The sequence below is a fragment of the Alnus glutinosa genome, chromosome 8 (assembly GCF_958979055.1).
Source record: "Alnus glutinosa chromosome 8, dhAlnGlut1.1, whole genome shotgun sequence".
Classification (NCBI taxonomy): Eukaryota; Viridiplantae; Streptophyta; class Magnoliopsida; order Fagales; family Betulaceae; genus Alnus; species Alnus glutinosa.
Window position 1 is genome coordinate 24,302,612 of NC_084893.1, and position 72,089 is coordinate 24,374,700.

The 72,089-nt window shown below is 35.1% G+C and overlaps 4 protein-coding genes and 1 long non-coding RNA gene across 6 annotated transcripts; 2 read left to right on the forward strand and 3 right to left on the reverse strand.

Moving 5' to 3' along the window:
- The first annotated feature begins 7,307 nt into the window (after positions 1-7,307).
- On the forward strand, positions 7,308-10,788 carry LOC133874885 (receptor-like protein kinase THESEUS 1). Its single transcript, XM_062312772.1, has one exon. It carries the CDS (start codon positions 7,911-7,913, stop codon positions 10,437-10,439), a length of 2,529 nt encoding a protein of 842 aa, XP_062168756.1. The 5' UTR covers positions 7,308-7,910; the 3' UTR covers positions 10,440-10,788.
- A 5,413-nt stretch (positions 10,789-16,201) lies between these two features.
- LOC133875646 (uncharacterized) lies at positions 16,202-18,116 on the reverse strand. Its single transcript, XM_062313844.1, has 2 exons — positions 17,855-18,116; positions 16,202-17,468 (listed from the first exon to the last, which is right to left on the reverse strand). Exons 1-2 carry the CDS (start codon positions 18,078-18,080, stop codon positions 16,678-16,680), a joined length of 1,017 nt encoding a protein of 338 aa, XP_062169828.1. The 5' UTR covers positions 18,081-18,116; the 3' UTR covers positions 16,202-16,677.
- Positions 18,117-20,633: 2,517 nt separating this feature from the next.
- On the reverse strand, positions 20,634-22,259 carry LOC133874632 (uncharacterized). The gene is made up of 2 exons (XM_062312503.1): positions 21,947-22,259; positions 20,634-21,606 (listed from the first exon to the last, which is right to left on the reverse strand). Exons 1-2 carry the CDS (start codon positions 22,179-22,181, stop codon positions 20,816-20,818), a joined length of 1,026 nt encoding a protein of 341 aa, XP_062168487.1. The 5' UTR covers positions 22,182-22,259; the 3' UTR covers positions 20,634-20,815.
- Positions 22,260-32,324: 10,065 nt separating this feature from the next.
- Positions 32,325-41,410, forward strand: LOC133875542 (protein root UVB sensitive 1, chloroplastic). Of its 2 annotated transcripts, none has more exons than XM_062313710.1 (7): positions 32,325-32,502; positions 33,274-34,362; positions 34,485-34,541; positions 34,792-34,990; positions 35,580-35,695; positions 39,848-40,024; positions 40,382-41,410. In XM_062313710.1, the coding sequence occupies exons 2-7, from the start codon at positions 33,280-33,282 to the stop codon at positions 40,667-40,669; spliced, it is 1,920 nt and encodes a 639-aa protein (XP_062169694.1). In that variant the 5' UTR covers positions 32,325-32,502; positions 33,274-33,279; the 3' UTR covers positions 40,670-41,410. The 2 variants fall into 2 exon arrangements, with proteins under 2 accessions (XP_062169694.1, XP_062169692.1); XM_062313708.1 differs by having other exon boundaries at positions 32,326-32,502; positions 33,264-34,362.
- A 6,511-nt stretch (positions 41,411-47,921) lies between these two features.
- Positions 47,922-52,495, reverse strand: LOC133874742 (uncharacterized). The gene is made up of 3 exons (XR_009901364.1): positions 52,073-52,495; positions 50,117-50,248; positions 47,922-48,601 (listed from the first exon to the last, which is right to left on the reverse strand). It is a non-coding gene; the product is annotated as an uncharacterized LOC133874742 (long non-coding RNA).
- Positions 52,496-72,089: the final 19,594 nt, after the last annotated feature.

Genomic DNA, 72,089 nt, shown 5'->3' on the forward strand with positions numbered 1-72,089 from the left:
TTGTTGAGAGTGGTATGGCATAATTGGCATTCTGAGAGCTTCTTTGAAGTTAGCAGGAATTTGGATTCTCCCAAGTTCACCAAAAGAGAGCAAAATAGATTACAAATACAGGTAAACTTATATTAAAAATAAAATAAAATAGAATTATACAAAAATTGTATAGAAGTTGTATATATATATAACATTTAAGATTGTACATAGTGATACGATTTACTAGAGCATCTTTTTGATCTCATAAGGCTCACTCAAGTCCAACAAAATCCGTTACCCATCAGGCTCATAATAAGTCAATTTGCCCTTAGGTTAGGGCCACTGGGCCATGCCCGATAGGTCTCCTCGAACGAGTTGTCAACCAGTATCCAAATCGACACCTACCCAACGGGCATACGAGGAGAAAACCATAAAATGAAGGAAATCCGTTCATTTAAGAGTTTGCCTATTTTAACGCAACTTAGTAAGAGAAGGAGTTGTTGAAGCATCCCACGAAAGAAAACAAATCATGAATATATTCAGCCTTTCATATTGATCCCTTTATCTTTGGCCCTTGCAATATCAAGCCCACTTACTATATTAACAGTAGTTCTACAAATGAAGGCAATGGTCATTATTCTAAGGTATACACATTTTCTCTCCCTACTCTTCTTTCATTGGGTTTTCTTTCATATATTCTATGACTTAAGCATTAATTAGAGTGTTTTATGTCATACCTCTAGCCGTCCGGTGAATCACCATTATCTGTTTCCTATCTTAGCAAATCTCCTTTGATTGGATTACCAACATGCAGTCAACTTTTTGAACAATAAACAAGTTTTGGACATCGAACTTTTCCTAGTAAGATTTATTGGAAAGAGAGAGAAAACAAAATGGAAATTTTCATATATAAGTATGGTAAAAGATTTTCTTTTACTTTAAAAGGTTGCTGACTAGGGCTAGCAAAATGGTTTCATGTGTTGGGTTTGGGTCAACCTGTTAAGGATCAATTTTGACACAACTCGTTTAGCTAAAAATGTTAGACCTTTCGATCCTAACACGGCCCAGTTAAATAAAGGGTTGACATGACACGATCCGTTTGGCCTGTTTATTAAATGGGTCGTTTTATGTTGACACGACCTGTTTAACTCATTATATAATAAAGTATTTAAAAATGAAAACACAAATATCAACTAAAAAATTTATATTGTTTGAATAATCATATTACTCCACAGTTGAAAGTATAGAACACTGAATTGTTTTATTGTTTACTTTGTTTTGGTTTAACTTCAAGTTTGAAAACTTGCAAAGGTAATTTTTTTTTTTTTTTTGCATTTTTTGTTGAAGTTATAACTCAATAAAAGAATAAGATTTGTTTCGTGTTTTATGAGGTTTTTTTTTAGTTTAATCTTTACTTTTTAGATGGTGAGAGAAAGAGAAAGGTAACGTGATTGTTTAGGTTTATTTTTTAGTTAAAAAAACGAAGTTTTAGTATATGGGTCAAACAGGTTGACCCGTGATTCATTTATTAAACGGGTCTAACGGGTTAATCATTTTATGATCCGAACCATTTTAAGCTTAATTTTAACTTTTTAATTTCATATTAAATTCGCAAACCGCATTACCAAAAAAAAAATTAAAAAAAAAAAATATCTACCTTGACTATAATATTTAAAAGGTTTGTCATCGTTAAAATTAAAAAGAATAAAACAGAAAAAGAAATGAGTTAATTGACATTATGCCAAGTTGGTAATGATTAAGGACGGCAGCAGGGCAAATTAGTAATTTAAGGGTTTGTTTGGGAATATGGAGAAGTCTTTCCTCTTGGTTGACTTGAGACTTGAGAGAGTAGAGAAGACAACACAGAGTGCTTGCTTGCTGGACTGTCTTTCTGAAACTGGAAAGCAATCAAAGGACAGCGCCGCTCGGCTTTATTCACGGGACTCAACGTGAATGCCGGTGCCTTTGTCTCTTTTTGACAATTTTATTTTTTATTTTTTTTAAGAAATTTTTGACAAAATTTTTTCGTTAAAAACTCTATTTTTTTTTTAATTATTATTATTTATATAGAAAGAATAATTTCTTCTTACCATAAATAGTTTCGAGAATCAATTATATTACAAAATGATTTCAACGTTGATTAATCTTATATCACAGACAAAAAATAAAACTCAACATTAATTGAAATTTATCAAATATTATGGACATAAATACAAGCAAACAAACAAAATTTATATATATATTTTAAAGAAAAATTATTGTCAATACAAATAACCATATAACTAAAAGAATAATGCTATATGAGTTAGTGGAAAATAAAAATTATAAATAACATTTTATTATAAGAATTTTGTTTGTATCTATGACTTTGTAACCTCATAGCATGTGGTTATGATTTTGCAAAATTTTTATACTTTGTGATGTAAAAGTTTTATGCTCATAATCTTTGAACAATGAAATACTCAGATCTTTCATTCAAAAAAAAAAAAAGATAATGCTATATCTCAATAAAAAATCTGTAATGGGTGATATGGATTTAACATTACTCACCTACTCGGTAATTTTTCATTAGATGCCAAATACAAATTTTTTTTAGCTCCATTTATGGATGAATTATGAATTTCTTGCTTTAATGTAGCATTACTTTAACCAATAACCTTGTAGATGATATTCCTTTTACCGAGAGATCATTTTGTACTCTTTGACAATAATATAGTCGTGCTACGGTAGTACTTTTTAACGTGACATTTGATGCATCAATTTTTTTACTGTAAGTTCTTAGTCTTATATGCTTATTCTTTTTATACAACTGTCACGTTAAAAAATAAATACTTAAAAATACGTGAATTAAAAAAGAGAAAAAGAAAAAGAAAAGAAAAGGGGCATTTGTGTAAATGTAACATTTCTCTATGGCTAAATGGTAGATCCTTTGTGATTAAAGAAGTGTGGTTGTCAACGATGGGGTTGTCCACCAGTTGTTAGGTGATGATGAGGAATGAACTGGCAAGGGACCTCTATGACTGTGAGCCGTGGGTGGGTTTAGGCCCCCCCAATTTGGATCCCGGTTCGGGCCCCATTCCATATGCAAATAATAAAGGACACAACCCTGTTGTAGTTATAACTGTTTTTATAATTTCTCGGAAAGAGCCTCTTCAACCCAACTTTAATTGCTTTACGCGTAGAAATAGTAACATTGTCACTTAAAATTTTAGGATAATTGCACTATTAATTTTTTAAAATTGGCCTAAATTACAATTTAATTTATGTGGTTCAAGAAATTTATAGAAGGTTCTTATAATAAACAATAATTACAAATCAGTTCATTAACACATTTTTTATTCACTAAGTTAACAGATTCCGTTAGTCAGCCATGTTGCATCTAATAAGAAGTCGACACATGTCTACTACAATAAAAAAAATATAAATAAATAAAACAAAAATATTTGTTTTTTTTTTTTTTGTCAAAAAAAAATATATATACTGCCACTCCTTTGGGGGTGGCCTGGCTACCCCCAGCTAATAGGGTGGGCCACATGGGTTACGGCTGCCACCCCTTCAGTATTGTTATTTTTTTTTTTTAAAAAAATATTTTTATTTTATTTATTTATTTATATTGACACCCAACATTTGATGTAACATTTGTAAGCTTAGTTGGAATCGAAGATAGAAGTGTCGCCAGTAGAGGAGTTGTTTCGCAAATTGCAAAGGAGAGAGTGTTGGTCCACAGCCATGTTTCCGTGAATGTCGTGTCTCTTGCATGTCCCTAATCAGATTAGTTGTTATCTGATTGGAAATATCCAGCTTATATATTATTAGTCTCCACACCTTAAAAAAAAACAGAAAAAAAAAAAAAAAAAAAAATCCTAAGCTATCATTAGTCAAAAGTAAATATTAAGACACACACAAAAAAAAAAAAAAAAAAAAAAAAAATCGAAGATTTTGATCGAAACTGGAAAAACCTTAAAATAGACACCGATAAGGACGTTGGTGCTCGAGTCCATGTGCTCGAATGCGGCGGATAATTGTTTAGTATAACACACATGGTCATGTCGATGTCAATTTGTAACGGTCATCACGCACCGATTCCGTCACTACTAATTAGGTGTTATCTGCCCAACTAACGGTGTCACTTAACGCCGTTAGAATGTGTAAGCATTTTTTTTTTTAAAAAAAAAAAAAAATCAAAAAATGTATGAGGGAGCGGCCGAGTAATTCTAAAAGTCCCCTTGTGTCTCTCCAAAAATTATGTGACTTTTAAAATTATAATTTAATCAAAATTAAATAGTGATCTATCATAAATTTTAAAAGTTACATTATTTATAATGGACACAAGAGAGACTTTTAGTATTACTCAGAACGACCAGCTGTTGACTCTTTATAAATTATTCTTTTAAAACAATCATTCATCCATATTTATTTGCTGAAACTATTTATATTAATTATTTATTATTATTAATTTATTCATGCACGAATAATTCTATGTGTTTATCTAGTTTATTTTGAATAGAAGCTATTTTATGATCAAGATTTTAGTTCACAAGTCTAATGGTGTGCAAGTTCGGTGTGATGAGTTATCTTTAACAGTTAGTTTAAATAAATTTTTTTAGGATATTTGGCTATCTTTATCTTAGATCTAGTCTGCTTGGAACAAATATGCTCTTTAACTATTTTTTTACATGGGTTAGCGGAAGATGAAAGTAATAAATAGCATTTTATTGTAAGAATTTTATTTGTATCTATGACTATGTAACCTCATAGCATGTGGCTATGATTTTGCAGAGCTTTATATTTTGTCATATAAGAACTTTTATGCTCGTGATATTTGATTAATGAAATACTTAGATCTTTTGTAAAAAAAAAAAAAAAAGTTTTGCTCACCTCATGGTCACCCAATCTCCATATAATATTCTTAGTTCCAAAATATGCACAAATGGTAATGTGTGGTATCCACTCTCATGAGCTCTTGTAGCCACCATCACGGACCTAGACAAGGAGCCCACCTCCGATACCATGGCTATGAAATTCTCTCAAGTGGCATGTTGCTATGAATCTTGAATTTGATACTATGTTGAAGAATAACACTTCCTTATTCCTCTCACATATTAGGGGTTTACAAGTGGAAAATTTTTAACCGCCTAATAACCGCTAGTTGCTTTTGTAGGTGGTTGGAAAAACTTGTTAATCGCCTATGACAGAGAGGTTAGCGATTTTAAGGATTGGTGGAGGCAACCAATAACTGCTAACTACCTACCCTTATATAATAATAATAATAATATACAAAATGACATCTTTTTGGTACGTTTCATATAAGATTTTTTTATTTTGAGTTTATGAAATCAATCTTTATTCATAAAAATTATTATTATTATTATTATTATTATGATTGAGCTTTGTAATATTTTGAAGCCTTCTAATTATTTAAAAAAAAAAAAAAAGGATTTTAGAGATTGGTTACAAAGAGAAATTAGGAGTTGGGGTGCCCGAAGGTCCCCTTTTGAAAGCCAAAAAATATTTTACTTGAAGGTCTCATCTCAAAAGCCAAAGGGTACTTTGCCTGAAGATCCTACCTCAAAAGCCGAAAGGGCAAACTGCACGAAGGCCCCCTCTTGAAAGCCAAAGGGCATTTAGCGCGAAGGTCCCTTCTCAAAAGCCGAAGGTCCCTTTGTCCAAAAAATCCTTCGCTTGGCACAATGCAAGACGGAAGTCAGGGGGCATTGCCTCCAATTCAACTCCGAGAGGTTCACCTCCCTATAACAACCCAAGGCATGAGATTTTGTATACCTTGAAGCCATTCATGTATCCATGCAGCCAGCACCGGTCTCTAGCCCTTGGCACCCGCTTCAACTCGGCCTTCAAAACCTGACAGATCTAATATGTCTATTTTGTGCTTGCATAAGCTTCTTCGGCACATTTATATTTCATTGTTGCTTAAGACTCAGTGGCACAAACAACTTAATTCCCATTGACCAAGGAATTGAAAGACTGTTGGAATGGAGGCCTACAACACTATTTTTCAACTTAATTCTCATTGGCCTACATAAGTAACCCAAGGGTATGAGAGACTATTGGAATAGAGGCTTACATTTTCTATTGGCCCAATAAACAACCGACTCAATTTCCATGCAACCTAAACGTAATTTTTGGGTCACATAATAGCTTGCAAGCTCAGCAAACACCTGACTTGAGGCACACGCGCGCACGTCGCCAAAGAGGCAACAATTCTCCATGATTAAGAGACCATAAATCACTCTTCTAAAGAAATAAATGAATGTCTACCAAAATGAATCACCTAAAATACTTCAATGTGATCAAAGGTCTGATTAGTCATTAAATCAGCGATGCTCACCTTACACAAGCATCCAATCAAAGCCAAAACCATGTCTATATAAGGTTAGTCAAAGGTTTGACCCTCGTATGCTCTCTTGCCCTAATCTCCATATATGTTTTTCATTCTCACCTTCATACTTTTACTAACTTAAGCATCAAAGGTGGTGCTACCACCGCACCCTCCTCCCTTTTGGCGACACACCACTTTGACGTTTGGCTATCTTGCAGGGATTCTGAATCGAAGAATAGACGTGCATTCTCATTGTTAATTTTCAGCATTAACAGTAAGGATAAATATCTTTTATGATAAATGATGATATGATTACTCTAAATTAAGGAATTTAGTTAATTTAATTTAAGAAATTTGTTTGTGTTTGAAATTATTCAAATTACGTGTAAAGCTCTTTGTATTTGAATCAAATATGAAAAAAAATTAAGACTTTTATGTGTGAATATAAGCCACAAGCCGAATCACCTAATTTCTGTGTTTTTCTTTATATGCTTTCATCTCTTCCTTTATTATGAAGATCTATACACCTTCACTCATGTAGATCTTATAAATCTAATAACTGATTTTTTAAAAAAAGTTACAGACAAAAGAAACAAGAGAAGTACGTTTAGACTTTCTCTTTAAAGAAGAGAAAATTTCTGTTAAAAAAAAAAAGAAAAAGAAAAAAAAGTAGAGAAAATAGGAATAAATACATCAATAAGTGAAAACAACCCCGTCAATCACGCCGTCAACTCCACTCCTGTGCGGCTGTGCCTACCAATTCTCGAAGCCGAGTAGAAGCGGGTCCCAGTCGTATTGTTTTGTCCCGGCAAAGCAATCTGAGCCGATGAAAAGTTATATACAATTGTATTGTATTGTTTCTCTTATATAGTTGTCAGCCTTAAAGAAAGAAAGGGAAAATGTTTAAAATATATACCTATAAGCCTTGAACAAAATTATAAAATAATAAAGCACAGTAGCAACTTTCGTGGCGTTTTCTGTTATCATATTCCAATCTTTCCAGAGATTCCGAGTATCAAAATCAAACTACAAAATCCTTTAGAAAACAGCTGGTTTTATGGGAGTGTTGTGAGCTTGAAGTTCCATGTCCTTTTTTTTCTTCTTCTTCTTGTTGTGGGGTCCTCTTCTTTCCGTAAATGACAGTCTAATCTACAGCCTGGAAAAGGTGTTGGCAGCTCGCTAAAAATCTCTGCTTGATGGGCTTTCATAGTGGGATTCATGTAATACCAGCTGGGTTATTCTCTTCGCTTCAGACCCATTTCTTCTTTATCGATGCTATGCATTCTGCTCTCTGAATGAGGTAATGGTCTAACTTTGTCTGTTTATATCAGAGAGCTTCTAGATAATTTGAATTTGGTCTATGTTTGAGCAAAGCTTGTGTTTTTGTGTCGTTAACATATCAATACTTCATATGTTCCTTTTCATAGAGTCCTTTGGTTATACATTGAGTTAGATAGATCTGGATTTGCTGAAGCTTTGGGAATTGGGTTTTTCTCAGATCTTAGTGGATTGGAAGATAGGTTGTCTTATTAGTTTTGAATTTGGTTGTACCAGTTGGGCATCCTTTCGGTTTATTAGGCTTTTAAAATCTGAGGTCTTAGAAATGGTGAAGATGAAAGCAGTGAAGTTGGTACCTCTGGTTCTGACTGTTATTCTGTTTATGGGTCATGGATCATGTGCCTCATTCACTCCTGTTGACAACTACTTAATTGCTTGCGGTTCTTCAAAAAGTTTCACCTTCCAAGATCGAACTTTTGTTCCTGATTCCGACCATTCTTCACTTGTCCTAAAAAGTGGCAATTCTAGTGTTGCCAGTTCCAATTCTAGTGTTCCATCTCCCATTTACCAATCTGCTCGAGTTTTTTTGGGCATGGGTTCTTATAAATTTAAAATTGAGCAAGTAGGCCGGCATTGGGTCCGCCTATACTTTTACCCTCTTCCAATATCTGGGCAAAACTTGAACTCTGCCTCTATGTCTGTAGTCACTGACAATTTGGTGCTCTTGAACAACTTCACATTCAAGAACTATAATGGTTCTTATATGTTTAAGGAATATGCAATAAATGTGACTTCAGATACCTTTACCCTCACTTTCATTCCTTCAAACAATTCAGTTGCGTTTATCAATGCAATTGAAGTTGTCTCTATCCCAGATGAGGTGCTCCCTGACCAGGCATTGGCTCTAAATCCAACTGCTCCTTTTAGTGGCCTCTCTGAACTTGCCCTTGAAACTGTTTACCGGTTAAATATGGGGGGTCCTTTGCTCACGGCTGAAAATGATACCCTTGGAAGGACTTGGGAGAATGATGTGAAGTATCTCCATGTGAACAGTTCTGCAAAGAATGTGTCAGTCAGCCCTTCAAACATAAAATATCCAGCTGGCATCACCCCTGAAACAGCACCGAATTTGGTTTATGCCACTGCTGAAACGATGGAAGATCCTAATGTAGCCATCGTGAACTTCAACATAACTTGGGTTTTTTCTGTTGATCCAAGCTTCGAGTATCTTGTTCGGGTACATTTCTGTGATATTGTGAGCAAGTCTCTAAACACTCTAGTTTTCAATCTCTTCATAAATTTCGATATTGCTCTTGGGAGTTTTGATCTATCTTCCCTTACTAGTGACTTGGGCATTCCTTACTACAAAGACTTTGTTTCCAACTCCTCGGCGGGTTCAGATATTTTGACTGTTAGTGTTGGTCCGGATACTATGGCTGATGCCGCTAATGCAATTATGAATGGGCTGGAGATTATGAAAATCAGCAATAAAGCTAGGAGCTTGGATGGTCTTTTGTCTGTTGAGAGTCTCCTTCCCAGTTCACCCTCAAAGAAGATCAATATAGGAATCATAGTTGGTTCTATTGGAGGAGCTGCAGCTGTCCTGGCACTAATTGTTTTGTGTTGTTGTTTGGTGGCCCGCAAGTCCAAGACTACTCAACAAGGGCATTATCCATGGCTTCCTTTGCCCTTATATGGAAACTCTCAGACCATGACAAAAATGTCCACAACTTCCCAAAAGAGTGCAACAGCTAGCTGCATTTCATTATCTTCCTCCAGTCTTGGTCGGCTCTTCATGTTCCAAGAAATCCTGGATGCAACAAATAAGTTTGATGAGAGTCTACTTCTTGGGGTAGGTGGTTTTGGGAGGGTTTACAAGGGAACCCTAGAGGATGGGACAAAAGTAGCTGTTAAGAGAGGAAACCCCAGATCTGAACAGGGTATTGCTGAATTCCGAACTGAGATTGAGATGTTATCCAAGCTCCGCCATCGCCACCTTGTGTCTCTTATTGGCTATTGTGATGAAAGGTCAGAAATGATTCTGGTCTACGAATACATGGCTAATGGACCCCTCAGGAGCCATTTGTACGGAACAGATCTTCCATCTCTACCATGGAAGCAACGGCTTGAAATTTGCATTGGCGCTGCAAGGGGGCTTCATTATCTCCACACTGGTGCAACTCAAAGCATAATTCACCGGGACGTGAAGACTACAAACATTCTCTTGGATGAGAACTTTGTGGCCAAAGTTGCTGATTTTGGTCTCTCAAAAACAGGTCCAGCCATAGATCAGACCCATGTGAGTACAGCAGTTAAAGGAAGTTTTGGTTACCTTGACCCCGAATACTTTAGAAGGCAACAGCTTACAGAAAAATCAGATGTGTATTCATTCGGAGTAGTTCTAATGGAAGTTTTCTGCACAAGGCCAGCTTTAAACCCTGTTCTCCCTAGAGAGCAAGTCAATATAGCAGAATGGGCGATGAGCTGGCAAAAGAAGGGCATGCTGGATCAAATCATGGACCCAAATCTGGTGGGGAAGGTGAATCCGGCTTCTCTAAAGAAGTTTGGGGAGACAGCTGAGAAGTGCCTGGCCGAGCATGGGGTGGACAGGCCATCAATGGGAGATGTCTTGTGGAATCTTGAATATGCACTTCAGCTTGAGGAGACCTCATCTGCACTCATGGAACCTGAAGATAACAGCACAAACCACATTCCAGGAATCCCGTTGACCCCACTTGAACCATTTGATAACAGCGTGAGTATGATCGATGGGGTGAACTCCGGTACAGATGATGGAGAAGATGCTGCCACAAGTGCTGTATTCTCTCAGTTAGTAAATCCTCGTGGAAGATGAGAAGATAAAAGACTTCCATATATTCTGATCTTGGCCACCAGATGTCCTTTGAAAGGTATTGGCAAATGGTCATCTTGGCCTGGAGAGAGTACTTGAAAAGACCCTGAGTGAATGATTCAAGCTTACTTCTAGTTTCATTGTTCTGTTCTTTTTACCTCAATTTTTCGTCTATAATTTATAATTTATTTAGTTTGTAATATAGTTGAGTGGTGGGAACTGATTGACCCACCAGAAATTGCATGTTAGGTACCATAAAAATTGTATTGTTGTCTTGGTAGAAATCTATCTGGCTTTCTACTACTGCCCGTGTTTTTACACAATTATAAGATATGAATTCTATTTGCATTTATGACTTTGTTGTTCACAAAAATGAGTATAGAAAATAAGGAAGGGTTATGATCTCTCTTCTCAAATTCACTTGCCATGTTTTGTTTTATTAAGCTTGTTTACTTAATGTTTCTAATATGCAGCTCTACCATTTGCATGTAGCCTATGTGGAAAGTTCAAGAGGCTTAGAAAATTGGCAGGGAAAATTTTAAGTATGTTAAGCTGGAAAACAGAAAAATCATAGTGCCCAAATGTTACCAATGACACTGCATCCCACCATCTTAGCAATTATTAAGCCGTCCTGACTAAAATCCCTCAACGTTTTCAAAGATTTACATATGAAAAACATCTGAAGAGCCAATTTGTAACACACCTTTTGCTGTGATGCGTTCTAGAACAGGATTAAGGACTATTTTTTGTATGTGAGAATAGAATGGAAATGAAATGGGTGAAATGAATTGTATTGAAATGATAGAGAATGGCATAACAGAATCTAAGTGTTTACCTGATGAACTAATTTGATACCAAAAGTCTTGAATCCATTACCCAAATGAATACAAGGGCCTTTATACAAATCACTTCACTGCCAACAAAGCCCAATCAACTACATTCAATTGGCACGAGCCACATGAGTTAAATCTCCAGCCGTTTATCTTAGCCCTAAGCCATTGATCTTCATCCACGTAGCTCTAAGATAATACTCAATTTAGACCTGTTACAAAATATCCAATGTCTCCATATCTAGATGCACGGCTCTTCCATCAATTTGATGCACTCGTGGGGTGAAATCAAAGCACCAAGAGCATTCTCATTTAACTAGCAAGTGGTTATTTTGGCTAGCCTCGAACAAATTTGGGTTAAATATTACCTGCATGCTAGGCATTTCTCCCTCAAAATTGAGTTCAAAATTACCTACATCCGGCTAGGCATTTTTTGCATTTCTCCTAAATGCCTCGCTGCTATAGTGCTCGGCAAATTCTCAATAATGCATAATAAAATTATAAAAAACTTGTCTATTCAATAAGGTTGACGTTGTTGGGTATGACTTGTCACTCATCAATTAGTCTTGCTATCTCATAGTTAAAGAGTTGGACATCTTAATTGCATATAGGTAGTTGAGAGGCTTATGGTTGAGAGTTGGGCTTCTTAATTGCATATGGGTAGTTGAGAGACTCATGGGCATTTAAGAATGGTTGGTGAAGCTTGCTTATATAAAGGAATGGGAGCTCATTTGTGTATTATCCTATTGTAAGAGAGCTAGAGAATAGTGAGAGAAAGAAGATAGAAAGCTCAAGTGAGCCATTTGAGTGAGTGAGAGAATTCTTTTTGTAGAAACACTATCAAGTATTGTTTTGGGTGTACTTGGGTTTTGTTTCTTGATATTTACTTCTCAATTTATTTTGATGCTTCTGTTACAACAGAAGTGTCACTTCTAACTAACTATTGGATTAATAGTTGTTAAATTAAGATAAAAATTCCAATGATTAATTTGAAGTGTTACGCCTAGGCTTGTACATGCAGTTGCGGTTAGTAATTATTGGCTCTAACCGCAACCATATAAAGCGGTTCTTAAATTTTAACAACCGCAACCACTATGCTTAAGTCCCTTTCTTGCATACCTTCGTGCGTCAAACTACCAAATGGTTGTCCACACCTCAAAGTAATGGTGCATGCATGGTAAAGGATTTTGCTTCATAATTGGATAGAGATCCATCATGGATTCTTTTTTCTTTCTTTTCTCTGAGCATAGAGATCTGGGCAGATGGCTATGGTCTCTGTTATTTCTTGTTTCACTTGAGTTTGTGAGTATGGATAGTATGGGCGAGAGTAAAATACTAGACATTTGGAAAGTTCTTAGGACTGGAGCAATCCCAATGCACTAATACCATTTTAAGCAGTAACTCCTGAAGCATGGCATACTGGTTTTATTATACTGAAAAGAACCAAAACATAGTAAGGAAAAACAGAAAAGAAGATCATCTATGACAAGGAAAAAGCTTCTAATTAATAGACCAGTTTGACCAGTAACGTAGCCTTCGTAATGAGGAGGAGATAATGAATATAGAAAGGGAAAAGCTTCGATTGCAACAATTGGATCGGGAGGATAGAATAATGATGATTGATACAAGTGGGATGTTTCAAATACAACAAAATATTGGCATTTACGCCAAATGGAAATCCTTGAGAAGCAACAATTAAGCAACTAGTCACCACTTCTTGTTATTTGCCTGTAACTTTATTTTGGTGGTAGTTTCTTCAGGCCTTGACTCAAGTTTATTTTGTTATGTTGTGATATCTACGTTCTGATGTTTCTTTTGTTGCCTACTGTAGAAGGATTTTAATCAATTTATTCATATATAATCGAAACCTTTTGTGTTTTGCTCATCTCACTCATCTTCAAGATCATGTTACAGGGAATTATGCATGCTTTCATAATGTTTTTGAGCTCATCAATTTTGAAAATTCATGCAGGCCTACGCACAATCGCAAATTGTGCTTGAAGCAGTCTGAATGTATGCTCTACGTCATTTCTTGTTGACTCTAGTACTGTCGCAAAATGTTTGCTCTTAGCTCCTTGTGGGGATGAGATTTTTTTCACAAATGTTGACCATTGCAGATATATATAATTAGCAATGTAGTATCCCGTTGTGTAGTCATTACCGTTAATTGAGTAATTAATGGACTCGATGAGCACTCCCGAGCTAGCTCAGTAAATATAAAAGATCAATCTTTCTATCACGTTGATATCATTATGAGATTGAGGTAACCCCAAAATGTGTTTCATATCCGAAGATCATACGATGGAATTGCTTCCAAAATAATAATTGGTTTGCAGATATGACCAGAATACATACCTTTCCACTTCGTCGAGTAGTTCTTTCATTTCCTTGGAAAACCCAACATCCCTGGAAAACCATGACTTTGGCCAACCGCTAGCTAGCAATCTTGCAATGTTGTGGTTTGTCGGTGACCTCAAGTACTCATTAGAGAAAACATAAACCACCACTTTAACAAATTCTTATATACTCTTCACTACGGTGGTTTCTCTAATCCTCATATATTCATCCACAAAATCACTCGTTATTCCATATCCAAACATTTAAGTGCGGTAATAATCTTTTAAAGGGAAGATAAACCAAGTCTTTCAACATTATCTCTTATTTGGATAAGTATGGTTCGTGAGCTGCAACCGCAAAATGAACACGAAAAAAAAAAAAGGGAGAACGCCTCGTTGGAAAGCTCTTCTGAAATCTTTCGGAGGATATGCTAATCATTCAACAAAATAGTCAAGAAAAAGCTTTTTGTGGCCTTGCAAATGATTACATCTATTGTACGTACCTATGACATTGGGTAGCATTAGGAGTGAAAATTCGTTTACAGTTACTTGTTATTGGCTAAATCCGGTAGTCGATCATAACTGGAGTAGCCGGTTGGCCAATATCGCTAATTGGCTTCGGTAATTGGGTAGCCTATTAACCGATTATTTAATAATTAGCGGTTACTGGTTGGTATTCGGTTATCCGAACCAGTAACTAAAATTTTAAAAAATTTGATCTTTTAGTCTTAATTTGGGTATTAGGTCTTTTTTTTGGGCTTAATTTAGATTTTTTTTTTTTAAACAAAAAAAAAACATTTCAACATTTTTTGGCCCAATATGTTGGCCTAAGTTGGAATGGATGTAAAAATGTAAATCCTAAAATTTATTATTTTATTTTTTTAAATAAATAATTACATTTAAATATATATTTTATATATAAATACCCAGTTACCGGTTATAACCGGTTTCAATATTTTCTAAAATGGGTAATCGCTCTGATAGGGCCAGTTACCGGTTATTTCCAATCGGGTACCAAATCAGTTGGCCGGTTACTCGGTTATCGGTTACCGGTTACCGACTAGTTATAACTGATCGGCTTTACACTCCTAGATAGCACGACGATATGATGTCGATCTTTCTTCTTCCACAGCACTAATAATTCTCTATAACTCATCATCAAATTCATCAAGAAGCATTTTGCCAAAAAATAGAGCTAGCTCTAGAAAAATAGCGAGCCAAAAGAGAAAAAACAGATTGAATGGAAAAGAAACATGGCTTGATCAGGTGAATGAAAATTAGAGTAGAAATAATTTTATTATATTTAAAGCATAAATCGTTGAGAAAGATGAATTTTTTGAAACTATGACCATTAGGAAAAGACAAATTTTGAAAAATATAACCATTAGAAAAAGACGAATTTTGAAAAATAAGACCGTTAAGTAAAGACAAATTTTCTAAAATTATAAATGTTAAGAAAAAATAAATCTTATAAAATATGGTTGTCTGAGAGAGAATAAAGAAAAAAAAAAAATTTAAATAAAATAGTGAAAGTGAATAATTAAAATAGAGAGTAAAATAGAGGTGCTTGGAAAAAAAAAATGGAGCTAAAATATAAAAAAAGAAGGTGATTATTAAGTTCATGGCTTAAACTGTATTGCCGTTGGACTGACTGGAGTTCGAATCTTAATTAATTGTTGGGTCATAACTAGTCTTGTGTGAATTAAGAAAATCCAACGAACAATTTCAAGCAACTCCAAAAATATTCACAATAATTTCCAAGCCAAACACAGAATTTAGTCACAAAAAAAATCAATCACACACGATTGGTTTCTGTAATGATAGTAATTAATTCCACATGGATCCTTTTCAGTGGCAGAACTGGATATATATATATACATTTTTTTTTTTTTCATGGGAGGCTAGGATCAAACTAATTAAACAATACTATTAAAAAAATAAATATAAAAAACCCAAAATGCTTGAAAGCACCATTTTGATTTAAATATGGCTTCTTAATTAGCATAGGTACGTGATTTAACATCCAGATTTTTATTCTTTTTTAATTAATTTGTTTTGGAAGAAAATGCATTCAAATTACTTTGGTCACTGCATACTTTTTATTTGGAAGGAAGCAAATGAAAGAAAAGGGTCACACAATGTGAACATAAATAAATTTGGAATAATGATGGACTTCAAATTTGAAATAATGCGAACATAATTGTTCTTTTTTTTAAAAAAAAAAAAAAAAATTATTATTCCTAATACTATATATAACAAGCTCACAACAAATAATAAGAATTTAAATTTGTTATTTTTGATAAATAATAATGAGATTAATAGAGAATAGATTTCACCAGTTCATACAATTATATTGGGAACTAAATACTAGCATAATGGAAATTATTGGAAAGGAAAAGTAAATCACAATATAATCGAGAGTTAAATTACAAAACATAAGGGGTAATTAGTGGGGGTACAAAGATTTTGTAACAACCACTTAACTTAATGAGTTATAATATTTTATAATGAATTATGCAACAACAAATGTATGAAAATAATTGCTTATATATTTATTAATTTAAATAAAATACATGACCAACAATCCAACATTGGGTTAAGACAAAAAAGAAAGTAAGAAAGCGGGATATACATTCCTCGGAGGACAAATCCACCTCATCACATTCCTTTAGCAAACCTCCGGCCAGCAGATAATCAAAGAAGAGAAATGCTATAATAATAATACACTCTACTATCTCATAATTATTTCTTTATGCTAATGTGAGAGGATTTAGTAGTTTTTGATTTTTTTTTTCTCAACCGTTAATAAGGTGAGATAGTTGTGCGGTTTATGATATTACTCGTCGAAGAAACGGAACATATTATTCCAATAAATAAAGTTAAAACCATATTTTTATTTTATGGTTATTTTACAATTATATTGACATAGTAATTTCAACTAACCATTTTGATTAGCTTATGTTAAAAAAAAATTTAATAATTAATTAAAATAATAACGTCAATATTATGAGATAAAAATAAATAGCGTTTGTTTGTAGCATTACTCTTGTTCGAATATGTAACCAAATTGCACACTTACTTCCTGCAAACTATTCCATTTCCACTGGTGGATCCACCGGTGCAGTCTAGCATGCTATATTCCATCACCAATGAGTCCTTTTGGTTCAAAACTCCAGCTGGAGAGAAAATACAAGAGCTGCAATCTGCTGAGAGAAGTGATGTGGTTCTGTACCGGTCCTCGCCTCCCACGACTGGCATTGCCACCCCTGGCTTGGCCGGATTCACGAAATCCGGCTGGTAAGACCTGCCAAGCACTCCTTCAACTTTCGAGGATAGGCCGTAGAATCTGAATTGCACCTCCAAGTGAGCAAAACAGTCATCTGAAGGAATCTGATAGTTGTGGATTCTGTCATCTTCCTTGGTCACGGGCACAACATTGATTGATATCTCTGCCATCTCTGGGAGAATGACCGTCAAGCTATTCTTTTCCGATGTTCTCTCCACTCTAATGTCGTTTTCAGGGCTTCTCCATACAGAGCGATGGCCTTCTGGTATGGTTAACTCATTCCCATTGTAAGAGAATTTCAAATGGTCAACTTCATCATCCCATGTCGCTGCTGTCGCAGCCTCGAGGGAGAAAGTGTTGGAGTCAAAGAGAACGCCGAGAGCTTGAATCCAAGTGTAGTCCCTGGTTCGGCCTGCTGGCCGGAGGCCGATGAAGCGGGCATTGATTTGAAGGTTGAGATCGGAAACTAAGCTGAAATGCTCGTTGCTCTTGCCGTGGAAGTAGAAAACGATGCCGTCTCCACCAATGAAGCGGGGATCATAACATCCTGATCCGGGGGCATTGCAGTTTGGTTTGCGCTCTATGATAATCAGAAAAGAAAAATTGTGAGTACTAATTTTAACTTTTATACTGTTTTAGAAAAATCTGAAGGTTTTTATTTTATTTTTTTAATTTTATTTTGATAGTTTTCAAATAAAGGGTTGTATCTGGGACAATCCAACATGATCTGTTTATTAAATGAGTCGTGTTTAGTCAATCCAACACGGCATATTTATCAAACGGATCATGTCGTGTTACCCGTTTATTTAAATAGGTCATGCCAATATTAACTCTTAATGGGGGTTGACAGGACGGTCGACCAGACACAAATATAACATGCCAACCCGAATTGATACTTAATATTTAAAAGAAGAACAATGACTATAAACCTGATAAATATGCAGTGAAATATGACGATAGTCTTACTTTTGCACTGTGCTTTGCATATGGGTGAATCACAGTTGACAATGCAAACTTTTGCTTTGGGGTCTTTTGATGATGATGTTGGGCATTCAGCTGGGCACTTCATCTTTTTGAGAAAGCATGGGCTCTTTTTGCTGGGGCAGGTCTTTGTTTCTCCGTAGGTTTGTACAGCACCAGATACAAAGAGTAGCAGAATGATCAATAAGCCATTCCTGCTGAAGATCTCCATGACTTTCCTCTTTAATGGCAGAACAATGAAGGGATGGTGTAGCACAAGTGACCGTGACCCTCCCTTCTCCTCTTCTTATAGAATTTAACAAGTGGGATGTTGGCATTATCTTAATATTAAGTATTGTCGTAAAGATTTTTAAAATATATAATTTAATGTTTTGGGCTTTGTTAGTTTGATCGAAAGCTGTGAGATGTATTAAATGAAAGAAAATGGAAACGATTATTAATGCCAATTCACTCCTCGAGATTGCTTTGAAGCAATATATATACCATGCATGTGCACTTTGCATTAAGTATTGGAGAAAATAAGGAGGAATAAGATTAGAATCGTTTAGTTTTTGAACGGTTGTGATTGTACGATCTAATTAACGATGAAATAATATATGTAGATCATAGAATGCTATTAAGTATATATGCTCAGAATAAAATACGATTGTTACACTATTATCAAATTGTATAACAGTCGAATAACAATATACTAAATATAACATTAGTTGGACAAATTAGTGGAGACTGTCCGGACAGGAACTCCAGGGGCTGATTTTTTGCAACACCCGCCCAGACAAGTATTTCAGAGGGTGCGTTTTTTTGGGCATGTTCGCACAATGCGATGGTGTGTCCGGACACGCAGGACACAATTGAGTTACAGAACCTTAGAGGCGTTCGAACAGGTCAGGAAGGCGTTTGAGCATAGCCACCTGAAAACTCCAATTTTCTATTTAAAAACCTGTTATGAGAGTATTTGGTCTTTTCCAAATTTTCTAGAAAGGTTTTCTATATAGAAGTTTGTCTAATGAAAAGCAACCTAACTATGCGCCTAGAACTAGAAGTAATTTGCTTTTTAGCTCAAGTTGGAGGGGGAACATGGGCCACGTTGCATATTTAAATGCGTTGCGGGATTTTACATATTGGTCAATGCTTTGCGGCAATAATTCTTAATTTTCTCATCTAATCTCGCCGCCCAAGTCGTCGTAAAATAAAGATCTCCCATCTGGCTAATCACATACTAAATATTTGGTTGACTAGTGATTTATTTATGCACCGTCTTAACAATGTCATAGGCTTCATCTTAGATCTAACTAAGACGACATCTATTTGTGTCGATCAACTTTACTTTATACAAAAGTATCAAGGCTCCACATTATCGATCTTGTCTCTCTGCCGTACCTAAGCGTTAAAGGTGATTACTTGTATAAGTGAGCCGATCTAAGCGTGCCGGCCGGCATACCTTTAATTCATACCATGGAACCAATTATTACATGCATTGTAGGTGCATGCATGACTGTGTGCATGTTAATTTAATTTATTAAATTGATTATTTACTTTTACATTTTGTAATTTTAATATATATTTTAAAAAAAATGCGTGTGAGAATTATATATTATGTTAAGAGAAATGCTACATATATTCCTACTCCCTTACTTCCAAGTGCACACTCTATGACGTGACAGTGAAAATTATCATTTGATCCGAAAATCAATAGTGATCTATTCAAAATTTAATGGTGATTTTGATACAAACCTTAGATAGAATTCACCATTGAAAATCGATTTGCCAGGGGAGAGTGTCCAAAAGCTTATATACACGTGATTAAATTAAAGTTAGACTAAACGCATATGTTACATAAGAATCGTAACATTTCACTGCCACGCCAAGGAGTGCACTTGAGCGTTTGTATATGATATGTAGCATTGACATAATGAATCCTGGTTATGCAATCCATGTAGCATTCAATTTGTAAAGAGATTTGATACATGCGCTCATAATGCACAACAAATGCACTATCATGAGTATTTTGAGCATTTCTATTTGTAAATTATCTATTATTTTGTACACATTAGTGCTTTTGTGCGGATATAAATTACATAATACCATGTTAAATGCAAATATTTTAATAATGCAATGAAAGAATACCCTCACATGGTGCGGGTTATTTCCTAGATATTAATAGTTTAAAAATGGACCAAAACACTTTATATTAGTTTTATTTTATTTTATCTTTATATGTATATATATACATTTCTCCTTTGGCTTCGCCGTACAGGTAAGTCAACTCTTTTTTTGGGAATTTGGACTGTGTACACCAACCAAGATAAATTTGTTTACTGGTTAATTAGGACGTAATAAAACTATACGTACACTAGATTAATTAAGCCTATTTGGGAAACATATATAGGCGACTAAAGCATATAATACTTTTACTATAAAGTTCTTGTTCCTCTCTTTAATTAAGATAAATTATCAAATGATCAACAAGTCATGAATTCCTCTGTTTAAAAGTCTAGGTTATGATAATTTTCCCGGATGATCACAACTAATTCCACATGGGTGATTTCCACCTTCAAGACTAGATCCATAGATCAGATCTCTGAAGCTTCCGATGCTTTTTCTTGCTGTTATTTTGACTTTACTATGTTAATTATCTCTAATCTAGCTTCTTAATTAGCACCCGGATTTTCACTCTTTTTGAAGTAATTCTTTTTTGTGAAAGAAAATGCATTCAAATTACTTTGATGACTGCATACTGTTACATGGAAGCTAAGGAAGCAAATTAAATGAAAGAAAAGGGTCATACACTCAGACAGTGTGACCATAAATTCGACAAAAAGATAAAGTTTGAGAGCTGGAAATTTATTCCTGGACTCATAGAAGAACAGATCCACCTCACTCACACGATTGAAGAAACATGACCTTAATTTATTGTTAAAGGATGCACCAAATTTGGTACAGTACTTACTTCCTGCAAACTATTCCATTTCCACCGGTAGCTCCACCAGTGCAGTCTAGCATGCCATATTGCATCACCGACGAGTCCTTTTGCTCTGAAACTTCAGCTGGAGAGAAAACACAAGAGCTACAATCCGTTGAGAGAAGTGATGTGGTTCTGTACTTGTCCTCACCTCCCACGACTGGCATTGCTACCCCTGGCTTTGCCGGATTCTCGAAATCCGGCTGGTAAGTCCTGCCAAGCACTCCTTCAACTTTCGAGGACAGGCCGTAGAATCTGAACTGTACCTCCAAGTGAGCAAAACAGTCATCTGAAGGAATCTGATAGTTGTGGATTCTGTCATCTTCCTTGGTCACGGGCACAACATTGACTGATATCTCTGCCACCTCTGGGAGAATGATCGTCACGCTGTTTTTTTCCGATGTTCTCTCCACACTAATGTCGTTTTCAGGGCTTTTCCATACAGAGAGATGGCCTTCTGGTATGGTTAACTCATTCCCATTGTAAGAGAATTTCAAATGGTCAACTTCGTCATCCCATGTCGCTGCTGTAGCGGCCTCGAGGGAGAAAGTGTTGGAGTCAAAGAGAACCCCGAGGGCTTGAATCCAAGTGTAGTCCCTGGTTCGGCCTGCTGGCCGGAGGCCAATGAAGCGGGCATTGATTTGAAGGTTGAGATCGGAAACTAAGCTGAACTGCTCGTTTTTCTTGCCGTGGAAGTAAAAAACGATGCCGTCTCCACCAATGAAGCGGGGATCATAGCATCCTGCTCCGGGAGCATTGCAGTTTGGTTTGCGTTCTATGATAATCATAAAAAAAAAAAAAAAAAAAAAAAAAGAGAGAAAAAGAAATTGTGAGTAAGAATTTTATCTTTTATTTGGTTTTAGAAAAATATGAGGGGTAAAAGAAGAACAATGACTATAAAAGTGTAAGAGAAATATATGCTACATGCACGTAACCTAGCCTAAATGCATAATTTCAAGTGAGTACACACTTTTTTTGATGTGACAATGAAAATTATTTGTAGATCAAATGATAATCATTTTTACGATTACTTTAGGAACTGTGCACTTGAGAATGCATCTGGCATTTATTGACATGATAAATTAATATGTAGTGAAATATAATGATAGTCTTACTTTTGCACTCTGCTTTGCATATGGGTGAATAACAGTTGACATAGCAAGCTTTTGCATTGGGATCTTTTGGATATGAAGTTGGGCATTCAGCTGGGCACTTCATCTTTTTGAAACAGCATGGGCTCTTTAGGCTGGGGCAGGTCTTTGTTTCTACTTTGGTTTGAACTTTGGCATGTCCAGCAGCAGAAGATACAAAGAGTAGCAGAATGATGAATAAGCCATTCCTGCCTAACATCTCCGTGGACTCTCCTCTTCGGTGCAAAGAACAATGTATATAGGGATATGATGATGGTGTGGTACAAGCTAGTACTGATCATCCTCTCTTAATTCGCTCTTCTTATATAGTTTAACAACTGGGATTCTTCTTTCTAAGAGTTTCCTTTTCTTTCTTTTTTCTGTTTTTTTAATCTCAAGTTGCAGGTGGAATGTTGGCTTTGTCGGATTCTTCAAATGCTGTACGGAATTTTAAAATCTCGGTCAATGCTTTTGGGGCTTCTAGTTCTGATACGAGAACACGATCTGCAACAATTAAACAGTATGACTTTCAGACTTTCAGTGGTAGAAAAGGCTTCCTTTGAGCGCGTATGACAAGGCGTTGCAATCCTCCACTTCCCAAAGACATTTTTGTTTAGACTTTAGCGAGCTGAAAGCATGTCATACGTGCGCGCACGCACACACCCACCGACGGCGATGGCATATTGAAAGCCAGTACTTAACTTGGTGGCGTTCATGTCATGTCGCCCCCCGTTTCCTTTGCTTACTATTTTTGCATTATAGTATAAATGTTACTTATACAAGTCAATGGAATGATAATTAATTGCATGTATATGTGATTCACGTTTTTTTTTTTAAAAAAATAATATATATATATATATATATAGAAATTTCTTACAAATTTAGTTGTACATTGGAAAATTCATCTAACTTAGTCTATGAAAATGTCATGTATATCTTAACATGTGAAAAACACAGTTTTCCTAATAGTATGTACTTCTCACATACTTAAAAAATACATGGCATTTTTAGAGACTGGGTTAAAAGCATTTCAACAATTAAGTCTATAAAAAAATTGTATCATTTTTTTTATATAAATATTTATTATAATTGTTTGTTGTAAGCAAATCTTTGGGATTTGGTTATCTTATTTAGTTATTTTACTTATCATATTTTCCTATAAATAGATTATATATGTAATATTGTAATGCAATTGTATGTATGATCAAGTCAATAAGATTAAGATGTAATCTTGTAGGACACTTCCTAAGGATGGATTTAGCTAGGTTCTTTGAGTAGAAACACTCTAAGATTTAAATTTGTTTTAATCGTTTTTTTTTTCTTTTTTTTTTGGGTTCTTTTTAACTTCCGTTTTTCCTAAACTAGGAAGGATGTTCTTACTCGAGATTGCTTAGTGTAGTCAGTGCAATGTAGGTACCGCAAAATTAGCTATCGTGACTTTAGATGTACGTCATTAATAAAGACAAAGAAACCAAATAAATCAAATGATGCTTCTTATTGGGGTATAAAAAACTGATGATAAAGGAATAATAGTAACATGTACTTAGTTTGTTTCCCAGCTGTCTCTACAGAAAAAATTCTTAGAAAATAGATAACATGTACTTAGTTTGTCTCCCAACTGTCTCTAGAGAAAAAATTCTTAGAAAATAGATCTGACTCCCTCCTCCTTTCTCTTTTTATTTCTACTTTTCGCTCCTACCATTCTTTTCCCATTTTGAGTTTTCCTTTTGTTTGCACGTATTCTCCAACTAGATCACCACTTTTGGCATATCCGTTATGCATCCGTCTATCTACCTCCGCGTTGTGCTGTTCATCTCCTCCATGGCGCTGCTGCTGCAGTTTGCTGGTTGTATTTTTGCTTTAAATAAGAGTTTTTTTCTCCATAGATCTGCCCTCATGAACGATCTATGAGATGAATGTTAGTCAGGTGTAAGGGGTTATCCCTCACAGTCTGGATAGTTTGGTGTGAGGGGTTATCTCTCATGGCCTAGATAGTTCGGTGTGAGGGGTTATCTCTCACGGCCGGTCTAAATAATTTTTTCTTTGATATTTAGCTATCATTGTCTTAAATTTAGTCTGCTTAGAGCAAATCGATCTGCTCTTTAATTATTTTTGTACATGAGTTAGCGGAAGATGAAAGTCATAGACAGCACTCTATTGTAAGAATTTTATTTATATCTATGACTTTGTAACCTCATAGCATATGGTTATGATTTTGCAAGGCTTTATGCTTTGTGATGTAAGAGCTTTATGCTCGTGATTTTTTATCATCTTTCGTGAAAAAAAAAAAAAAAATCTGGTAATAATATAAAGGGAGATAAAGAAAAGAGAGAAAACACATAACTTAAGGTTGTTTGGCCTATGACATACATCCACACATTAAAGCCTTATAGTTAGGCTACATTTTTCCTTCATAATATGATTTGAGTACAATGCTCTATTTATAGAGTTTTACAGGTGTTTGAATAATTTCAAATACAAATAAAATCCTTTAATTGTAGATAATTAAATCATCTAAATCCATTGATTTATGGGATACAAATGAATAGTTATCTCAAATGATTTCTATCCTTTAACATGCTCCCACAAGATGAACGGCCCGTTAGCGATTGTTGATCTTAAACATCGAATGGCTGAAAAATAGCTACTATGGCCTGAATTGGATCGTTGCGCGGTTGCTATTACCAGAACTTTGACTTCGGCGACTTTGGCCGGCATCGGTTACTTTGACCGAAATTTGGGCTTCAGCAACTCTGGCCGGAATCGATTACTTTGACCGGTATTTTGACATTGACGACTATTTGGTTAGCATCGGCTTCTTTGACTGAAATTTGGACATTGACTTGTTTTGGCCGGAACGGTGGGCCTAAAATGACTACGTGGGCCACACATATGCCTTTTGGGCTTTTTTTTTCTTTTTCTTTTTTAATTATTATTATTATTATTTTCAAACTAAAGGACAGTTTGCATGGAGAACCCATGGCAAAAGTGCACCAAGGGTAAAGGAAAAAAAGTTGGTGCAAAAGAAATGATCAAAATTGATGACCGAATGATTTTTATTTTAGGGCAAATTAAGAGAATTGAAACATGGGTTGAGTTGCTATGCGGCTATTAATATTATTATTATTTATTTATTTATTTAATTTTTTAACATGTAATGTGAGTTGGATGAGAAATCTTATTGAGATGACTTCACATAAAGGTATCGAAATATCTGCCATTTTGATTTAAGGGTACTAAACTTCTAAACGTCTCAAACTAGGGTATCAAAGTTTTCAAACTTCTCAATAAAGGGTAATCCATTAGGATTTACTGTTAAATCTTGTCAAAATTTTTAAAATACCCTTGTATTTATTTTTTACCAAATTTTTATAAAATATTTCAAAGATTCAGGCATGGATATTTTTATAAATTCTGTTAAATTCTGACAAATATTTGAATCCTAGTAATTTTTTTTCTTAAAAAACAGGAGGGGCATTTTTGGAATTTGGGAAAAAAATGTTGAATTGGAATTGAATTATATTTTCTCCAAGTTTCCCAAAATACCCTAATTCGGAAGATTATTTGTCCAAAAAGTCATTTTATTCTGAAAAAAAGAAAATAGTCTTGGGTGCTACCACAATCAAAAGTTCTGGAGGAGGTGGTTGCATCAATCCTATTCGATGTGCCATCGGGGTGGTACAAGAGGCCTAGCTAGTACAACTTGACTTTTTATTGTTGTGATTGGATTGGTACATTAGAGCATCCACATCAAGCTCTCCAATTTTTTTTTCAAATTTAACCTAAACAATCTACTTTTTTAATTTTATCTCTCACTTTTGAAACACTTCCTACATCAAACTCTCTAAATATTTCTCTATCTTAATTATATATTATTTTTTATTAGTTTGGACAATAAACAATTTAACTGTATGAACATCAAAATTTCCTATAAAAAACAATCCCACCACAATCGGCTACCCAGAGAATCGAAATCTCAAAATCAGCCAAACATCAACACAATACCAAAATCAGCCAAACATCAACACAATACCAAAATCACTAGATCGGTCAAGCCAATTCGAGGTCAAACACAAGATGAATCGAAACCCACAATTTCAAACCCTAAATCATTTTTTTATTTATTTTTTTTTAAAAAAATGAATCGAAACCCTAAATCAATTGAAAACAATTTATGAAATTCACCTTTGGGAAGGGAAATTCGAGGTCAAACGCAAGATTGTCTGGGTTCTCGGTGTTCCGGCGTTGTCTGGGTTCTTGGCTTTCAGGCGTTTTGGCGTTGTCTAGGTTATCGGCGTTCCGGGGTTCTCGGTGTTCTCTGCATCTCTGTCGTCAACCTTGTCAAGCCTAAATTCTCAGAAAAGGAAAAGGAACAAGAAAAGGAAAGGGGCGCTGAGGAAGAGAGAGGAGAAGCGGGAAAGGAAAACAAATTATTAAAAAACAGATGGCGTGAAGAAATTTGGAGCCAAATTTGGAGATGGATTCTGACATAACTAATTTTGGTGAAAGGATGAAGAGCTTGATGCAGAGGTGCTTTTTAGAAGTTTCACCAAAATTTGGTTAAACATTTGAAATGCCGAGTTTGATGTGGATGCTCTTAGTACATAGATTTAAGGAAAATTCCAAAGCATTTGAGTCATCATAACATGATTTTTTACTTAATATTAAACGAAGTGACTAAAAGTTGATATAGATAATTAATTGAAGGTCTTATTATTCAGTCGCAATTAATACTTAAGGACAAAAATTAGCTACAAACGGGTTTGTAGCCATGTGACTTTTAATGGACTTTAACGGTGTTAACTTCTTGTTTGTTTTTGTTTTTGTTTTTTTTTTTTTTTTTTTTTTTTTTTTTTTTTTTTTTTTTAAAAAAAAAAAAAAAAACCTTTCTTCTTCTAACCTAATCTCTCTCTCAAATAAACACCTTTTTTTTCCCCCTTTATTCTAACGTACCCTTCTTCTTCATTTTTTCTTTGTCTTTTTTTTTTTTTTATTATTATTTTTTTTTACATGTTCTTTTTTTCTAGTTAATTGGCTTTCACGTGATGACTGATGAGCAAGAGTTTATAGATGTTATTTTTTGCAAGTTTTTTCTTTACAACAGGTTCGTGAAGGTTCTTAACAGCAAGTTTACTTTATGATTCTTTATGCTCATGAGTATGCCCTTCTTTTTTTTAGCTAATTTTTGTCCTTTTTTTCCTTAGTGGTTTTTTTTTTTTTTTTTTTTTTTTTTTTTTTTTTTTTTTTTTTTTTTTTCATCTATTTGACTTTCTTGTGATGAGTCTGAACTACATTTTCTAAGAAACAAACACAAGTTGAAACCAAGCATATGGCTGGACTGCATCTTCCCCATGAGAAATATTAGAATTCTCAAATTTTTCTTCCAATTTTTTTTTTTTTTTTTTTTTCCAAATGATGTGTTACAATTGTGACACATTTCCCAAAATGATAGATCACATGAGATTGTGACACATTATTTAGGAATCAAATTTTGAAGAAAATTTTGGGATGTGTAGCATTTCCCCTTTCCCATATGACGCTGACACGGTGGATAAAAACTGTTTTGAAAAATGGGTACAACACATTATTTCAAAACTATTTTGTAAAAAGTAAAGGAGAAAAAAAAATGGACAAATTTTGTTTTCGTTTAGGACAAAAAACTGGAAGAAAAAGAAAAAGAAAAAAATTGCTCCGTTTAGGACAAAAAAAAAAAAAATTAGAACTTGTCAGACTATCCTAACTGGGAAAAAAAAAAATCCCTCACAAACCTGCTGTGAAGAACCATCATGAACCTGTTGTGAAGAAAAAATTAGGGAAAAAAAAAAACTCACACAATTAAACTTGCTCATCACGTGAAGAAGAAAGGTTTAAAAAAAAGAAAAAAGAAAAAAGAAAAAAAAAAACAAACAGGAAGTTAACACCGTTAAAATCTATTAAAAATCACATGTGCCTTTTACATGTTTTAAGACACTTGTTAGCTTATCAAACCGGTTTATAAACTTTGGTTACAAACCGATTTGTAGTTAATTTTTGTCATAATACTTAATTAATGATTAATTAGGTTATTATTGAAGTTTTTCACGTTACTTACTAATGAATAAACATGTTTACTAAGTTATGATAATTTAAGTACAATTTTTAATTTTAATTTTTTTTGAAGAAAGATTGGAGAGTCTAATTAATAAATCAGGAAGAAATATCTTTTTTTTTTTTTGAAATCCAGTAAGAAACTTCTTACTCAACAACTATAATATCGCAAATAAATTTATATATATATATATAAAATTCCTCCATCCAAACCTGGTCCAAAGATTGAATAACCATTTTTGGTAATCTATGTGCTCCTTCATTGGCGTTTTTATATGTGTTGGGGATAAATTTCACTCAACTCGATCCAATGAGGAGATAGACATTTAGCAATTACTTCAGGGAAATCAGGTATCAGTTATCTCAGTAAATTGGGATAGGACTCTAATTAGCCCTAGTATAGTTTGATCAGTAGTCCTATCTCTGGTAGAATTGGGATAGGACTTATTGTCCAATCAGATAAGAAGAATGATCAGATCAGAAGTCTAAGAAAATATCAAAGTCCAATTAGAACTATGACATCAATTCTAGATCTCGATTAGAACTCTAACAGCAGTTCTAGATCGACAAGGAGCAGGAATTCTAATCCAGCTTTGACTCCACCTCTTTGCCTATAAATAGGCCCATACCCCAGGTATAAACGAAGACTCAATTTCATGAATAGAATATTATTTTCTCACAGAAGCTAACTTAGGCATTGGAGTGGGATCCCCGGAAGAGTCCTTAGTTTTTGTTGTTTTGCAGAATTATTGAGAAGCGCGAAGAACATTAGAAGAGCGTGCAGATTCACACCATACCGAAAACTGTACCAACAATATGTCCCATTGGTCATGATTGGAAACTATTCAGAATAAGTTTTGCATATTCTATAAATTGCTCATACCTACTCTAATAACACCCTGCTTTCCGCAAGGCCCGCAAGGCATGAACTATTTTCCGTGCATTTCCCTCGTTCATAATATTTTGGAATCTCAGATTTTTACTAAATGTCACAACCTTCCAAGCTGCTAAAGCCTCAGCTACAAGCAGGTCAGAAATATATAGCTTTGTGGAACACATTGATACCAACACTTTCCCTTCATGATCTTTAGCTATTATCCCCACTATCATCTACTTTTTTACTTTTTGTTAACAACAACATCCCAATTTATCTTAATTATTCTTACTGGCCAAATTCCTTCACAGACTCTCTTGCACTTCTAACTATGGCATTATGTTAGAAGAATGCAACAAGTCACCTATGTGAACCACTGTATTTCTCCGAAGCCAAATTTTTCTTGCAATCATGGCCACAACCTCTAGATCCTCATCATCTAATCTCTCCATAAGCTTTTCAAGGATACTTATGAAGTCGTCTTCATCACCATAACATATATGTATCGATCTTCCTATTACATTCTGCCCAAAACATCTTTTAACGACAAACAAGTCCAAATAATATGACTAATGATATATCTCTACTGTCAAATCACAAATGGGACAAAACGGATCAGGAACTATTCTCATTTTAAAGATATTTTCTTTTGTTGGAATAATATTATTACAAGCCCTCCATAAAAGACATATTTTTCCTGGATCACGAATCTTCTAGATTTCCTTTCACATATTGTTAATAGTTTTGAGTATTTGAGTTGCCTCCTTTTTTTTCCTGCGAAACTCTTCCTTTCCAAAGATGATAGACACTTCTGAAAAAAAAAAAATAAAATAAAAAAATCATGTTCTTGGTCCCAATCCATATCAGTTGATCTTGTTGCTTGTTGCGATAGATCGCCATACCACATATGCTTGCTAGCTACATCCTCCTAGTTGGAAATTTCTTCTATCAAAGAAACTTTCCACTGGTTTGTATCTTTATCAATAGTTCCTTATACATTAGATTCTCTATCAAGAATCCTTACCGAATATTAGATAACATAAAAAATAGGAGACTGTAGCCATTTATTTCCCTAGATTTTCCCATTTCTCACTCTTTACAATAATTTTTCTTTTAATAAATTCTTTCTATTCCAAATACTCCTCCATGCATAAGACGGTTTGTGCCCCAAATTTGACTCAAAAAATGCACAATTTTGATAGTATTTCTCCTTGATAATTTTTTGCCGCTAGTATGTCGGGATTATCAAGCAATCTCCACCCTTACTTTGTCAACAGAGCCATATTGAAACATTCCAAATCTTTGTATCCCAAACCACCCTTAGATGTTGACAAACCCATTCTCTCCTAGCTCCTCAAAGCAATTTTTGACTCATTTACTTTATGTTCCCACCAAAATTTCATCATCATTAAATTTTTTTTTTCTGCATAATGATTTAGTCAATTGCAATACATTATAGGTAAGAATAGCCCTGAATAACAACCTTCAAGAAAATCTATTTTCTCGCTTATGACAAGTTCTTCTTTCCACCCATTTATCCTATTCCATATCTTTCCTTTTATGCTTGTAAAAGTACTCATTGGGACGCTACCACAAGTTTTACTGTTAGCTTTCCCTCATACATAGGAGTGGGCAAAATATTCGACTACCGCTTACCGACCATCATTGACCGCCTACCGCCTTTACCGAGTTCCGGTGGTCAGTTAGTTGGCATAAAAAATCTATACCAAAGTTGGTTTGATTCAGTTAATTGGAATAGTTGTTTTTTTGTCGGTTAATCGAACCAAACTACTACCTAACTGACCAAATCGAATAGAACACTAATTGACCGAGCCGAAACGAAACATTAGAGATGGCGTCATTTTGTAGTTTTCTTGAAAACAAAACGACGTCGTTTCATTACAATTGAACCGAACCGAACACTAACCGACCTAACTAACCGCATTTTAACCGATTCCATCGACTTATCGGATTTAACTGAAAATATCGAAATTAAAAGTTGTTGAAATAAAGTCGGTGAATTAATCGACTTTAACCAACTTTGATGGTACCTGAACTGAAAACACCCATAACCGAACCGACTGAATCGATACCCACCCCTACTCATACATGTTTTCCCTTGCTAGATCTTTTTTTGGATAGTGAGAAAGACCCTCCTTGGTAGTTTTTCTAATATATTGGTTTATTTTTTTTAACTGACATAACATTACTATGTCAGTGTGTAAAGGCCTCTTTGTAATTGTTTTTGTACCCTTAGGATACGTTTGATGCATGAAATGACTATTCAATTTAAAAAAATGATCAGTCTTATTATTTTTTTTGAACAAAAGATTTGAGCATTTTATTGATGAAAGATCACAAGCATAAAGCTCTTATATCACAAAGTATAAAAGCTCTGTAAAATAATAGCCACATGCTATGAGGTTACATAGTCATAGATACAAACAAAATTCTTACAATAAAGTGCTATCTATGACTTTCATCTTCCACTAACCTATGTACAAAAATAGTTAAATAGCAGATTTGCTTCGAGTAAACTAGATCTAAGACAATGGTAGCCAAATATTCTAGAAAAAAAATTATTTAAACCCGTCGAGAGAGATAGCCCCTCACACTGAACTATCCAGGCTGTGAGAGATAACCCCTCACACCTGACTAACCTTCATCCCATAGATCGCCTATGAAGACAGATCTGAAGAGAAGAAAACTCTTATTCAATGCAAAAACACAACCAGCAAATAGTAGTAACGGCCATGGAGGAGATGAATGACACAACACAGAGGTAGATAAATGAATGCATAGGAGAGAGACCAACATTACTGATCTGGTCGGAGAATACCTACAAACAAAAGAAAAAACCAAAAATGGGAGGGGGAGGGTAGGAATGGGTAGTAGAAAGGAAAATTGATAGGATGTGAGAGCAGATTTGTTCCCTCCTCCTCTCATATCTGGTTTTTGATGGGAAAAGTCTTATTTCCAAGATTAGTCTTATTAAGAATGGAAGAAATTAGAATAAAATTTCCTTGGTGTTTTTTTTATTTATTGAAGTAAAAATTGCTTTGGTGTTAAAGTATATATATACTAATACTTGGAATAGCCATTCTCATGGCTAATTATAGAATGATTATTCCTTAAATTGAGGAATAGTCATTCCCTCATTGTCCATGAGAAAATGAGAATTTTTAGTTCAAGGCTATTTCATTTTACCTTTTTACTTTTTTTTTTTTTTTTTTTAATCTTTAATAAAATCAATTTCTTTTTTTTTTTATTTTTTTAATGAAATAGCCATTACACCAAATGTATCCTAAGCATTTCCAATTATGGCTCGTTTCATTTACTCCTCCAACGAAACCTTATGATTTGACCAAGTAATACGACCGTCGTTTTATATCTCGCAAATGAAGAAAATAGTACTTCGTGTTTGAGGGGAGTACATCGTTTGAAAGTGGAAGGGATTGGCGGTGGAACAAGAGCAGCCAAAGAACTCCAGCCCTCCGGGAGTCGGGGTATGTCGGCGACACTCTCCTGCGGCAGACTACTTCGGCGACTCCTCGCGACCTTCCTTCTCCCCAGCTAAAAGGTAAAAGTATTTAATTTGGGTTGGCTCTGCTATTTGGTCCGGCTTTCTTTTGTGTGACAAATGATTCGACTTTTTTGGGTGGTTGCTCCTCTACTTGTTTCTCTCTTAGCAAAAACGTCGTTAGAGTAAATAATTATTCCAATTGATTGATTATGTACACCAGTTAATAACGTCTGAATTTTATGAATTCTCTTGGTTTCTTTTTTTTTTTTTTTTTTCTTTTAAATATTGCTTAGCTGAGAACAAAATTAGCATGACAGGTGTGTACTAGTTATCTATTCTAATCCGACTGGCAAAACCCACTGCGAGATATTTGTTCTGCTAATTTTCCCATTTGGATATGCTATTTCAACAACTATCATTGCCATTTCTAATGTAAAAATCAGTGATTCCCTTAAAAATGGTAGCTTTTAAAATCGAATGACCCCTAAGGTTGACTAACTACATTGTTTTCCTGTTAGTACTTTGGAGGAGTGCTATTTCATAGTGAGGAAAAAAATGGCTCATCATCTTCATGCCATACAAAACCATAATGGTTAATTACTTTATACCATTCAATGTTACTTATAGTGGCCGTTTTTTTTTTTTTTTTTTACATTGTCCATTTATGCCTTTTGCAATTCCCCAACCTTCATATGTTAGAGAATTTCTTGTGCTTGTAGTGTCTTCAACTTGAACTGCATCAATGGTTGCCATAACTCTGCAAAATATTTATATATTAGTTTCAAATATAATTTGACCAAGTCATTATTCCAACTTAGGACGATATAGAGAGAGATGGGCTGCGTTTTTAGAGCTTCATGCCTTTTGGGAAGTTTGGTGTCTCCTACAATCACTCCACCAGAGAAATGGCCATTTGTCTCTACATGTCTATTGCCACTTAGTCTCAGGTCATCCCTATTCCCATTCCTTGCCAGCGCCACCACCATGACTCGTGTTCATGGGCTGCCTTGTAAAAACCAACAAAGAGATAATCTGGAAATAATCAGAGGAAACCCTTCATCTTTTCATCCTCTGTTCCTTCCTCTGCTGCTGGCTAATGGCGGTGGTGGCAGCAGCGGCGACGACGACGACAACAACAACAACAACAACAACAATGGTGGTTGGGATAACCCTTTCGATTCTGAGGGTTCTTGGTGGTGGAATGATGATTCTTCCGGTCCTCATAACCCCTTTCTTGTCTTCTTGTTATTTTGTTCCTCCATGTTATTCTGCTTCTGCCACTTGCAATTGGCCAAATCTGCTCTTGCAAGAACTACTACTACTAGTAGTGCTTCTACCTCTCTGGAAGAATCCGAGTCATTGGAGTCATTGTCTGTTTGGGAAGTCAGGGGAGGCAAGTGGACCAAGCTTATTGCTGATTTTTTTAAAGATGTATTCGTCGTTGAACAACCTGGTACTGGTTCTGGTAGTACTCAATCCTTCATCCCAGAGAAGTTGTGGTTGCGGTGCAGAGATCTCTTCATGGGTTTGATGCTACCGGATGGTTTTCCCCACAGTGTAACTAGTGATTACTTGGAATACTCTCTGTGGAGAGGAGTCCAAGGTATTGCCAGCCAAATCAGTGGTGTCCTTGCCACACAGGCCTTGCTCTATGCTGTTGGATTGGGGAAAGGAGCTATTCCTACCGCTGCTGCTATCAACTGGGTACTCAAGGATGGAATTGGGTATCTCAGCAAAATTATGCTCTCCAAGTTTGGGCGGCATTTTGATGTGAATCCCAAAGGATGGAGGTTGTTTGCTGATCTTTTGGAAAACACTGCCTTTGGATTGGAGATGTTAACCCCTGCTTTCCCACATCTTTTTGTTTTCATTGGTGCTACTGCCGGAGCAGGACGCTCGGCTGCTGCACTCATCCAGGTAACTATGCACGCATATTGTTTTCTTTTTCTTTCTTTTTTTTTTTTTTTTTCCCTCACAGTGACTCATAATAATGACCTTGTACATTGACTTGACTCACAATGAAACTTATTATTCCATAGGCCTCTACCAGGAGTTGTTTCTATGCTGGTTTTGCTGCGCAAAGGAACTTTGCTGAGGTGAAATATAGCATCCTTTCCTTGTTTATGTTTCAATTTCTTAAATTTAACAATTCATAAAAAAAAAAAAAAAATCTTAAATTTAACTGGCTTCAAGGATGCATGGAAAGCTTGTAACTTCTTTTCACTGTCGTGGAATTGAATTTGCTATACCAATGGCATGTCCTTTTGCCGGCACTAGCACATGACTTTAATGTGCTTTCACATTGGTCTATCATATATCTTTTCTGAAGGGAGTTATTCATTGTAGGTAATTGCGAAGGGTGAAGCTCAAGGAATGGTGAGCAAGTCTATCGGTATCATGCTTGGTATAGCATTGGCTACTTCCATTGGCTCCTCTACATCTCTTGCCCTAGCTTCTTTTAGTGTGGTGACTTGGATTCACATGTTCTGCAATCTGAAGTCATATCAATCCATTCAACTAAGGACTTTAAATCCTTATCGTGCAAGTAATTTCTTTCTCCTCTCTCTCTCTCTCTCTCTAAATGTTTTATATGATGAAATTGCTGTAAGTAGATATTCTTACCACTGTATTTGTACTGAATTAGTTTATTGTGGGCAGTATACTAACCATGATGTTCACATCATTGACCCCCATGAAACCAGAACTGATTTGATTTTAGAAGCATAGTGGATTTACAATAGTGCAAAATGAAAAAGAAAATGGTTTTGTAATCGATTTGGAACAGGAGAATGTGGGAAATTACAACCATAGATTCGGGCCTCTCTACTCCCTCTCCATGACTTCCCTTCTTGAACCTCTTCATTTTGTTTACTCCATCGCTTGGCCATTGAACAAGACATCAAAGATGTTTGCTACTATTGCATCGTTAATATCAACTGCCAACACCAGTGTACCATTCAGCATGAGTTCCTTGAAGTGATTAAAAATTTCCCACATAACAAACTGATAGTTTCGTTGCCATTATTCATGTAGAGGAGTAATTTAGTCAATTTTTATGGACATTATCGTCATGATTATTATTTGGTAACTAGTTCATTGTATAATGGAAAAGTTGTCTTAAATTCTATTATCAGGTTTGGTGTTTAGTGAATATCTCCTTAGCGGCCAAGCACCTCCAATCAAAGAAGTCAATGATGAGGAACCACTTTTCCCAGCTCTACCATTTCTTAATGTAAATTCCTCATACAAAGTGAGTAACAATACTGCTTTCTTCTACCGTGGCTAATGATTCCTCTGCCATAGATAAAATATAAATGTTGTGAGAACTTTTATTGACTTATGGGCAGGTTAATTGTGCTATTCTGAATCTTATGTGATATAACAAGTGCTATGTATGCGTAGAAACTTTACATGTGAAAGCTTTTCCTTTTTTCTTATGTTGTTGATACATGCAGTCTGGATACTACATACGCCTAATGCGTTCCCAACTTACTGTAATTATTGGGTAGAAATCTTAGTTATTTTTTAGGTTTATCCATCCAGGTTGCACCTTTCTAGTGTTTGAATACGATTATATAGATAAAGCAGGAAAGTAGCAGTCATAACGGAGAGAGAGAGAGAGTCAAGGGCCCAAGCGTGGACCTTCACTTCTCCATCTAGCCTGTAAAGGATGACAAAAGGTCTTGGTGGCTTTGATATGTCAATATAGAAGCACGACCTCTGAGTTCACATTCTCAACTCTGGACATTTGCCTCTCTATTCTTCCTTTGGCACTGGAAGTGGTAAATATAATATCTCTTGTACCACTTCTAGTTGAATGAGAGAATATGGTGAACACCACATATATACTAATGTCGACAGCCTTTGGTCGCCTGTAAGGCCAGCCTTGCAATGAAAGTGGTGAGATCAAATAGGAAAAGATGGGATGGAAAAGTGAAAGGTTTAGGCAGATGAATAAAGGATAGAAAACCTATTTTGGATAGAATTCAGATTAAGAGCTCATGAAAAAATTGATTCGCTGTGAAATTTGCAAGGAAGCGAGAAAGAATTGCTGGAAGTTTCAGTAAGAAAGAAAGAGAGTAGGGCGAGAAGTGAAACAAGGGGAAAAAGATTCCAGAACAACTTACTAATGGCCTTTGGGTCTAACGGCACTTCCACCTCCCATAAGTATGATACAATGACATCAAAGAAGAGTTGTGGGTCAAAGCATAGTGTCAATTTTAGTTTATTAGATCAGTACTATCTAATTCATTTGACATTTGGCTGTTGATTAAGTTTCCAGGGTTAGGGGTGATTTGGTAGTTTCCTTTTCTTCTTCTTCTTCTTTTTTATTTTTTATTTTTTTTATTTTTTAATTTTAGGTAGTGCAATTCATTAATAAACACAAAAGGGGCACAACCCTAGTACACAAGAGAAAACCCCCTAGTGATGTATAGAAGACCAGAAATCCACAAATTCAGAAATGTTAGAAAAGTATGAGAAATGATGCACCCTTGTCCATATATAAAGGATTTTGACCAAGATGTTCTTGAGTTCTTCCACCGCCATCTCATGATCTTCAAAATGTTTTGGTAGTTTCTGTAAATGCAGGAAGTGGGTGTATTTGCGGGCAGGAATCTTAATTGTAGTAGTATGTAGTCTTATTTAGTTAATGGGCCTTCTCTTGCTACTTCCTCAACAATGTTCTTTTTGTATCCATATCTTCTTGTAGCCACAAACAAACCTCCTTACAGCCTCTACTCGACCTTGCTTAGGTTTCTATCAGCCCCAACATCCTATTCATGAAACCCTAACCCATCAAGAAGCAACTAAAGATCATAAAATAACCCCCAAATTACTGTTTGGTCCATTTTTTTTTTTTTTTTTTTTTTTTTTTTTTTTTTTTTTTTCCGTTTTGGTGAATGGAAATCTGTTCGGTTTCTTTGGTAGCTCCCGTGGTTTGAAAGAGGGACATCCTTTGTCGCATTTTCTCTTTGTTATTGTTATGGAGGCCTTAAGTAGCATGCTTTCTGCAACTGTTAATGGGGGTTTTCTCTGAAGTTTTTCTATGGGGCCTAGGCACTCTGGTGTGGTTAACATTTCACACCTATTGTTTGCGGATGACACTAAGTTTTTTATGGGGACAAGCCTGACCATCTTTGCTATTTGAGTGCTTTATTTTTATGCTTCAAAATTGTCTCCAGTTTGAGGATTAATTTGGCCAAGTCGAAATTGGTCCCTGTGGGTAATGTTGATAATGTGGATGGATTGGCTGGTATTTTTGGCTGTGGGGTTTCTTCTTTGCCTTTTGAGTATCTTGGTTTTTTGTTGGGGGGCTCCTATAAGCCCGAGTCTATATGGAACGATGCTATTAAAAAGATAGAGCATTGGTTGGCTAGTAGGAAAATGATGTATTTGTCTAAGGGTGGTAGAGTTACCTTTATTAAGAGCACACTTTCCAAACTTTCCGATTTGCATGTGTATTTCACTTCCATCTTCCCTCTCCCTATGGGTGTTACAAACTGCATAGAGAAGCTTCATAAAAAATTTCTTTTGGGGTGGGCTAAGCAAATAATTCAAATTTCACTAGGTAAGTTGGTCCAAGGTTTGTTGTTTGATTTCTGAGGGAGGGTTGGGGGTTTGTAATTTGTTGATATTCAATGGTGCTCTTTTAGGGAGGGTTGGGTTTGTTGTGTGTTCTTTGAGGGTTTGGGTTGGGGTGTTTTTGTTCTTGTAAGCTCTGGCTCTCGTGGGATGGTGTTGGTGGGTTTCTTTCTTTTTTTTTTGGGCTGTTTTTTTTTTTATTTCAAGCATTGCGTTTTCTCTTGTATACTGCCGGTGTACTAAGGGGCGCCTGACGCTTTTAATAAAGTCAGTTTATTACTTATCAAAAAAATTGTGCTCTTTTAAGCAAATGGCTATGACGCTATGCGAGTGAAAAAGAGGTTTGGTGGAGAGTTGTGGACTCTAAATTTGGCAGTTTGTGGGGTGGGTGGTGTTCTAATGATCCTCTTGGGTCGTATGGAGTAGGGTTTGAGCGGTTGGAGGAACTTTTCAAGTCATACCAGATTTGAGGTAGGAGATGGCTCCAAGGTTAGATTCTGACATGATCTTTGATGTGGGGACAAGGCCCTAAAGAAAGCATTTCCATTGATTGTGCGAAGGATGCTTTCGTAGCGGCTCACTTGAGCTTTCTGGTGGCTCCAATAAGTGGAACGTAAGCTTTGCTAGAGTGGCTTATGGTTGAGAGGTGGATGTCTTTGCCTCTTTCTTCAATCTATTGTATTTAGTAAGAGTGAGACGGGAAGGTGAAGACAAGCTTTGGTGGGCCCCTTCCAAAAGAGGGTTGTTCGATGTGAGATCATTCTACAGTGTCTTTGTTTGTAATGATGGTATTCTTTTTCCTTGAAAGAGTTTCTGGTGGACTAAGTTTCATTTGAGAGCAATTTTCTTACTTGTTCGGCGGCCATTGGAAAATTCTTACTATGGACAATCTTAGAAAGCGGCATATCATTGTGGTCGATAGGTGATATATGTGTAAGAGGATGGGGAGTCCGTAGACTATCTTCTTCTTCATTGCAAGGTTGTTTGTGCCTTAAAGTTTTTTTTTTTTTTTTTTTTTTTTTTTTTTTTTTTTTTTCCTACTCGCTTTGGACTATCTTGGATTGTGCCTAGACGAGTAGTTAAGTTGTTTGCTTGTTGGTGGACTGTTGGTAGTACTCGGAGTGTTTCTGTGTGGAAGATGGTGCATTTTTACCTTTTGTGGTGTCTTTGGAGGGAAAGAAATAATATAAGTTTTGAAGATTGCTAGAGGATGTTGGTGGAGGTTAAGTCTTTTTTCTTCAATACTCTGTCTTTGGACAACTGCATTTGTATCTCCTTTGCTGCTTAGTTTTTTTTTTTTTTTTTTTTTTGTCGATAACCTTCACTGCTTAGTTTTTATGATTTACTTGTTCTTTTTTCTCATTCTAATGAAGTGTTTCTTTTTTATACTTCTCGTGTACTTAAGTGCGCTTTACGCTTTTAATAACATCTCGATTATATATATATATAAGAATATGGCATCCATTCTTACTGCTGCTGGGTCAAGTCCTTGAATTTTGTTACAGCTTGAAGGTAGGTTGGAGAGTGGCCTATGGGCTGTGCACAAGTTGTGATTAACCACTCCATAATAAAACTTTTACGACTGGGAAATTATCCATGCAAAAGGGATTATTACTGTCCATAAAGTTACCTTCTTTATCATCGTGATCTGTACAGTATATGGTACCTGTGATTTTGGACTTGTGCTTCTGATTTTCAAAAAAATTTAATCTTTGATTAATTAGGCAGTGTAAGGCTGGGAAGATCTATCAAAATGTTTGTAGTAGTTGCTGCTTGGTCTGATTTTTGCGCATTGTGGTTTGTTGATTCTCCTCTTTAGGCACAACCACATGTCCTATCTTCTGACGCAAAGGATGCGGCTGCTGACATTGATAGTCGACTGCAGCTAGGATCTAAGCTCAGTGATATTGTCCGCAACAAGGAGGATTTACTTGCACTGTCGAATCTGTATAAGAACGAAGGCTACATTTTGGCTGAGCACAAAGGTCAATTCTGTGTAAGTCAACTGTCCCCTTGATTTTCGAATCTCTATTTCTTTAATTTCTTTCTCCTACTTTTTTGTCTACTGGTCGTGACACTGATAATTCTAGAATCGAAATGAGTAAACTTCCAATAGGATAATAAAATTCAAGAGATAACTCAGAAGTAGTAAAGCAGAAGAAAAAAATCTGATATGGATAGATTTTGGAATGACAATAGATGCCATCATGAAAACTCAATATATTCTTTGTAAACTCTGTTTGTTTGTTTGTTTGTTTGTTTCTTTTAGTTGTTTAAGAAAGAAAAAAAGAGGCGACAAACTAATTATACCTTTTCTTTTGGGGCTGTAATTGAAATATTTGGCGTGGGTCAGGTTGTGCTTAAAGAAAGTTCTTCACCCCATGACATGCTAAAGGCACTGTTCCAAGTCAACTACTTGTATTGGTTGGAGAAAAATGTGGGATTGGAAGAAAGAAGTGCTTCTAATGACTGCAGAAATGGGGGGAGGCTGCAAATATCTCTAGAGTATGTGGAGAGGGAATTCAACCATGTTAAAACTGATGGGGATTCACTGGGTTGGGTCATGGATGGGCTTATTGCAAGGCCTTTGCCAAACAGGATTCGCCTGGAGCATGTGGTGGCTTCTTCGATTGCTTCTTGATAGTTGATATGTCTGGTGGGTGATGATTTCCAGGAAAATGGGAAAAGAAATCATTTCGACAGGTCATTTTTTGCTGCAAAGTTTACACTGTACAGGTTCTCAGGAATTTTTTTGCAAAGCCTTGAAATCGATCACGGGATGCTACTAGGAAATAAGGTGTATTCGATCAACAAATAGGTTTTTCTGTCAAATTTTAATTCAACCTTTAATAGAAAACTTGTTACCGGTCATATTATCGACCGCATATTAATGAAAACGTGACGCATGTGTTCAGATACACCTTAGCTTGCCATATAGGCAATTACGCCAAATAATAGATTTTTGTTTTTTTGTTTTTTTTTTTTAAAATGGTGTAGATACACCCACTGCCACCCTCCACGCCACAGAGGGAGGCAGTAGAGGGTGGCTCTGCGCCTCCGCCTCCATAGAGTGGTGTAATTGCCTACGTGGCAGGCTGATGTTTGTCTTGATACAAGTGTGATGTTTTCATTAGTCTAACGTGGAGAATGTGATAGGTGGTAAGTTTTTCATTGAAAACTGGATTGAACAAAACTCATGAGCTTTTGAGACAATATACTTTATTTTATGATGAAACTGAAACTTAATCCAAATTTAGAGTAGCAGGCAGGCAAACTGGTCTGTAAACATGATGCATTGCCGTGTTCTGTTAATTTCTGATAGACTGTAGGAAATTTTCTGGAGGAAAGAATCTTTTTATTTATTTATATTTTTTATTAGTAATCTTGCTGGTGATTCATAATTCTAAGAACTTTATATTCAAAATTATTATTATTATTATTATTATTATTATTTTTTTTTGGCCCTATATGCTTTATATCAAAATCAACGTAGCTCTCACATATTGAGGATTCTTTTAGTCTGATAATCAGTTTGTTTATGGATATCATGAAGTCTTAACCATGTTTACTTTTGAAACATTATTAGTCCTCAAGGCTTTAATTCGTGTCCACGATTTAATTCTTGATCCTGTTGATTAATAGGAAATTTTACGAGCTAATAATACTAGTCATATTTATTCATTTTTTAACTATTGATAATTATTGCTTTTTAGTCTCTTTTATTTTTATTTTTTATTCCATCAATAACCATTTATCGCGCTTTATTTATAACCAGAGACCATGAGGAAACTATTGTTCAAAGAAGAAGAAACAGAGACTTTTATTCTTGTTGATACATACATAGACCACATTCCTTAGTACAAATTAAGAAATGAGTTTTAGCCCAAAGTAATTTTTTTTTTTCCTCCCTATAAGGAGTTTTTTCTTTTCCCTATTCAATGCGGGGAAAAGGAGAAAAGGAGAAATTACAAGTAAATAAAAAAAATTAAGCCAATAGAGCTATCTTTAGAACAGTTAAGAATGTGTGAAATAAATAACCTGGCCGACCCTATAAGTGGATTAAGTACTGATGAGCCTTGCCTAAAAATAATCTTAATTCAAATATTTTGTATGATTCTTTCAATTTTTGGATTGATCTTATTCAAGAAATAATCTTCAAATCTTATGCTTGATTTTCTCTTGCATCAATCTCACCATATTGGAAAGAATCCATCCTCAAATTCAAATCAACTTTTCCTCAATCTTTTGGATGTCTAATCAATTTATTTCATTCTATACTGCTCGACACCAAAGCAACTTGATATCAGAAGAAAGACAATTTGCAACCCATCGCAACATGACTTTCAATAATAGATTTGAAATTACTCGCACCAACTTGAGATGAAATAATCTTCACAAGCTCGTGATTGATTGTCATAAATTCAACTCACCCTAATTTTTTTTCAAAAAATTTCAATTTTTTCTTGACCATGAAAAGTCAAAATTTCTTTCAACATGTTAAAACAAACGTCAAGATTTTCTTTATGAAAATTTGATAGAAAATTTTCAATCCCAAAAAAATCAACATAATTAATTTTCTGAAGACTCTATTGAGATATTTCATTCTTTGGAATTTCATGAAACACATGATTATCCATTTTTTGTTCAACCTCTTGACCATATATATGACAAAAAACTTACCTCTATAAGATCTTCATCATTAATATATGTATCATAAATTGGTGGAGAATATCAATCTACAAAACATTGAGAAGGATCTTAAATGTCTTTTTCATGTCGAAACCATTTATGAACAAACTCTTTATCTCGATCACACTGTTCCTGAACCAGAATAGGATTGTGACACCGGTTTTCAAAATTGGATTTTGAATCGCGATCACGATACATCTCATGTTTTGCACCGTTAGGCGCTGGGTTAACTCCACAACCTGCCTATACAAGTCTTCAATCATCACGTCTTGTACTGTGTTCATCGTAGGAGACTTTTTCATTCGGAACTTGTCCATGCCAACTACCCATGACCACCGGCCATGAAAATTGATGAAAATTCATCCCAAGAATATGCTTAAGCTTTGATACCAACTGATGCGGGACAGAACTAAAATTGTTCTAATAGCGTATGATAACAACAAAAATTATGAATTGAAGATAGAAAAGGGAATTCAGGAAGAGAGAAAATAACAAATAGAGAAGAGAAAACTGCTAATTGCCCCAAATAAGCAAACAGAGAAAAAACTCTGAAAGACTTAAAATTTAATTGATACTTCAAAACTTTTTTCCAAAATAATACAGACATGTCTTTATATAGGCAAAGTTGAGTATTTTACAAGCATAATACTTGGAGAAAAGGAAAGAAATAAAAATGCAAAACATAACCGTAAACTTGGAGACAAAGTAAAATTCTTGTACAAAATGTAAAATATATTATTATAAAAATAATTTTCAAATATTTTGTATGATTCTTTCAATTCTAGGATTGATCTTATTCAAGAAACAATTTTTAAATCTAATGCCTGATTTTTTTCTGCATCACAGACTATCTCCGGTCCCCCGGGACAGCAAGATTCTAGTAACCATTTTCATTATTTTGTATGTGAATATTGTGTGTGTGAGAGAGAGAGAGAACACAGGTTTGGGCATATATACATACATGGATGTGATTGTGTGCTCATGTATGTATGAGATCTAGAGAGAGAGAGAGAGAGAGAGGGAGAGTGCACAGGTTTGGGCATAAACATACTTGTACGAATCCTTGACAAGTTGTGTGTGTGAGAGAGAAAGAGAGAGTATGCATAATTGCATAGGAAGTATACCACACAGAGAGAGAGAGAGAGAGAGAGAGAGAGAGAGAGAGAGAGAGAGTATGATCGGCCATGAACTAATATTTATGGGTAACTTCTGAGAGAGGACGCGCGCAATGTATCTTTATTGCATCCAGACAACCTTCGAACGACTTGAACTTGAAACTAGAACTGAGGTAGATCCGACAGTGAGGAGCCCACTTCATATAACATGGTAGATCAAAGTATTTAACCGCCATGTCTTGTTGAGGCGAAAGTGGTGATGGAGAAGGAGAAGGATAGGGAGGGAAAACATCATTGGCATGCACTCCAACTGTAACAAGCATAATCAACATCTTCACAAGAACAACTCTCCTTATGCCAATTACATCCATAGCTGCCGGCCCCTTACTCTCTAGATATTTGATTCTTTGTTTTTGGAACTTTACCATGCACCAACCAATAATTTATAGGGTCTAAATCATTCTATAAAAGAGAAATATTACGCTTTTCAAAACTTGGTTCTCAAGTGATGTGTCATCATCCCATAAGATTTATTGGTTTTAAAAATGTGTTACCGTCTTATGAAATTGTAACGCATTATTTGAAAACCAACTTTTTGAAGTAAAAATTTGAGAAGTATAACATTTCTCATAATTAAATATCTTTAGTTCCTCTTACTTTCGAGATACTTCGATCTTTGTTATTATTAATTATTTTTTTTTTTCAAAGGATTTTTCTTTTTTTTTTGATTCAATTTAATAAAGAACTAGTTATATATATGGATGGTTACATTGAGTTATGTATGGTTAAAAATGATGTCTCTTGATGAGGGTCATCGATCGGTTTTCACAATATAAATATATATTGACTTCTAATAATTCTTTTTGCACTTGTTAAGGTGATAATTTGAAGGAAAAACGTTTGATTCAAGCAAATAACAATGTATGTGATTGTTGGTATGATTGGCGATTTCTTGTTATCAAAATTATTTTTTGTTTAAAAACATGTGTCTTCATGAGGGTTGACGTACGGTTTTTGCAAGAATGGGGTGAATAGGTGTATTCCAGCAAATACAACAATTTTAAAAAATGCAACCACTCAACAATCAATGCAATAAACAAATCAAATGTACCAATTTTGGTGACGAAGTGAAACTCGATCTTAAATAAATTATTTAAAATTAAAATCATTTCAGGACAACCAAACCTTGAAAACTAATTTACCATAGAAGATTAATTGTACAATCAGTTCATACTCACTAAACCTTTGCAATAAACACCTGACTTGTACCCAACCTCAGTAGTTTCAGAACTCTCGTCAATCTTTTATTTCGTCTCCTTTGCAACATGGAACTCCGGTGGCTTGAACGTTTCAGAACATGTGTGGGACTATAAACTCTAAGAGAAACAGACAATTGAAGGTGACTATAAACTCTAAGAGAAACAGACAATTGAAGGTATAGGCACACTACAAAAAACTCTACAATTGGCCGCGTGTCTACAGTACCTGTTACTGTAGACACGCGTCCAATTAGTCACGTGTATACAGTACACGTGGCTAGAAGTATGCGCATCACAGTTGGCCGCGTGTATTTTTACACGCGGCCAACTATTTTTTACACGCGGCCAATTGGCCGCGTGTATTTTTTACACGCGTCCAGTTGGCCGCGTGTATTTAATACACGTGGCCAATTGTTTTTATTAAATATATATTAATAAAAACAAATTTTATTAAGTTTTGTATATGGCCACGTGTATTAAATACACGTGGCTAATTGTTTTTATTAAATATATATTAATAAAAGTAAATTTTATTATGTATATATACGTATAAGATAACTGGCCGCGTGGCCTAAAGCCACGCGGCCAGAATTTGTGAAGATAGCAGTGGCGCGCGGGCATTGTCCCGCGCGCCATTGCACAGTAGTTTCAAATGAAAAAAAAAATAATTCGTTAAATACATGCATATTCTGATGTTCTCTCTCTCTGTACCGCTCTCTCTCTCTCCTCTGTATCTCTATGTCTCTCGCTCTCTCTCTCTCTCTCTCTCCTCTGTATCCGGTTGATACGTATCGCTCTCTCTCTCTCTCTCTCTCTCTATCTCTATCTCTCTCTCTCTCTCTCGCTCTCTCTCTCTCTCTCTCTCTCTCACGGTGTGTTCTCTCTGTACCGCTCTCTCTCTCTCTTCTCTGTATCGCTCTCTCTCTCTCTGTCTCTCGCTCTCTCTCTCCTCTGTATCGCTCTCTCTCTCTCTCTCTCTCTCTCTCACGGTGTGTTCTCTCTCTCTGTATCTCTGTCTCTCTCTGTATCTCTCTCTCTCGCTCTCTCTCTCTCTCTCTGTCTCTCTGTCTCTCTCTCTGTCTCTCTCTGTCTCTCTCTCTCTCTGTATCTCTCTCTCTCCCTACTGAACTTGCTCGTACGTGTTTTCCTCTTCAATTTTTTTTTTTTTTTTTTTTTTTTTTTTTTTTTTTTTTTTTCAGTTATTATATTTTTTTCCTCTAAAAGTAAAGAATTAAATTAAAAATACAATCAATTATTTAAAAAATAATTAAATACAGATTTAAATTAAATAAAAAATTATTTTTTATTTTTAAAAAAACATATTGCCACGTGTATAATAATACACGCGGCCAACTGTTGGCCGCGCGTATTTTAATACACGCGGCCAATTGGCCGTGCGTATTTTAATACACGCTGCTAATTGGCCGCGCGTATTAAAATACATGCGGCCAATTGTGCAGTTAGTGTCAACCGGACCCACCGCGTGTATTTACGTGGCCACTTGCACGTGGCCAACAGTTCGCCACGTGTACAGTGACCGTACACGTGGCGAACTGCAAGTGGCGAAAAACAATTTTTTTTGTAGTGGCACATGAAAAGGCCTCTCTTCGCTCACAAAATAATAGCCTCCAGGTCTATAAAAATGGTGCCTCCGCTATTTACCAAATATTAGTAGTGACCCCCAACATGTGGCCGCTAATAGTCATTTGCGTCCGACTATTACCAACGACTGCATTAGCGGCGACATGACCCCGCTAATGAGCAAGTTTTTTGTATTGGATGGACGGATGGTGTGGAAATCGAAGATTTCTAACCCCGAGACTCATAGATAGTAGGAATGAAAGAATACTGATGAGTGAGATCGGAAGACTTTGCCATGCAGCTAATAATTCTTCTTGCAGTTGTAGCATGTTTCCACATGGACTTAATTCAATTTTCTCCATATATGAAAATTTTTTTTAAAAAAAATCTGTAAAATTCTTATGATAAAATGTATAATAATTCAATCGTGTGCGAAACTCTTTTCCCATTTATATATATGGTTTTTTTCTACTATATATATCGAAGTTTTTACAACCAAGTTGAAGAAATAAACATTAATTTTTTTTTCATTAAGAAAGTTTTTGGGCGTCATTCTTAAATTTCTCGATCTGTTTGGTCTTATCATTTGATCTTACTTAATTACATATTTATTAGGAAAATTAAAGTTCGGTTGCTACAGAAAAGGTAGCGCTTTTGCCAATTATATTTCATGCACTCCTAGTTGACATTTGCAAAATTATAAAATCTACCTCACATCAATGGCTATGATTATGATTATGGTTTCAGATTTGATTGGTAATATTTAAACTCGTAAATTAATTAAATCATCACCGGAATTATACAAAAAATTTAGTAATATATAGAACCCTTTACATCGTAAATACATGCATGCTGTCTTGTAGACAATATACAAATGATCGATAACAATCTTTTTATCACTTATATAATCCTAGTTATCACAGTACATATATTGTGATATCCTATGGATTTGGATTGCAAACAGATTATGTTGCATGTTCTGAATATCACATCGATTGTCTATTAATTAAGTCAGTCTAGGTTACATAAGTGATAAAGGAGAGGTTTTTTTTTTTTTTTTTTTTTTTTTTTTTTTTTATCAAAAAAAAAAATTAAATAAGGAAATGGTTACAAGAGAGGATATTTTCCACTTCTAATCTGGATGGAAGAAAGAGTGGATGATCTTAAAAACGAAAATGTGGTGGGCTCCCCCAACAATAGACCCAACACAAACTATAACAACGCGGAAATAATTACAAAAGATAGGAAATGAGTCAAATAAGTGATCTGATCATCTCAATAGGCCGCACAAGGTGGTTATAAAAGCAAAAGGGGCACAAAGATCGAAGGGCGAACCTATCTGAACCCCCACTTGGGACCAGTAACAACTCCCAAAAAGAGGTTGAAGCTGAAAATGTACTGTCGTTGTAATTCCAAGAAGGGACAGTAAAGAGAGGTACCATCACAGATCTAGTTACAAAAGTCTCCACTAATTGTTTTGACCACATATAATCAAGGAGACAGAAACCCAAACAACAAAAAACACAGAAAATTACAAAAAAAAAAAAAAAAAACATGAAAAATAAGAAAACACCAAAAAATAGCTGTAGCGGCGAATGAGCGAGGAGGAGTCGAGATTCGACAAAACCACGCGTTGGAGTTGAGGAACCACGCACAGGCGCGTGATGGCCACACACCGGCGCGTGGAGGGCAAATGGTGGAGCTAGGACGGCGGCAAGAAGCGGGAAGGCTCAGGTGCATGGAGGATTACAGATCTGATTTTGAAAAAACCAAAACCATAAACTTCCACAAACCCAAGAATCAGCTGGTGAGGAGCGAAGAGAAGATGGAGAGTAGGATGGCGGCGTGCAAGGAGCCCGAGGCGGCGGCGGGAGCTAAGCTCCTGAGGTGTTGTTAAGCAGAGCTTTAATTGTACGTAGCCAGTACTTTCTGCGTATAGTATCACTTAGAGATATGAATAATAGGTATTTGGATCATAACAAATAATGTCAAAGAAAAGCTAATAACTTCATGTGCATGCCTCGAGAGCATTGCAAGATCAAAACAAAAGTTCTATTGACTAGACATTAACAATTCGAGCAGATAAGATTTTACTTTTTGGAAAAACTACATTTAAACTCCCCAAATTACCAATCGTTTTTGTAGCCCTCTAAACTACCGACTATCGCATTATGGCCCCCCAAACTACCAAATAGTGCCAAAAGGACCCATTTTGTCGAAATATTCCTATAATACCCTTGCCACGTGCCATACATTAAATTAAAAAAAATTAAAATTAAATTCAAAGAATAAAAAATATTAAAAATACTAAAAAAAAATAGTTAAAAAGAATGAAAAAAAATGAGGGGCGGCTCGAGCCACCTGCATGGTTGGTCTCCCCCAAAGAGTAAAATGGGGGTGGTCGAAATCACTCCCAAGAGCCTTGGGCCCATTTGGCCTAGGGGTGGTTCAGCCACCTCCAAGGGCCAAACCCTCAACATTTTTTTTTTTTTTTTTTTTTTCTCTTTGGTTTTGTGGGGTGGCTGAACCACACCCATGAGCTACGGGGGGTGTTTTGGCCACCCCCAGACCGGCCATGGGGGTGGCTCAACCACCCCCTTGGCCAAAATGGGGGGTGGCCGACCACCTCCATTGGCCAAAATTTGGCCCTTCCTAATTTTTTTTTTAATATATATTAAATTGTTTTAATTTTTATTATTTTTAAATTGAATATATGACACGTAACAAGAGTATTATAAGAATATTTCAACAAAGGGGATATTTTTGGCTCTATTTTGTAGTTTGGGGGCTATAGTGCGAGAGTTAGTAGCTTAGGGGGCTAGTTCAAAAATGACTGGTAGTTTGGAGGGCTTAAATGTAGTTTTCTCTTAATTTTTTCTATATATATATATATATATATATATATATATATAGACCAACAAAGGGGAAGGGGGGAAGGGGGAAGGGGGAAGGGAGATTTGAACCAGTGACTTTCGCTCCATGAGGCGTGGTCTCGAACTAGTGACCTCCGCTTAAAGATTTAGATTTTTGAGGTTTTTATATAAGTTAAATGATTATAAGAAGTTCTAACTGTGACTAGTCATTATGAGATATCATACATATATAACTAATGTGTGCTTAGATCCTTGCATAATATAACATATGAAGCAATTACGTACTATATTGGACTTTTGGACAATAGGCATGTCTTTAGGAAAGACTGTTGTGACACCTCCGAAATTAATATAATTAGTAATTAACTTGGAGTGTCACCATAATTTGATCCCCAACCATATCTAGTAGGTAAATAAGCTGAAGCGATTACCTGATTTACTTCTCAAGATCAAAATACAAAACAAAGAAAATATATGAATTTTCTATTAATCTATTAACATTAATCATTAAAACTAGTTTACTAAGCCTTAAGATACAAGCACATAAGAAAACAGCAAGCTGGAACTTTACCTAAATTACTAATTACCATGAGCAACATGCAAATCTTGCACTGAGTCCTTAAGTAATAACCAAATCAATATCATTATGCCAAACAGTTGCATCTGCCTTGATGTCCTTCTTACTCAAACCTAGCTGGCGTCTCTGCAAAACATATATGTTTTACAGGTGAAAAAAAATAAAGTGTAAGTCCATGACTTAGTGAGTAGATCACATGTGAAACACATTTATGTAGTGAACCCAATAATTTTGAACGATAAGAGTGAAATCAAACATGTAAAAAATCATGATGATGCATAAGTATATATATATATACATAAAACATAGGTCATAACTCCCCTCGCTATGGTCTTTTTGTGCCATTTTTGTCCAGGATAAGATTTGTGCGTCCTGAAGGACATTTGGTACAACTCCAATGCTTCGAGCAAGGTACATGGCCAGCTACCACTAGTCACCCAACCGAGTCCTATCTTAGGTGATCCACACAACTAGTGATGTTGCATGGTATGACCACTATCTGAGGATGGTTGCGCCAGTCACGATAACTTCTGAATCCAAGGTAGAAAGTAACACACACAACTAGGACGTAAAGTCAATTTGTATAGTCTAGTATGCACATGCCACATATTTCTTTCACAATAAATTACACAACATTAAACAAAAGTGACCACGTCACATTGGAACATTAAGAATTCATTTTCATGCTTGTAAATAGTATTGTGAGTCATATAATCATTCATTTTGCAAAAACATTAGCTTTAATTAGAAACTCAGTGTTCACAACATCAAATTACAAATTATTTTAAGATTGTATTAAATATGCATGCTTGATATAAAAAATAGACATGCTTGAAAATGTCGGTAAGTAGTATCACGTGAGTTTTACTCACCTTAGTCGTATGAGTCTTCTTAGTAAACCTTCTTGAACACTAACTCCTTTGTCTACGAAATATCCTATCCTTAGAAGCGTCTACTAGGCTAAAACCCTAACCCTAGTCCTCAAAATAGCCAAAATCCACCTCTAGACTAGAAAGTGGATTTTGGCTATTTTGAGGAGGGGGAGGGTGTGATTGATCACCCTTGTTTGATCACATTCTAGGGGTGATCAATCACTACTACTCGAGGGTGATCAACCACTATACTGTTCATCATCTTCAATCTCAATTTAACACCTAAAGTACACACCTTTTTTGCATTAGAACCACAAAGTCACCAACTTTTAGTGGACAATCCTGATCCACCCTTTACAGAGCCTAAAGCTTGGATTTAAATCTATTTGGTTTTTCTTTAAAAAGCTTAAACCTTTCTCTGGATCCCATGATTAGAACACTCAAAACGAACCCAACACACACACACACACAAACATGCACACACAACCGATTACGACAAAGACAGTGAATAATAAGAGATTACAAGACTAAATCAAGGATTCTATCCTCGTGAGGCATTGATCTCCCAAAATACACTTCAAAGCTAGCTACCATTTCTCTCTCTCTCTCTCTCTCTCTCTCTCTCTCTCTCTCTCTCTCTCTCTCTCTCTCTCTCTCTGTGGTAGCTCTAGTAGACCAAATAGTTATAGTTGCTAGGGTCGCCGCGTCTGCATATTTTGGATGTATTCAAATTGCATTCTGACTAACCTTGATCGATCACCAAAAAGGATTGTGATCGATCACACATGGGTTTCCTGGCCCTTGTGATCGATTAGGACTGTTGGGGTGATCCATCACACAAGGGTGATCGATCACTCTGGCCCAAAAATGGCACAAATGTAAAATCAGGCCAATTTTTCCTATTTTTCAGGCCAAAAATTGTTCCTCTATATGACAACAACCCTTAAGTCTTAATTAAAGATTTCTTAACCCTAATTTAGACCGGGGTGAATTAAAACTATAATATACTTTACTTTACCATGAGAGAGAGAGAGAGAGAGAGAGAGAGAGAGAGAGAGAGAGAGAGAGAGCTTTATACCAGATCCAAACTTGTTGCTTATTAATTCTCCATCTAATGATAGTAAACATCTCAGGAATGATGGCTACAATGCATCTTCACTGCATGTATACAATGATTGTAGGTATTATGCATGGGTTCTGCGAATACCTTATAACTTCGGAATATTATACAGTGAGGAGCCCAAAGCCAAAAGCAATGAATATCAAATATGATATCTTGTTGAGGGCTAGAGTGATGACTATTCAAAACAGGGGAGGGTGGGAGAGAGGGAGGGAAAGTGAACTCGTTGGCATTTAATACAATTAGAAAGAGCATAAGCAACATCATTATCGTCGCCAAAAATCTTCTAAAGCTACTGCCACCCATAGCTTTGCCTTACTCTATCTTGGATTTTGTTATTTGATTGTTGAAGATAAACTAATGATTTTATAGGGAGTAAACCCTTTCTCATACATGAGTACGTTTTTGGAGAATCTTATAATAAGATATTTTAGTCTAAATCTTAGTTCATTTTTGCGAAAACATTCTTATATGAACCGAAAAGTTTTCTTGGATTTTGTTATTTGATTGTTAAAGATAAACTAATGATTTTATAAGGAGTAAACCTTTTCTCATACATGAGTGCGTTTTTGGAGAATCTTATAATAAGATATTTTAGTCTAAATCTTAGTTTATTTTTGCGAAAACATTCTTATATGAACCGAAAAGTTTTCTTGGATTTTGTTATTTGATTGTTGAAGATAAACTAATGATTTTATAGGGACTAAACCCTTTCTCATACATGAGTACGTTTTTGGAGAATCTTATAATAAGATATTTTAGTCTAAATCTTAGTTTATTTTTGCGAAAACATTCTTATATGAACCGAGAAGTTTTGATTCTAATGAAGAGCCCATTGACTTTTACAGGTCATGGTGTATCGAATAGGTGGAATACAACTATACTATAAAAATATAAAATTCACAAAATAGTAGTAAAATAAGAAGGTTATGTTTCTAAAAAGGGTCATTTCTTAAATTATAAATTGCATGTAGTTATCAAAATATAAGAGCACTCCCATCAGTCTATGTATATTGGTTCCCTTCTCTATGTTTAGGGAAAATATCATAAAAAACACCAAAAATTACCCTCCAATAGATACCCTAAATTTGCATTTTTTTGGTTGGGAAGCACTGTTGCTTCCCAACCCATTATTTTAATAAAAAAAAAAACGGCTCTCTCCTCTCTCCTTCCCCCCTTCTCGCTTCCGGAAGATGGGTCTACCGGAAACGATTTTCCAACCCCACAGCCAGATGACTGAGAAACTTGTTGCTATTTTCCTTCACTTTCTCACCAAACAAACAAATAACCACCTTAATCACACACACAAAATCCACAAAATCCAACTGCGAAAACAATTGGAAAAAAGAAAAGAAAAGAAAAAGAAAACCCAAATTCATGTCTTCCAAACAAAGCAATTAGAGTATAGATTCATTGGAGGAGAACTACCAAATCTTGTAGTCTTGTGGAACCACACCATGTAGTCCGACAATCCTTGTTGGAAAATCAGCTCTGCTTAATCGGAAATCGCATCTCCTTCGTCAACCCACCAGAAATTCGGTTCCTGTTTCGTAGGCGACGACCCAATGGAGATCCACCGGAGATTCAACGCCTCTGCTCTCCCTTTCGGCTTATCGGAGCGTCAACTATCGAGGATGGTGTGGGGGTTCTGCTTGGACTTGAGGAGGGAGAGTGTGGATTGTGTCTTCTGCTTGGAGGTGAGAGGAGTGGTGGAATTTGGGGAGAGGATTGAGGAGGCCGTGGAGGGTGAGGGAGGCGGAGGCGAGAGAGGAGGGATTTGGGGAAGTTTCTGGAGAAGACGAGAGAGAGTAAGAGAGAAAAAAAAAAAGAATAAAGAAATAAAATAAGAAAGAGAAAAAATAATAAAATAAGATAAAGAAATAGTATTTAATTGATATTGGAAAAATTAAGGGAATCTATTGTGGGATTTTTTTTATAGGGAAGCAAAAAGTAGTTTTGTTCCCTAAATATAGGGAAAATGGTTGGGAAACTGATGGGAGTGCTCTAACAATTGACGGTTGAATTGGTAAAACCCTGAATAGATTGCTTTTCGATTTGGTATTTGTATTGTTAGAATATCTCTTGCCAATAGAAAATGAAGTTCTTGAGAACTTTGATGTACTAAATTTTTCCGGTAGCTTTTTATTCTGTAAAATATTTGTTATAAGGATGAACTTCGTATTATTAAAAAGAGAAAAATGCAAGGAGGGCCAAATCTTTTAAGATGATGTAGAGCTTATTTATTGGAGATGATCAAAACAATTCATAAAAGGAAATGCTACGGATGCCAATGAATAAGCTACATATCATCTTGGTAAAATTGGTATCCGGCCATATCATTTCTCTTAAAAAGAAAAATCTAGGTTTTAACCCACACAATTTGTTGGTTGGAATAAGATCCTCTCTATTTCATGTCAATTAATAGAGATGAGCCATTTAATAATCTAAATTTTGTTTTATTGTATCTAACAGTGTGCATGATGCCATGTCATTTAGAAATTTTAAATGACGTGACAACATATTCATCATATCATAATATATACATCATTAAATATGTGTACAAAATAATTCTTTCTCCAAAATCATCTTTCATTATTTGCAAAGAGATCTAGAAGGAGAGAGAATTTTATAACAAATCCAAACTTGTTGCTTATAAACTCTGCACAATTAAGTATACAACATATGATAATAAAAATTTCAGGAATGAGCTCGGCAATACATCTTCGTTTGATGTATACAACGATCGTAGGAATCATGCTTAGGTTCTGCGTATACATTATAATTTCGAAATATTAAACAAAGAGGAGCCCAAAGCCAAAAACACTGAGTATATTTATCAAACATGATATCTTGCTGATGATCAGGGGTAGAGAGAAGGCTAGTCAAAAGAGGAGAGAGAGAGAAAGCGTTATCGGCAATTAGAAATAGCATAAGCAACATCATTATCGTCACCAAAAATCTTCTAAAGCTAATGCCACCCATAGCTTTGCCCTAGTACTCTCTCTTGGATTTTGTTATTTGATTGTTGAAGATAAACTGATGATTTATAGAGAGTAAATCCTTTCTCATACATGGGTTTTTGAAGAATCTTAAAATAAAGATATTTTAGTCTAAATATTAGTTTATTTTTGTGAAAACATTTTTATATAAACCAGTAAGTCTTGATTTTAATTAAGAGCCTTTTAACTTTTGGCAAACTATAGATTGAAGTACCTATTCGAGGTGCTTGGAATAAATACTAAATAGGTGGAATACAACTACACAATAAAAATATAAAATTAACAAAATAGTAGTAAATTAAGAGGGGTATGTTTCTTCAAAGAGACATTTCTTAAATTATAAATTGTAGTTATCAAAATATTCCAAGTTGATGGTTGAATTGGTAAAACTGCGAATCCATGGCTTTTTGGTTCGGTATTTATATTATACTAGATATACAATAACACTGTTGAGAACAGATTGAATAGTTTTTTTTTTTTTTTTTTTTTTGAAAAATCAAAAAAGCATCAACAAAACTGACTAGATGAACCGAATCAAATTGCTTATATTAGAAATCATAATTTGTTGTTATGGTGATTCAAACTTAGAACCTCAATAATTAGGGTTAATTAGTAAGCCTTAATCAGTGTCAATAAGAAATTAGGAACGGATAAAAAGGTAATTTTTTATTTTCTGTTTTGGCCGAACGTTTGACTAGGGCTACCGAACGTTCAATATCACAATACGCAGAGCATTCGAATCTTACGTCACGTACTTTCGAGGAGTTTGACGTATGTCACTCTTCAGACATAAGCTTTGTTTCAAAAGATACACCGAACGATTTAACCTAAAATCGCTGAGTAATATAGTACACCAAACGTTCGAGCTAAGCTTATAAATACCCCACCCTACTTCCCTTCGGCTCCCTTTCACTCTTTTTGGAAATATTATAAAATCTACCTCACACATCAATGGCAATGAAGATGTTTCCGATTTGATTGGTATTGTCACTGTAAATATCAAACTCGTAGATTAAATCATCACTAGAATTATACAAAAATAATTAGTAATAGAACCCTTTACATATATACTTCGTAAATACATGTAGACAATATACTTCTTAGCTTTTCAGATATAGGGAAATAGTACAAATGATTGATAACCTTAATTCTAGTATGTTATGACCTGGGAAATGGTAGTCACAAGTTTACCATATCTAAAATAATAATAATAATAATAATAAAAACACTTTTAGCTTTGATATACACCATTTATTTCAACCAATGAACGCATAGCATATAAATACGATATGTGTTAGAACAAGTGGCTCATATTCTTTTGGGCATAAAGAGTAATACGAGAGTACCAGTATAGTGGCATGTTGGACGCAATTAAGTTTATGTTGCCTAGGGACGACTAGGTTGTGGGGGTGCGGGGGTGTTGCCCAGCGGTACGGTACAGGGTATTTTAGGGTTTTTCATATCTGTCGTACAGTAGGGTTTCGTTATAAATATGTTATGCTGTAACCCTAAATCATTATTGAATATAGCTGCACTTATGTGGACGTAGACACATTGCCGAACCACGTTTATACGTGTCTTGATTTTTCTTGTTCTCTCTCTTTTCAATTCCATATTATTCATTATTATTATATACGGTAACAACAATATGTCTGAATTAGTAGTCATAATCAGCAACCCTTCCCTTCGAGATCATTTACAAAGTACTCCAAATGAACCTAATATATGTCTGATACAATACTTAGCATATGCTTGTGCTATACATGTTTCACACCTCATAATCCTAGTTATCGCAATATATTGTGATATCCTATGGATTTATTGAAAAGAGATTATGCTACATGTTCTTAATTTCACATTAATCGTCTATTAATTAAATCTAGGTTATATAAGTGAATAAGGAGAGCTTTAATTGTAACCAAAACATTCTTCGTATCGCGTAGACATATGAATACTATATATATATAACAAATTCACTATCTTTGTTGATAAAATCAATCAAATAGGAGTCATAAAAAATAATTAATATCAAAGAAAAGTTAATAACTTCTTGTGCATGCCTCGAGAGCATTGCAAGATCAAAACAAAAGTTCCATTGACTAGACATTGAGAATTCGAGCATACAAGATTCTGGTTTTTTTATTTGCTGTTTATATATATATGACCAACAAAGGGGAAGGGGGAGAGAAAATGGGATTTGAACCAGTGATCTTCACTTTATGAGGCATGATCTAGAACCAGTGACCTCTGCATAAAAATTTAGATTTTGGAGGTTTTTTATTGGCATGAACTGAGTTGAAAGCAAGCATGTGATAGAAGTTATATAAATGATTAAGTTCTAATTGTGACTAGTCATTATGAGATATCATACATATATAACTAATGTGTGCTTAGGTCCTTGCATAATATAACATACTAAGTAATTACTATATTACACACTTTTGGACAATAGGCATGTCTTTAGGAATGATTGTTGTAACACCTTTGAAACTAATATAATTAGTAATTAACTTGGAGTGTCACCATAATTTGATATAAGCGAAGAGATTACCTGATATACTTTTCAAGATCAGAATACAAAGCAACGAAAATATATGACTTTTCTATTAATCTATCAACATTAATCATTAAAACCAGAGCATTTACTAAGAACCATCACATTAAATGAAAACGTTATAGATTACTCATCATCACTATAGAGTAGATGTATACTAAGCCTTAATATACAAGAACATCTGAAAATACTAAGTTGGAACTTTACCTAAAGTACTAATTGCCATGAGCAGCCTGTGAAATCATGCAATGAGTCCTCAAGTGATAACCAAATCAATATCATTACGCCAAACAATCGCATCTGCCTTGATGTCCTTCTTATTCAAACTTAGCTAGCTTCTCTGTAAAATAGATATGTTTTACAGGTGGAAAAAATAAAGCATAAGTCTACGAGTTAGTAAGTAGATCACATGTAAAACACAATTATGTAGTGAACCCAATAATTTTGAACGATAAGAGTCAAATCACACATGCAGAATATCATGATGATGCACAAATACAATATATATACATCTATAACTGTTGTACCAAAAAGGGTACAAACCTAAGTGTAGGTTTTCGCAAGTAATAATTCTCGGTAAGTACGAGGTCGATCCACAAGGAATGATGAGAAACGAGATAATAGTTCTTATTATTATGCCGAAAAGAAAAAAAAAATAGAAATTTGTTTTTTTGGTTTCCACTAGAAAGTGGAGCAAATGAATAGAATTTAAATTAAAAAGCAAACTACAAAACTAAAATAAATAAATTGGCCTTGGAAGAAGTTATTGGATAATACTAGAGTTTCAAGGATCCACCTAGCATCATTTTACGTATTCATGAGACATATAATGATAACTCAATTAGGTAGAATCTCAATTCTCCCAATCGGAAAATATAGCAATAAAGCACTCTTAAAAATACAATAAACTGAATATGGTTTAATTAGAATTTGATTTTGATAGCATGACACAATAAATTAAACATCTATTATTAATTCGAATCATATCAAATCAAATAGAATAAGCATTTGATATAAACAAAAATAATAACAAATCAAAATAAATTTGCTATCATGAAACTTCTTTCAAATTCAAATTATCTCTGACATTTAATTATTAAACCACGAAGAACAACAAATAAAATGGTCTCACGAATATATAATACGAATACTAGGCTTCACGTCTAGCCCTAACTAGAGATTTAACCACTCATGTTTATGAAAATATAAATAACAAAACCAGTTGAAAGTCTCTAGAACTGCCGAAAAATTCTCCACGCTTGCCCCCCCTCCTTACAAAAGCAAAGCATGATATATATAGCCTAAGTAGTCTATAGGGTTCAGGGCCTCCACGTGCACTTAAGAAAAACCCGTGTCTTCTGCTTATGGAAAGAAATCAATTCACTCAAGAGAAAGGTGTTGCACTATGTACGGAAAATCTGTCTTCTTTGCTGCCAGGTATGGAAAATAAGTGTTGCTCCTTCTTGCACTGCCAGGTCACGTGTGTGACGACCCCCCCCTTTTTTTTTTGGTACAAAACATAAAACGAGTCATCACAGTGACACGACTACATGTTTCTCAACCAACATACGTACACGCTCCATATCATATACCTGATATTCAGAGTAATATCTAGCAGCAGAATAATTATAATACTAAAAATCATAACGGAAAGCACATCTAAAAATAACAGGTGGTCCATACAAAAGAGCCATATATTGCTTAAGGCTTACAACTACCCATTAATACAAAAGAATGGTTACACAAAAGAATATGTGACACCTACGTCACTAGCCATATACAAAATACCCCAAAAGAGTGAACTCCATAGTCCAACTCAATACGATTGTCGCGGAGTGCTTCAATTGTAGTATCCCAAATACGCAGGTACGGGGTCCTCCTCTAAGTTAGGTGTATCTGCAGTCACAGAAACATCATCTATACGATTATGGGGGTTTATCACATCCGTATAGGTGAAAGTATGAGTTCGCCATCTCAGTACATAATACCGAGACCTCAGTGATATTAAACTAACTGAGTTTCACAATGAATTAACTTTTCTTTTTTAGTCTTGCGTATACTATAACAGCTACCAATTTATAAGCTTTTGTTTGAAAACCCCCATAGCTGATATAACGAACATCGACTATCAGAAAACATTTAAAACATATTATGTAGTTGGACCTATACATAGAAGTTCCAATGGCTTGGAAGCAACTACGTACACACCCATCTACAATAATATTTTTATGTTGGTAGCTCAAATGCACAAAGATCTAACGTTATCAACTGTGATATCACCGTGCCTTTGGGCATTACAATTTCATGTCTATGACACATAATTGTCCATGTGGTTACTAGAGTAAAACTCTAATATCCAAGCACTTCTTACTGATGTACCACGGCAATCCATCTACCTACTCCCAAAACACACTGATATTCCAACCAATAGCGTCACATCCAAGTACTCCAAGCTTAAAACATGCCATTTTTCTTTTTAGTACGAGCATACTATCATCCCCCCAAAACGGGTAACACCGAATCCTAGGGCATTACAACTTCATGTCTATGGCACATAGTTGTCCATATATTTACTAGAGTAAAACTCTGATATCCAAGCACTTTTTACTGATGTACCACGACAATCCATCTACCTACTCCTAGGACATTGTATTACTCATACCCAAACAATAAAAATACACTTTAACGTCCAAGCTCAATGTTCTTAAATCATGCAACTAGACGGTAGCAATATACATAAGCTCTTTGCCATTAAAACTCTTAGGCATACTAATACGTCTAGCAAACTGCGCTTAGTAATTATGAAAACCACACACAATATAAATCATGCTATATATGCTATGCATGCTAATGTGCTACTGTTAAACTGGTGAACTGGGCTGCTGCTGGGTTACTGCTATATTACTGGTGGGTTACTGCATGCTTTGTGCTCTATGCTACATGCTCTATGCTCTGTGCTTGACCAATAAGTATTGCCTTATTGTATCATGCTGATAAATCATACTTTTTAAAGATTTTAATATTTCATCCAAAACATGCAACACACTATACTATATTCTGAAACTATCCTTGATATATTTGAACATACTCTAAAGTACTCAAATCATGCAAAACAGATATATTTAACATACAGTTGGTTTGGATTTACAAAACAATATATATATTTCTCAGTGAGTAGAATATCACCTGGCTGCATTGGACTCACGACTCGAACTCAACATTGGAAAACCCATTGAAGTCTCCAAGCCTCAAGAAAAACTAAACCCTAAATATATTTGGTCTCTAGCTCCTCCTTTCTTTTTCTTGAGGCTTAGCAGTCTATTTATAGGGAGCAAACAAACCCTAGTAGCCCTAGAAATCTAAAAAAAAATCGTATTTCAATCTCCTAATTAAATTTGGAAGCAATCATAGTACAAATCAGAATAGGATTCGTCCAAATTTGTGTTTTTATATTGCGGGACATTTTTGGCATAGCAGACGTTCGAATTAGGAAAATCATATTTAATGATTTGTAGTATTTTGAGTTAGCTTTCCAACGCCGCTAGTTTCACTTTAATCCGATTCTTGAGCAGAAAATTATGGCTAAAATACTATGACATGTGCAGAATCTAAAATTTAATCCGATCCGATTTTGACTCCAATTAGAAAAATTCCGATTTAATCCTTTCATTGACTTAGAAGCTGTTTGGTAAGCTGTGGAAAATGGAATGTTTTATTTGAATAGTAGTAATAAATGATTGATGTGATATAAAATTTGAGAATGTTTTATAGAAAAGTGAAAAAGTTTTGTTTTGTAGTGAGTTTTTTTATTTGAATAGTAATAAAAAATTATTGATGTGATGTAAAAAGTGTAAAAAAGTTGGAATGTTTTTTATTTGAATTTTTTGGGAGAAGTGAAATGGGAATTGAAATTGTTTGGATTGGTTACCAAACAAGCTCTTAGTTAAACATAACCACATCATCTAGGTCTTCTCAAAGTGTGATTTCTTCTAAACTTTGCATTTTTCACCTTAAAACTGTCGTTTTCCTTTAACAACCTACAAAACACTAAAAACATAAATCTAACACAAAACATTAGATTAAGATACAACTAAAGAATTAACAAATATAAATTAAGGGGTTTAAATATTCAATATTTTGCACTCATCAGTATTCTTTTGAATGTAGGTGGAATATCGAAGTTTGTAAATGATGTAAACACTGTTTATATGGTTTTATCGGTTGTACTTGATCGGTTTGTGATTGTAGGTAACTTATATATTATGTTTGGAATTACTTTGATTGTTTTGTAGTTTGTATTATATATGTTTGGGGTTGAGTGACATTATGTTGATACGTTGTTTTATTTATTATTGTTTTGTTTATGGCTTGGTGTACATCACGTCATAGTGATCGTTTATGAGTGTATGGAGTTCGGATTATGAGTATATATCAGGTATTGCTTAATTTTTTTTTTTATTTGGAATTGTTTATCATATAAAACCACTCTAAATATTAGAGTCGTTTTAGGGATAAAATGAATCCAACTGCTTAGAGTCGTTTTTATTGCAAAATGACTCCAAACGTTTTGAGTCGTTTTGGTAAAAACGACTCTAATTGGAGTCATTTGAACAATAAAACGACTCTAACCTAGAGTCCAAACGCTATATGTTAAGTCGTTTTCAAACCGACTCCAAAAAAACAACTCAAAGCAATTTGAGTCGTTTTTATGCCCAAAAACGAGTCAAGATTACTGATTTTTTGTAGTGATCTCCTAAATTATAAATTGTAGTTATCTAAATATACCAAATTGACGGTTGAATTGGTAAAACCGTGAATAGATGGTTTTTCGGTTTGGTGTTTGTATTGTTAGAATATCTCTTGCCAAAACAAAATGAAGTTCTAAAGAACTTTGATGTACTGAAATTTTTTGATAGCTTTTATTCTTTACATTTGTTATAAGGATGAACTTCTTAATATTAAAAAGAAAAAATCTAGGTTCTTTAACCCACACAATGTGCTGGGTTGGAATAAGATCCTTTTTATTTCAAGTTAAATAGAAATGAGTCATCTCATTATTTAAATTTTGTTTTGTTGCATCTAATGGTGTGAATGGTGCCACACGTCATTTAAAATATTAAATGACGTGACAAAATATAAATAATATCACAACATACACATATTTAGATATGTCTAATCTAGTATAGACTATAATATAATTCTTTCTCCAAAATCATATTTCATATTTGCTAGGAGAAACGATTTTATAACAAATCCAAACTTGTTACTTATAAATAGTCTACATAATTAAGTATACAATGATAATAATAATTATTATTATTTTCTAATTGAATAGCGAAAAGGGTTATATGGGAGAATCCTTACCACTCCTGATCCAAAATGAAGAAAGAGTGGTGAACCAAAAACTGAAAATAGGGTGGGCTCCTTAATAACAGGCCCAAATCAAAAGAAAACAATGTAGAAATACAAACAAAGGGTAGGAAATTGGTCAAAAATGTGACCCCGTCCTCTTAAAAGACCGCACGAAGCGGTTATCGGAGCAAAAGGGGCAGAGATTAAGGCAAACCTATCTGCATCCCCACTTAGAAACAACCACAGCCATCGAAAAGGAGGATGAAGCAGTAAAATCACTGGCTAAATATGAAGGACTGAAGTAGAGAGAGGGACCAGCACAAGGATTGGCTCAGAAGTCTCCACAATTGGATAAGACCAAGAAAATACAGGAGACATAAACCGAAAGCAAAATACAACAGAATATTCATAAAAAATATAGAAACACAACAAAATAACCAGTAAACAGAAGTAGCGACCTGAGCAAGGGAGGTAACATGCACTGACTGGTGGCAATGGGTAGCTGGGATGTTGGTGAGCACAATGCTGAGGCGCGTGGGAGAGCTAGACTGGTAGAAGAGAGTAGATCTAGCTTTGAAAATACCATATCTACAAACCCAGATGTAATGTCCAAGAAATTAATTAGGCACTAAAAATATGAATTAGACTAATTAAGCAAGAGATTATGAGAAAATGTGAGAAAAACACTTAGAAAATACTTAGAATGGGTTTTCTGTGAAGTGTGTCCGGACGGGTTGATCAGAAAGTTGGTAGTGACTTTCAGTGAATCGTGTTAGGACGGGCCAAAATTCGTGTCCTAAAACACATGTCCAGACAGGCTATTAATGTGGCTGGACTTGTCCCGATTGAAAATGCTAAAGCGAGCCCTTCAGCTCATTTCCTCCGAAAATCTCTCTCACAAAAAACACTCTCTCTCTCTCTCTTAGGGTTTTGATCCAAAACCCTAGATCCCGGTAGATTCAAGCCTCCAATCTCAAATCCAACTCCGGAAACGTGATCCTTGAAGCAAGATCTACGTTTTCACCATTCGATTTGAGGTAAATCCGAAATTTCCAACCTCTCTAGTTTTGGTGTGAATCCTGAGAGATTGAATCTAATTTTCCATTTTACTTTAGGGTCTAAGTATTTTGGAGTGTCCCAAACAATCTTCAAACGTTGGGTCAAGTTTTTGTGGATTTAAGGTAAAACCCCAAAACCCTAGTTTTTGGTTTAAATGTTTTAGTTGTGATTTTAAATGTCTAACCCTAAGATTATCTTATGGGTTAGTATTATATGTTGAAGGATAGTCAAATGGAGCCCTAGAAATTCTATGGGTCTTCCATTGGTTTAGCCCTTGAACAATTCAAGAGCTAAGTGAGAGTTTAGAGTTAGAAAATACTAATTGTTTGTTTTTGAACCGAGACTGTATTTTTAAACCGATCAAGTGATTTTGGTCCCAGAATGGCCAAAGGGGGAGTTTGTTAGTTTTTGATTTGCTGCATTCTGTTGACAAAATCACTGTCATGTAATGTTGCTGCTTTAACAGGGATGTTGTATATTTTAGAGTCTTCAGATATTCAGAGTTTATTTCTCTAAGATGGAAAGAGCCTTATTATGACAAGTTCAATGTCGCAAGCATGAAGAAGGCTATTTAAGGAGTTCCAAGAAGATTCTGTACAGATTCCAACTCAAAAAATCGAATCCCAAGATTTCGTCCGTACGGCCCAGTAAAGCGTCCGACGCTCATCAGTCAACAACGTCCGTCCGGAAGATGTGGCAATACCGTTCGGACTCCCATCAGTGTCAAGAACCTTCGAATAGTTCAAGGCTACATCCGTCCGGACATCATCCGTCCAGATGTCATGGCTACACATCCGGACACTCTTCAGAGTTCGACAGGTCTACACCGTTCGGATGCCATCCTTGATAAGGCAAGACGTGGAGAAGAATTGCAATCATTCAGACGTCAAGACAACACCGTTCGGACGCCAGTCCTTATTATGAAAATTGCGTGTAGCTAAAGTACAACCGTTCGAACACTAGGGCAACATCATCTGGACGCGGCCTTATTCACGAAAGAAAATAAGCACTTTATGAAAAGCCGGTTGCACAGTTCACTGTCCGGATGGCCTCAACTTGCGTCCGAATGCCGCCTAGAGAAATCAGAGATAGACTCGATTTAAGTTTTCTTTGCCTATAAATAGAGGCCTCTAGGCATGTAATTTGTATGAATTCAGTATTGAATTCTTTTGTACTTAGAGAAGGTGGTTAGGTAGATATTGTGAAAATCTGCTAGCTCTCTAAGGGTTGTCGTTGTGCTATTGCTGTGCTCATCATTGAAGTCTATCTTAGGGAGGAGCCCTAAGGTAAAGGAATCCATAGAAGAAACCTTCAAGTAGGAGACTTGGTTGGGAGACGTTCACGTTGGGTTACGTGTCAGAGTGTTAGAAACGATTGCTGCATATAGGTATGTGAGTGTTACTGTCTATGTACTAGCTTTGTCTTCTGATAGTGGATTTCCTGGGTTTGGCTGCCCTAGAGTGGTTTTTCTCTTCATTGAGTTTTCACTTTGTTAACAAAATATTTGTGTCATTTAAATTTCGCATTTACAATATTTTGTTACACATTGTGCACACATATTCGGTAAATTAGAAGTCATTTATTTTTCAATTGGTATCAGAGTGGGTACACTTGCGTTTGGATTAATTTCCTAACTGTGATCCTTATTTTCTATTGACTTCTTTTGTCATGAATTCTTTTATGTTGTCTGAAGAGAATTATGATAATGAGCTTCTTGAGAATTTTCTTAAATTGAGTAAAAAGTCCAATAAAGCGCTCAAAAAGGTTAAGCCAGAAAAATAGTCTTTAATTATTAAATTATCTGAGTCACATGTTTTGATTAACTCTTTGAAATCTTAAAATACCATGCTATTTGACATTATTGATACACTTGAGAACTTTTTATTTTTTATTCCAAAGAAATGCTTTAAAAATGTTTTATGATGATTGATATGAGAATATGAAATAATGTTTGAGTTGAAAATATGAAATGGTGTTTGAATATGAAATGATGATTGAGATGTGAATATGAAATTATGTTTGAATATGGAATGATGATTGAAATGTGAATAAGAAATGAAGTTAGGAATGTGCTTTGATAAGCCTTATGTGAAGTTAAGTTTGAGAACATATGAATTGAGAAAAATTATGTGATGCATGTGTTGATGAAAGTGTGTGAAAAGCATGAGATAAGATTTGAGAATGATTTATGGGATTTGATGATATGAAAATGAATCGTAAGAGCATGTGGAAGCATGTACATGGAAAGTAAAAATGAAAGACCACTAGGTTGCGTCCCCTTTGGAAAAATAAAAGGAAAGACCATTGGGCTACGTCCCCTTTGTCAAAGTAAAATGAAAGACCACTAGGCTGCGTCCCCTTTGGTAAAGTAAAAGGAAATACCACTGGGTTGCATCCCCTTTGGCAAAGTAAAAGGAAAGACCACTGGGTTGCGTCCCTTTTGGCATTAAGAAGTGAAAGATCACTAGGCTGCGTCCCCTTTGGCACCAAGATGAGATGAAAATGGATGTTAAACATGAAAAGAAAAATGATGATGTGTAATGAGATGAAAATAGATGAAAATGGATGTTAAGCATGAAAAGTGAAATGTGTGATGTGTTTATGATGATAATGGTATGTATGCTTAGAGATGCCTGTATGTTTGTGAAATATTGTAAAAACCAGTGTGTAATATACTCATGAGTTGGTGAACTCATATTTTCACCTAGCAAACGTGGCTAACACCACGACCCTATAAATGCGAATGCTTTGGCTACAGGTATCGCTGATGTCGACGAAGACCCAATGACTTTGTATTTGAAATATTACAACTGAAGCATATTGTGACGGTTGTAGGAGTTGGACTTATAGACAATCTGTATTTTGTAGAGACATTTTAAATACGGCTTGTGTCGCATGTGACATGTGCTTTTGTGTAATTAATATTTTACTTAAGCTTTAAACATATAGATAATGTATTGGCTTTGTTGATGTAATCTAGACTTGCCAGCTTATGAGATATAATTTCCGCTATGTAGATGTTGACTCTGGTATATCAAGTACATGTTATGGAATGTGTACCATGTGTTGGCTTAGTGGCTAATCATCAGGCCACTGTGCGATTCCATTTTGTATTAAAAAAAAAAAAGGTCGTCACACCAGACATCTCTAGGAATGCAACGCGCGGCGTTGCACGGAGGAGGGTTGGTGGAGACAAGATGATGGAGGCTGAGTGCTAGAAAGAGGAAGGCCGAAGCTCCTGGTTTGGCCAGACACAACAAAAAAAACACAAAAAAGTGGAAGGAAAATAGAGAAGAGAAGGGAGGGGAAGATGAGAGAAACAAAGTCTATTCCTCCTCCCCTAAAAAGCCTAACAAGGAGATGGAAACCTCATAAGATAATTAACATCTCAAGAATGCATGCAGCACATTATCTTCACTCATGTATACAATGATCGTATTCACTATGCTTGGGTTCTGTGTATATCTTATAACTCTGGAATCTTAAACAACGAGGAGCAAAAGACCAAAAACAATGAATATTAAACATGATATCTTGTTTATGATAAGGGGTAGAGAGAAGGCTAGTCATAACAGAAAAGGGTGGGAGAGATGGAGGGAAAGCTCTATCGGCATTTAATACAATTAGGAATAGCATAAGCAACATCATTATCGTCTCCAAAACTCTCCTAAACCTAATACCACCCATTGCTTTTCCCTACTCGATCAATCTCTTGGATTTTGTTATTTGATTGTTGAAGATAAATTGATTATTTATATGGAGTAAACCCTTTCTCATACAAGAGTTTTTGGATAATCTTGAAATAAATATCCATGTTTGAATCTTTGAAAACTTTTATAATTTTTTTTTAAAAAAAATAACACAAGGGTATTTTGAAAATTTTGACAGGATTTAACAAAAAATTGTAATGGAGGGTTGAAATTGCAAAAATTGAAAGATGGATACCCTAAAATGACAATTTTCAAATTTGGGTATCTTTCTTCAACAATAATGAAAGATCAGCAATTATAAGTGAAGTTATTCCATTATAAATTGTACGTAGTTATCAAAATATTTTAAATTGACAGTTGAATTGGTAAAACCGTGAATCGATGGCTTTTCGGTTCGGTATTTAAATTATACTAGCTAGATATACAATAAAACTATTGAGGACAGATTGAATTGATTTTTTTTTTCTTTTCTTTTTTCTTTTTGGGAAGAAAAAAAGGTCAACAAAACTAACTAGATGAACCGAATTAATCGAACTACTTATCTTAGAAATCATAATTTGTTGTTATGGTCATACAAACTTAGAACCTGAATTTTGAATAAAATTATAATTAACTTGTTATGGTGATTCACACTTAGAACCACACAATTTGGAGACAATAACTACATAAAAACTAATCCACAAGAGCTTCTTTCGTAAAATATGATATATTTTTATCCTTATTGACATAAAACCAAAGACAAATACAACAGAAAATACAAATATATATAAACACAACAATACAATTAGCAAACAGAAGCAACGCCTGGTAGTTGGAATGGAGCGTGGCTGGTGGCGATGGGTCACTGGGATGCCGGTGAGGACAATACTGAGGCACGTGGGGGAGGTAGACTGGTAGGATAGAGTAGATCTAGCTTTGAGAAAACTAGATCTACAAACTCAGACATCTTTAGGAATGCGACGCGCGGCTCTAGACTGAGGGGGATTGGCGGAGACGGGACGGTGGAGGCTAAGCGCTGGGAAAGAGGAAGACCGGAGCTCCTGGTTTGGTCGGAAACAGCTAAAAAAAAAAAAAAAAAAAAAGATAAAAAAGAAAAAGAAAAAAAAAATGGGAGCGAAAATAGAGAAGAAAAGGGAGGGGAGGAGGCCTCATCCCCAAAAAAGCCTCACAAAACAGGTGGAAACCTTACAAGATAATTAACATCTCAAGAATGTTTGCGGCACATTTTTTTCACTTCATGTATACAACGATCGTATTCACTATGGTTGGGTCCTGTGTGAAACTTATAACTTCAAAATATTAAACAACGAGGAGCCCAAAACCAAAAACACTCACTATAAAAAATGATCTCTTGTTCATGATCAGGGGTGGAGAGAAGCCTAGTCAAAACAGGAGAGGGTGGGAGAGACAGAGGGAAAGCTCTATCTGCATTTAATACAATTAGACAGAGCATAAGTGGTAGCACGCCAAGCGGCTACGTGGATTTTAAATTTATAAGTTTACCACTCGCAATAGTACGTATCGATTGTACTATAGTAAGGGTGATCGAACCACAGAGATTATTGGTTGTTTTGCGTAACAGGATATCTAACGGAACATATCTAACTTAACTTAAGAGTAAAAATAAAAGTAAAGGTTGTAGAATTGAAGCTACAACAATAAGGTAAAGGAATGATAGCGGAAAATGAAAACAAATTAAGAGAAAAACTTAGGGTATTGATCTTGTCCAATCCTCAACCAATGAAATGCTTAAAGTCTATATGAATCTTCCTAACATACATGATATGAACGCATAATGGGCGTCAACCATTACGACAACCTCGACAAGAAAACACTTTTGTTAAGACGTAGTTATAAAGCACATAGTTTTACATTAATCAACTCCACGTAAAGATTAGTCTATAATTGAAAAACGTTTACACTACGAAAGGTGCGGAGTGATTAATGCTCTCTAGCTTACTACTCTACAACACATCCTAATAAGCATACACGATATATGAAAACCCTAGTTAAGCCACAATGATAAGGTATCTAGTTTTACACCGAACGCATCACGTAAAAGTTACACTATAATTGAAAAACGGTTTAAACTACCAAAGGTGTGAAACGACCGGTATTCCCTAGTATACCCTATAAGGTGACTCTAATGAGAAAACACACTTTATGTCAAAAAGCATCATTGCACAAGACATCATTCTCTTTCAAAAATGTTGATTTTACTCATGAATCCAAGAAAACTCATAGACAAGCATGACTCTTTTTCATGAATAAATGGATTGAAATATTGAAAACAAAACCTTTTAGCATGGGTTTTGCAATCCTCTAGCCTTACACAATCATCAAAATATTAAGAAAATCTCAAGAACATCAAGAACACTTCATGGTTTTTGGAGAGGATTTTGATCAAACCCTGATAACTAATTTAGCTAGACATGAAGTAAACTAATTTAAGCATAAAAAATAATAAAGAAACACGATCAAAATAAACTAAAAACAATATATTGAAAGTATGGAATTCGGATTACATAAAAGAAATGAAAAGCATTAAAATTAACTAAGAAGATACACCTGAGAAAATGGAAGTCCCAAGAAGATGCATGTCTATTACTCTCACCCATGCCTCATATATATAGAGGATGAGATTTACAAAATAAAATCTAAAGAAGAGATAAGATAAGAGATAAGATAAGATAAGATAAGATAAGATAAGATAGGATAGGATAGGATATGATAGGATAGGATAGGATAAGATAGGATAAGATAAGATAGGATAGGATAGGATAGGATATGATAAGATAAGATAGGATAGGATAGGATAGGATAGGATAGGATAGGATAGGATAAGATAAGAGATATTTGGAAATATCTAAGATATTTTTGAAATATCTAAAAATATCTAGGAAATATCTAGAAAATATCTAAGATATTTAAAATATCAAGGAAGAGTGACATGTCAACATTGTTCCAGATTGTTCCGAAAATATCCAAATTCGATCGATCGATTATAAAGTCGATCGATCGCATTTCGCTCGATCGCATTCGTGGTTGACCTGTCTCGATCGATCGCATCTCGCACGATTGATTTTTCTTCGACTGATGATTCAATCGATCAATTATAAAGTCGATCGATCTATTTGCCTTAGCCGATTCTTCACTTGGCATGAGCAACTTTGAACTCTGGAAATGACCAAATCACCCTTGATATATTTTCAGGTCTAATTCAAGTGTTTTGAACTAGATTTCAACTAAGACCTGAAAATAAGACAAAACACAAAAACTACAACAACACGTTATATATGCAACAAGAACTAGGTCTAATAAATGCAAATTAAGGGGTCTTGAATCGAATAATTCAAGACTTATCAATAAGCAACATCATTATTGTCACTAAATGTCTCCTAAACCTAATGCCACCCATTTCTTTTCCCTACTTGATCAATCTGTTGGATTTTGTTATTTGGTTGTTGAAGATAAACTGGTTACTTATAGGGAGTAAACGCTTTCTCATACATGAGTTTCTAGAGAATATTAAAATAAAATAAAATAAAATATTTTATTTTTATGAACAAATTGGAAAGTTTTGATTTTAATGAAGAGCTATTTGACTTTAGGCAAAATATGTCTCTCTGCAAAATAAAAGATCAAATTGTTTTCCCAAAAGTTAATATGCACGTATAGATGTGATTGTTTGTGCTCCTAATAAGTCAAATACAAAAACAATTTAAAAGTCGCAGTATATATTGCCATATTGTATTGAAGTACCTATTCAAGGTGTTTGGAAGAAATACTGAATAGCTGGAATACAACCCATATCAAACTTTTTTAAATCCAATTAAAATAATATATATATATATATATATATATATATATATATATATATATATATATATATATATATATATATATATATATATATATATAGACACACACACACACACACACACACACACACACACACACACAAGATATTCGATAAAATTGATGAGGACATATTGACACTACAAAAACATCGGACTTTTAGCAACGATTTTTGTCGCTACTAAACTCATCGTAGTTATCGCGTCGAGAATGATCATCAGGAACGACTTAAATGGTCGTCACTAATACTTCTTATCAACGACAACAAAATATTAGAGATGATTTTTTATGTCACTGATAACCTATGCACCTGAGACAACATGTCGTCGCTGATAGTAACAAACCTCAACTCAAAACTACCCAACAACTATATTAAGGATGGACTTAAGTAAGTAGATTTTTTGTTTTATTTGGTATTTTGGGAATTTTGACAGGATTTAACG

Excerpts from the sequence above, each read along its gene's own strand:
- LOC133874885 (XM_062312772.1), top strand. The coding sequence starts at position 7,911 with ATGGTGAAGATGAAAGCAGTGAAGTTGGTACCTCTGGTTCTGACTGTT.
- LOC133874632 (XM_062312503.1), bottom strand. The coding sequence starts at position 22,181 with ATGTTAGGCAGGAATGGCTTATTCATCATTCTGCTACTCTTTGTATCT. Across the intron at positions 21,607-21,946 it reads ATGCAAAGCAGAGTGCAAAA|AACGCAAACCAAACTGCAAT; the intron begins GTAAGACTATCA and ends TGATTATCATAG.
- LOC133875646 (XM_062313844.1), bottom strand. The coding sequence starts at position 18,080 with ATGGAGATCTTCAGCAGGAATGGCTTATTGATCATTCTGCTACTCTTT. Across the intron at positions 17,469-17,854 it reads ATGCAAAGCACAGTGCAAAA|AGCGCAAACCAAACTGCAAT; the intron begins GTAAGACTATCG and ends TGATTATCATAG.
- LOC133875542 (XM_062313710.1), top strand. The coding sequence starts at position 33,280 with ATGGGCTGCGTTTTTAGAGCTTCATGCCTTTTGGGAAGTTTGGTGTCT. Across the intron at positions 34,991-35,579 it reads TTTAAATCCTTATCGTGCAA|GTTTGGTGTTTAGTGAATAT; the intron begins GTAATTTCTTTC and ends TTCTATTATCAG. Across the intron at positions 40,025-40,381 it reads AGCACAAAGGTCAATTCTGT|GTTGTGCTTAAAGAAAGTTC; the intron begins GTAAGTCAACTG and ends GGCGTGGGTCAG.